The sequence below is a fragment of the Suncus etruscus genome, chromosome 11, assembly GCF_024139225.1.
Source record: "Suncus etruscus isolate mSunEtr1 chromosome 11, mSunEtr1.pri.cur, whole genome shotgun sequence".
Taxonomy (NCBI): domain Eukaryota; kingdom Metazoa; phylum Chordata; class Mammalia; order Eulipotyphla; family Soricidae; genus Suncus; species Suncus etruscus.
This window is the reverse complement of record NC_064858.1, coordinates 108,690,394-108,742,652: the sequence shown is the minus strand read 5'-3', so window position 1 is coordinate 108,742,652 and position 52,259 is coordinate 108,690,394. Positions and strand designations below refer to the sequence as shown.

Here is a 52,259-nt window from a genome sequence, read left to right as displayed (position 1 = left end):
AGCACCACCGGGTGTGGCCAAAAAAAAAAAAAAAAAAAAAGAATGGACAAGAAGGAAAAGAGAAAAGATAAAGATAAGATAAGAATGCAAAATAAGTTCACACAAATAATTTTTTTAAGTGGTAGCCTAAGGTCAAGAGGGCAGGGATCAATGCTTTATTTATAGTCCTCAGTAATTTCAGCAGTTCATGATTTAAATACTCATTGCAGCCCCTGTGGCTTCTAATGTTAAATTTAAAATCCAATAAAGTGTCCCTTTTAGTTTCAAATGGTCTCTTTAGAGAGACAGGAAATATGTATTCCATTTTAGAAAGGGCTCTATTAAGCGTTGTGAAAGTCAATGTTTGCTGGTGGAATGTGAAAAATCTTCTGTCCCAGCAGTGGTAGGTAGATGAGAAAGCATGCAAGTGCTAAAACTGGGAAAAGGAAAACAAAGAGCTGTTGTTTGCCCACTGGGTAGCAGAGGAGCTTCGATGTCTGAAAATGAAGGGCCCACGTGGGCCTCAGCACTCGGCTACCACAGCATGGCCAAAAGTGGGCGCGATCGGGAGCCATGAAACAGACACTATCATTGTATCTTCCCCAAAGCAGACCAAACTGAATGAGATGGATGGATGAAACTAGTCATTTTGTGCAGTGAGGGAAAAAAATCTTTATTTATTTTTCTTTCATGGGTATATTAAATTTAGACTTCTGTAGACATAGCCTCATTAGGAAAGATATTTGTAGGTAGACGGTAGAGAAAAGATCCCTTTCTCTCCTTCTCTAGATTTCCCACTTAGAAATAGTGATAAAGTGAGGAAGGATTCACATGCCAAATGAGGAAGCCCCCCCAAATATGGCAGGTGGTGGACACACACAAGCTCAACACAACCTCCAGCCTCTCTTAGACACCATGTCGTGGAGAGAGAAAGGGCTGCCTCCCCCAGATATGCTCAGCCTTTGTTGGCTAAACTCAGCTCAGACATCCTTTCAAGACGTGTTTATGTTTTCCTTTGGCATTTTTGGGGCCAGAGTAACAGGACCAGGACTGTCCAGGATAAGGTTTCCAGATTTATAGTGCGCATTCCATTCCAAAGGAGCCTAAATGTCTTACTATGTATTCACCAATGCAAACAGCACTAAGAAACCTGCCCAGTCTCTTCCCTCCTTTCCCAGCACCATAGGGATTCAGTTTAGTACTTGCATCAAATACCTATTTCTATACATAATAGGGAGACAGAGAAACTGATCTTGAAGCTGAAGTAGAAAGGGAGAAAGAACTAGGAAATGTCCCCTAAAAGACAAACAACAGGAAACAAAAGGAAAAGCTTTCTGAAAATCATCAGGTAAGCTGGTAAGGCTTCCTAGAAGCAAATCTCTAAGGACAGGTGAGGCTTTCAGTGCAGAGTCCTAAGGATGCCTTTATTAAGGACAGATGAATCTCAAGACATGGCAGAGGTGGCAGGACTGGGTGGAGCCTACCACTGGGCCACTGGGAGTAAGATGTGGCAGCAGGGATCAAATCACTCCCTGGCATGAGTGCCAGACTCCAAGGCTGCCACTCCTTGTCACAGAGTCTGGTTCAGAACTGCCTTTCTTCTCTTTTCCCCCCTCTTCTACTTATCTCCTGCTAGATAGCCTTTGGGGAGTAGGGTGTAGGGATTGTGAGAGGAAATTATCTGATTTTCTTAAGCTTTTAATTTTTTTAAAAGGAAACACGACATTTATACAGAAAGGGGATTCCCATTTCACTTTTTTTAATGATGTGCTTTGTGCATCTTCTTAAAGTGTAGAATTTTGTGTCTTTAAGAAAAACACACCTCTGGACCAGAGAGATAGCTCAACAGGTAAGACACTTGCCTTGCAAATTGTTAAGTCAGGGTCAATCCCCAATATCACATATGGTTCCCTGAGAAATGCCAAGAGTGGTTCCCTAAGAACCAGGAGTAAACGTTGAGCATAGTTGGTCTGGTCCAAAAGTCAAAGTGGAAAATGCAAATGTAGCTCTCTCACCAACTCATAATGGTTCTAGAGTGAAAGAACATAAAAGCCTAAGCAGACATGCTGGAGAGATCCCCGGGAGGGAGAGGTGCAGTAAAATTGCAATATCAGTTGGTTGTGTAGCCAAAGCGATCGAGAAAAGTCAGAGTGTCTTTGCACTGGGAACTCAACAAGTACTGAGTAGTGGCCGTGGGAACACATTTGGAAGGGCCAACAAGAGAACAGGTCAAGATGCATGATTTCCATCTCCCACCTGTCTCCGGCTCTTAAAATCTTTGCATCTGTAGGGGTCGAGGATGGGGTTTAATGGTAGATCACATGTCTCACAAGTGTGAAGCCAGAGTTAGACAACTCCCGGCACCACACAATAAGCAAGCAAGCAAATACGAATTTCTGCACCGATTCCTAGTCTAGGCAGTGTCATGGAGTTGCGTCCTTGGTCATTCGTTCATCTGTCCCTCAATATTTAGAGATGTCTCAATGCTTCTGTGAAAGCAGAGGCTGTTACGCGTATATTTTGATGTGCTGCTGAAGGGTTATTTCTGATACATTTCTCAGTGACCAGGGGACCAGGTAGCACTGGGGATGGAATCTAGACCACCTGCATGCTTAAGTATGTGGTCTTCCCATTCAACTATTGTTCTGTCCCCTATAATATAAACGTGTAATGCCTCTGAGTCTATCTAGCATGGTGCTATTACATAATGTTCTAAATTTTGCTAATGGAAACTTATTCTGGAAACCATTATTAATAGTATTATGAACAACAGAATCTCAATTAAAAAATTTTGCCAGTAACTTATTAGAAAAGTAGAATGTACTAAATAAGAATGGGAGAGGTAGATGGGGAGGGTAATTTTATTTTATTTTATTATTATTATTTTTTTTATTTTTGGGTCACACCCGGCAGTGCTCAGGGGTTATTCCTGGCTCTATGCTCAGAAATCGCTCCTGGCAGGCTCAGAGGACCATATAGGATGCTAGGATTTGAACCACCGACCTTCTGCATGCGAGGCAAACGCCTTACCTCCATGCTATCTCTCTGGCCCCCGGGGGAGGGTAATTAAAAAAAAAAGAATGGGAGGGGCCAGAGTGATAGTGCAGCTGTAGGGCCTTTGCCTTGCACATGGTCAACCCAGGATGGACCTGGGTTCAATTCCCAGAATTCCACATAGCCCCCCAAGCCTGACAGGAACTATTTCTGAGTACAGAACCAGGAGTAACCCCTGAGTGCTGCTGGGTGTGGTCCAAGACCTACATAAATAAATAAATAAATGTTTTAAAAAGTAAATCAGAATGGTATTTTCACCAAGATGTCAAGATAGGCCATTTGCTCACTATGGACAAGAGAAATGCTGGTGTAGCTATTGTTGTACGGATATTTTTGCTTAGCTACCAGAGAGATTGAGGCTGCAGTTACAGACAACTGGATTCATCCAGGCATCATATGCAGGCACAACCAGAGAGCACTGAGTTAAAGAGAGACAGCAAAGAAGTGGGCTGAGGAGACAGACAGGAGTGTAAAAAGGTGGTACACACATGACTTTGAAACGCTGCTGTCTCACAGTAAGCATGTTAGGGTGTTAGTAGGCAGAAAGTTATCTTTCCTATGTTTTGTTTCACTGATAGAAAGTGGGATTAATTCATCAAAACAGAAATAATGACGAAGATATGGAGAAAAAAGGAACGCTTGTGCTGTTGGTCTGAACATATATAGAGCAACATTTTGTGAAATCCTCTGGCGCTAATTTAAGGAAATAGCTACCATCTGATCAGAAACCTCACTTTTAGGTATCTTTCTATCTGAGAAATACAGAAACCTTGATGTAAAAAGCTATAGCCATTCCAGTGCTTATTAAAGCATTATTTACATTAAATAAAATATGGAAACAAGCAAAGTACCCTCTCAAAGAAGATTGGATAAAGTACTGCATATTTATACAATGAAATACAGCCTAGCTATTTAAATAAAAAGAGATGACATTTTGCCATTCACAATAGGATGGCAAGAGAAAGTGGATTTGATCCTAGGAAGAGCTAGCATTATAGAGCATCATATATATGCATATATATATATATATATATAGAGAGAGAGAGAGAGAGAGAGAGAGAGCATATATAGCCTTATAATAGAGCTCTCATCAAGAATTCTCAGGATAGCGCATGTTGGGGGAGGCTGACATCTCACATCTTTCTCAGAAGTAACCCTTTAATGCTGCCTCTCAGGGATTTCTGACCCATGACCTCTTCCTGGGTGAGTATCAAGTATCAAAGAAGGAAGTATCAAAGGATCCGGAGAAACTAGAAGGTAGACTGACATGCCTCAGGGCCTATCAGACTTAGAGTCCATCACGCAAACCCAAATGCTGGGGAAGCAATTTATTCCTCCCCAGTGGGTGGAGTGGGCCTGCCCTCTAGGAAGTCCCTAAAAAGCTCAAGGGAACATGTGGTCACCTTCCAGTGACTCCTCTGCCAAGAACAACCTCAGAGGGAGCTAAAGGGACAGTGCGCGCTGTCCTTCCGCACATTGTAAACCCAGCAAGGTCACCTTGTCTTCCCTGCCCAAGGCACCTGTCAGGGGCAACCTGGACCCACTCCAGCTCCCCAGCTGACAGCTCACCTGCTGCCCTTCACTCCCAAACTCCCAAACTCCTTCTCTCAGACCCTTCCGTTCTCACTGACAGACATCCCCTTATTCTTCCTTCCTGTCCTTCCATCATACATTTTTCAGCCGAAGTTCCTTCAACTCTACGTGCACAGATCATTCCTCAGACACTTGAAAATGGTGTTGAGGACAGAGAGAAAGATGCTGACCTTTCCAAGATGTTACCATGTTACCATCAAGAGTTGTTTCCACAAATAGCCCAACCACTCTAAGATATTACCAAATATTGCAAAGTGTAGTAAATCAGTAAGATGCAGCAATTATATCAAAATCTCTGCTCTGACCTTTAACTGAAAATTGGCCTCTGTTAAGTCACAATTCTCCCCTGGTGATAACGTTAGGGTGTACAGAGCTCAGCCTTCTTCCACCCACTTCTGTTCCAGTTGTACCAGGAGGCCTTCAGGATGGCTGCTGTGGGGCTCCTTCCCTGCATGCTCAACAGATAGCACAGGAGTTGCATGTTCAGAGGAAGTAGAGAGAAGAACCCCTCTTGTAACTGGTTCTTTCCTATGCTAACACATCAAAAGGCCTTTCTAACTTCATCTCCAATGGCCTAGGAACACACCATCTTTTTGTTTAAGATAAATATAAGAGGAAGCAAGGGTTGCCCTTCTGCCTGCTTGGATTAGGAGAGACAACTGCACTTCCTAGCTCTGTCCCTTTGCTAAAAGAGTTATTGACCTTCTGCTCTTGGCTTCCTGTGAGGAGCAAAGGCTGTGGCCTCTCAGTGGAACCAGAGAGATAATACAATGGGTAGGGCTCTTGCCTTGCAAAAGACTGACCCAGTCAATTCGCATTCCATAGAGTCCCCCAAGCCTACCAGGAGTGATTCCTGAGTGCAGAACCAGGAGTAGCCCCTGAGTGGCATGGGGTATGGCCCAAAGACCAAAACAACAAACAACAAATTAGCACAGCGTTTTCCTTGTTTTCCACCCTGCCCTGCCTATTTATCAATAGTTTTAAAAGATAAGAGCAAATATCTGTTTTTAATGTGTAAACATTTTTCAAGTATTTCTTTTAGCAGTAGATTACTATGAGTTTTATCACAGCTGGTAGGATTTTTGTTTGACTAATATATATTCTGAAGTTAAAGATGTAGAACTGAAGATGGGGAGGTATTTGTTGTTGCTGTTATTGTTGTTTTGGGTCCATGTTTATGTGATGCTCAGGGTTTCCTCCTGGCTCTGTGATCCTCATGGATCATTTCCGGCTGGGTTGAGGGGAATTATGGGTGGTGCTGGATCAAATTCAGGCATCTTACTTGATGGTCTATCTCTCTGGTCCCTTAAGATATTTTCAATTGTTTTTAAATCTGTAACTAACACAAACTCTGTATGTACAAATGATCAATACCACCTAAAGAAAGAAACTTCAAAGAGGAAATAAACGAACCCAATTCTGGAACACAACCTTTCCTTAAGAAGGAGAACAGGAGCCATAAATGAGAACTATAGTAAAGGTGTGACATGAGCTATGTGCGCTTTAGAAAAAGAGAGAATGAGCATGTCTAATGTTATGAAAACTAGAAAGGTGCAATAGTTGTTGACCTCCACAACCATCAGCTTGAACAAAAAGACAAGGTTGAAACTATTGTGGGGAAAAAAATCAAGAATTGGACAGGACTGGAGAGAGATAGTACAAGGGCTAGGACATTTACCTTGCATGTGACCAACCAATTTTGATCCCCAAAATTTCTATATAGTCCCCAGCACTTCCAGGAGTGATCCCTGAGCACGGAGCCAGGAATAAGCCCTGATTATAGTCAGTGGGACCAAAAAGCAAACTAACAATTTAATTATACGTTACAGAAGATACATTTCAAAGATAGGAAAGGGAGGCTCTGGTTCTTCTTAGATTCCGAAAATAACATCTCTCTACTGCCTGTGAGAATATTTTAAATGAATGAAAAAGCTCCCTGATTGTGTCCGATGTACTTCTATCTTTTTCAATCTTGTTAGCGTTTTGAAGTTTCGTTTGTAAATGACTAATCTGGTTTTTTGTGATTATTATACTTAGCTGTATTTGGTAAAGAATCTAAGTATTTGTAGAACATGAATCATCTTGTTCTGCCTCATATTTCTTTCCTTTTTCTTTTCTTTGTTTTTTGGGCCACACCAGGTGATGCTCAGAGGTTACTCCTGGCTCTGCACTCAGATATCACTCCTGGCTTGGGGGGGCCGCTATTCACCCTCGGTCAGCCGCAAGCAAGACAAATGTCCTACCGCTGCACCACTGCTCCTGTCCCTCTGCCTCATATTTCCATGTCTTCCTACAAACTGGGGGAGGGGGGCATAAAGTGGATTGTACCAGGGGCAAAGCAGTCTCATGGGCATTCAGTGGAAATAAAAAATGACCGGTCTTAAATATCTAACTCAAAGCTAATGACGAGAATCAAGAAGACCAAACCATAACAAGCCATACACAAAAGGGACCCGTTTCACTAGCAGTCCAGGGGGCTAAGGGTGAAAGTGTGGGGTGCATGCTGGGAACAGTGGCAGAGAGAGGTCATCACTGGTGGTGGAATTGCCCTAATGCACTCTAACTATGCACCTTAAATATAACTGTGGAAGACTTGCAATTCACATTAGTCTCAATAAAAAAAGGGGGGTCTGAGTATTTCTTTTTTTTAAATAATATTTTATTTAAACACTTTGTTACAAACATGATTGTGGTTGGGTTTCAGTCATAGAAGAGGACACCCCCATCACCAGTGCAACATTCCTATGTGCCAGGCTGTTCTGTCCCCGGCAAAGACAGAGGAACCACATGGTGTCTGGGGATAGTAATCGCAGGCAAAGCATCTAGAGCAAGAACTAAAAACAATAGGAAAAAAGTAAACTACGGTAGTTCGCATTGCTTTCAGCAACAAAAGGAGTCGCTAAAATCTAACGCTCAAGGTGTCGATTTAGTATGCTTTGCCTTATGAGTTCCGACCTACTAGTGTGTATTAAAGGAGAATATTCGGAAAATGTTAAGCTCCTTTGCTGTGAATGCCTATATCTCTGCACTTCTGTTCTTGGCCTTAACTTGACACCAGGGTTTAATTCGTAAGATTGTATTTTTCCTTATCTTGAGATCAGACTTTAACCCTTGTCTGATACTATTTCTTTGCTTTGTTTTGTTTTGGCCACACCTGGCAGCAGTACTCAGGAGTTACTCCTTGCGCTGCACTCAGAAATTGCTCCTGGCAGGCTCGGGAGACCATATAGGATGCCAGGGATCGAACCAAGGTCCATCCTGGGTCAGCTGCATGCAAGACAAATGCCCTACTGCTGAACTATTACTTCGGCCCCTAGTACTATTCGTAAATAGAAATAATACTGAATGATGATATGTGCAGAAGAGTGTTCTCACCTGACTACTTCCTGGGAAAGGATGATTTGAAGCCCTCTTGGCTGATAGAAGTTCAGATAGTAAGAGCAGACAAAGGATCACTCCAGCACCTTGGGTTCCAGTGGTTTGCAAATATGTAGGGTGATGTTTCTTTAAACTCACAAAAGAAAAGACCTTTCTCTTCTTGACCAGCTTGGAAACGTCCTACGATCCTAATGCTCAAAGCTTCACCATTCTTTACTCAGCGCATTACTTACTAAAATTGATGCTTTATTAATGAACTATGGGGGTGGGTGGGAAGGAGAGATGATGGAGCTGATTGCTTCAGGATTCAATACAGATGCAGCAATAAGAAGATGGCAGTGAGAAAATAGCCTTCTCATTACCATCCTTTCCCGTGCACAATTAAAGGACATCTATTCTGGGGCTGGAGAGGTAGCATGGAGGTAAGGCATTTGCCTTGCATGCAGAAGGTCAGTGGCTCGAATCCTGGCATCCCATATTGTCCCCCGAGCCTGCCAGGAGCGATTTCTGAGCATAGAGCCAGGACAAACCCCTGAGCGCTGCCGGGTGTGACCCCAAAGCCAAAAAAAAAAAAAGGACATCTATTCTTAGGTATTATCCTAGAGATAAAAAAATTTATGCAACATTCTAGTTCTCTTCTTGAATGACTGATACATTCTTCCAAATCTCCTGGACTTAGAGCAGAAGAAAGAAGACTGGTCTTGAAGGCAGAAAACCTAAAATGCACACAGATTTACCTAACTTGCCAGATGACCTTGCCACAATTGCTTAACTTTATGGGCCTTGGATACTGAGGTAACAGTACTTGAATCTGTGATTAGAAAGACACCAAATGCACTTTCCGTCTTGCCTGTTACTTTTTTGAACGGGGGTTCCCACTCAGCAGCACTCAGGAGTCACTCCTGGCTCTGGGCTCAGAAATTGCTCCTGGCTGGCTCAGGGGACCATGGGATGCTAGAGTTCGATCCACCTTCTGTCCTGGGTAGGCTGTGTGCAAGGCAAATGCCCTACCACCTCACTATCTCTCCAGCCTGTTAATTTTCACTAATCTTTGCAAAATTTACTTTGACTATCAAAAATCCATGAATCTAATTTACAAATCACCACTGTGATGTTAAAACAAAATCATCATATTGCATGCAATATGGCAGATGGAAGGTGGGGCCACCTCCACCTCTGGAACCCAATATCCCTCTCCTTGGTCAGTAGCTCAAGCGCAAGCAAAGCAGTTACTCAGTAATAAGAAACAGTCAGAAAACAAGTCCCAAGAGAAGCAGAAGGGATGCTCAGACTGTGTCCTCCTCGTTGGGCTTAGAATGTGACAAGGCCATCAACTATACCCAGGCATTTTGACCCATTTTCTGGGCTGTCATGGTCAATGACCACAGATGCTCTGACAGAGAAAGTCACCTTGCATTTTATTGCTTAAATTATGTACCAGCCAGCAAAAAGGAAGCAATTCCAGTACAACCTGGTCTTTAAGTTCTGTCGAGCTGAGCTGACTTGCTCATTAATATGTCCTCAATAGACTCCAATGAAATGGTAACTGATGATGAGTAGATATCAGTTCATCAGTCAGTATTTATAGGGCAAATATCTATGACCACAAGCTCAATGCTGTAGCCTAGAGCACCTACTAAGGTTTTGTGCCCCGGGCACTATGGTGAGATATTATGTGATCACCACTTTCAACAAAGCTGTATAGGACTTGCCAAAAGAGGGTCACTCAAATAGGGCTTCAGGGCAAAGAAGTCCTCTATGAGAACATCCCGTGATGATGGAAATCTATATATGTGCTGTCTAATACAGTAGCCACTGGAGTATTTAAAATGTGACTCATACAATGGAGTAAATTCACTTTATTTCAATTTACTATTGGTTTACTACCAATTTTCCATTGGTTTTTTTGTTTCATTGAGTAGCCATATGTTGGTAGCAGTCGATATATCAGACCTTGTGGCACATTCTTATGACCAAAGAGTAGTTTACAGACCATCAGCACCACAGCACCATCAGGAAGTTTGATAGAAATACAAAATTTCAGGCTCCACCCAAACTTGTTGAATCAAAATCTCCTTGATTTTTCACCTGATCCCAAACTTATTTGCTTGCACATTAAGTATGAGAATACTCTTCTTCTAGTTCGGTGGGTCCGAGCCTTGATTGCACATGAAAAATCACTTGGGGAGCTTTAAAAATTCCCAATGCTAGGGAGGCAGAGAGAAGTGAAGTGGGTAGGGTGCTTGCCTTGAATCAGGCCTACCTAGGTTAGATGCCTGGCATCCCAAATGGTCCCCTGAACCACCAAGAGGGATTCCTGAGTGCAGAACCAGGAGAAATCACTGAGCATAGTCAGGTGGGGCCCAAGAACAACAGCAAAAAAAATCTTGTATGAGTATACACCCCATATAGAAATCCCATAATTAGAATTTCTGGGAGTGGAATCTAAGCATCTGTTTGTAAGCCCTTCTGGGTCAAGTACTCCCACAGTTGGGAATGGACTTCTCGGGCTTTGCAGCTAGTCTGGGTCCCACTCCTCAGGAGGAGTCCAGGCGAGAGCCAGCAACTCACTTCTCAGTCTCTAAATTCACTCACTGGGCTTGGCTGCTTGGGAAGCCAGAGGAGTTATTCCTCTTCAGTAAGTGTAAGAATTGGCTGGCGGTTCTATTTGTTTCCAACACCTAAGTGAGATGTTCATTAGTTTTTGACAAAACATGTCCAAATGCCACACTGCCAAAGGATATTGAGGCAGCCGGGATGACTGAAGGCTGGGAAGGACTGATTCATTTCCTTGCTCGGGGACCCGGATAACCCTGGTGTCCCTGAGCAGCCCATGAAGGAAACTATTCTTTCCATCCAGGGTAGGGTGGCTGGTTTTTCCAGTGTCCCTGTCTCTGAGCGTCCCTCCCTTCTGTTTGGCAAATGTTAGGGTGTCCCTAGGGCTGAAATGAAAAGGTGGGTTTTCCTGAAGAGCTAGACTCTGGCCCCATTTGTCTGAACAGGACTTCTCAGGTCTCTGCCACTTTCTAGCGATGAAGGACATATCCAAGATGAGGTTTTATCTCAGAGGTTCAGGAAGCATATGTACAAACTTGGACTATGGGGAAATGAGTCTCAGGAGCAGAGAGGCTGCCCCAAGGGATGGAATGCAGGCCTGGTGTAGAGTGACAATTTCCAGAGTCCTCTTGAGTAACAGCATCCTTCATTCATTCATTCATTCATTGGGATGACGTGAAGACGCAAGCGATTCATTTTGGCAACAGGACCATCAATAAGATGATTATTTGCTCCTTAATCTTAACATAGCTATAGAATTTCCTCAGCTTTTAAAGCTCTTCTGTCATCCATGCTGACTAGGAGACTGGAGGTGTCCTCAGGAAAGTTGTAACAGAACAACCCATAATAACTCTGTTCATCTGGGAGGAAGAATAAAATCAGGGTCAGCCCTGAGTAGAGGCCCCAGGCTAGTCAGAACACCCTGTCCACAACCATTGCACTTATTTCTGTGCCTCCACATCTACCCTGACCCTAGAGCAGGGGTCTTAAACTCGCGGCCTGCGGGCCATTTGCGGCCCTCTGTACAACATTTTGTGTCCCTTGGCCGGCCTTCAAATATCGCAGTATTCGCGATTATTTGCTTACTGAATAATCGCAATAAAAATCACATTAGTAAGAAAAAAATTGCATTAAACATTCCCATACCCCGAGCAGTTCTGTTCGGGGTATGCAAATGTTTAATGCTATTTTTTGCGATTTTTTCTTACTAATGCTATTTTTTATTGCGAATAATTGGTAAGTGAAATCCCTTGTGCGGCACTGCCTCACCCCAACTTTGCCTCCTGCGGCCCCCAGGTAAATTGAGTTTGAAACCCCTGCCCTAGGGTCTACACTCTTACCTACACACTCACCTCTAGGTAACCTTCAAATATCTATAGGAAGCTTTGTCAGTATGCCTTTGGATTCCCAACCAAGTCCAAATAAAGATCTCTTTGTGTCCCCACTGGGTTAAGAGACCCTTTTCTGAGGGAAATTAAGGTGAGAGGCAAAGAAAGGTTTTTCTCCACGCCGTGGGGGCATAGGTGAAGTTGTGTTTTGTGACAACAGAAGCCAAAGACCAGCCTAATTTGCTGTCTCTTCAACTGTCTCAATGTTATTGCTGTCCTGTGTTTGCCTGGGCCACTTACACTCCGTGAGGACAATCAGCAATGCTAAATACTCCCTAAAGCGGCAATGGCACCTCATTATCAAGATAAACCATCAGGACCTTCTATTTAAAGATGAAATATTTTAACCTCTAGACCAGGGGTGGTGAACACGCGGCTCCCGGCCAAAATGAATGCAGCTCTTTGCCTCTTATTATTTTGTATACTGTGGCTCTAGCGAAGTTTGGATTTTGTTCTGCTGCTTTTGAGGAGGGACCTCTGAGGAGAGATCTTCGAGCACGTAGTCTTGTCTCCCATTCCTTGGAAACAACTGCACTGGCCAGTGAACAGAGGGACCCGTGTGTCACATGTTGGGTCACATCTGGCTGTTAGTTCTGAGTGTGGAGGATGCAGCACACCCTCACCATCACTGCAGGATTTTTACCCTCACTCAAAATGGCAAAATGCAATATGTATTTCATAGATTGTTGTTAAAAATTATGCTTTTGTGTGAGTGTTTGTCTGTTTTGGCAGGTCACTGCATGGTATTGAAAAGGAAAAATTTCCCTGAGTTCCCTGACTGCCCTGATCACCTACCCCCCTTCACAATTCTGGGAACTTGTCGACCCAGTTATAGTTTACATTAGTTTGAAATGCTATATACAGCTTGTAAGCTCATGGCTTACAAGTAAGTTACTGTCTTATGCTGGTTTCTAGAATAGCCCCTGCATATGCTTGAAAGAAAATAGACCCTCTGCTTTTGCATGAGACTGGGGTCTTGGTGTCTTTGAAAGGTGCATTGTTCTCCTGGACTTAACATTGGAGGTTCCACCGAGATATTCACCCTGTTCAGGGACATCAACACCTCACCTCGGGGTTCTGAGGACACCGGTGCCTAGGAGGTAAAATTTGCGCTTGGTGTGGGCAGTGTGACTGCTGTACGGGCCCGTGAGTGTTCTCAGTGGTGGCTGACAGACATGTCTAGAAGGCCACAGGTCACATATCTGAGGGACGCCTCAGTGGAGTCTGGGGATCTCGAGGATGCTCGGAAGCCCCTTCTGTATGTATGACCCTTAGTGGGGTATACATTTGTAAACTGCCCAAGTACTAGGACCTAGGTCAGATCCTGTTTGTCTGTCTGTCTGTTACTGTGAATTGTGTGTCCTTGCTCTGTGCTGCTGCTTGCATTTGCATTTTGTATTTGCTTTCAGAGAAATGGGACAAACTGTGACCACCCTGCTGTCTCTTACACTATTGGCCCGAGGTGCGAACCCGAGCCAGTAACTTATCTCTTCCTGTGAAGAAATCCATGTGGCAAACTTTGTGTTTTGCGGAGTGGCTGACCTTTGGAGTTGGCTGGCCGCCTGCTGGAACGTTTTGCCTTGATATTATTAAAAGGGTTAAAAGTTTTGTCTTTCAGCCAGGAGAGCATGGGCATCCGGACCAAGAAGCCTACATCATAATCTGGCAGGACTTAAGCAAAAACCCACCGTCATGGGTCCAGCCTTTCCTGCCCCCCCCCCGGCCCCCAGGGCTGGACCTGAACTCTCTCCTCTTTCTATTCTTCCTGCAAAAATTGGAGGGGAAAAAAAGGAGACTCCCAAGATACAGCTCAGTCAGCCAAGTGTCCCAGTGCTAAGTCAGCTTGACCCACTGATCCCCAAGCCGGTGCTCTCCGATACACAGAATCTGTTACTTTTTGACCTCCGTCCACCTCCTTATCCCCCGCCTCCACAGCAGCCGCAATGACAGGTTGCACCTGCACCTGAGGCTGCCCCGGCTACCCCACTTTCTCCCCCCACAGAAGCCAGATTCCTCCACAGATCAAAATGGAACAGCAGCCCCGGAACTGCCCTCAGTGGAGATCATGGAATGCCCGGGGCCAGCAGGGAGAACCCACAGTCAAAGACCCCCAAACGTGGAGGAGGAAGCTCCAGTTCCTGAAGTGGCAGTAACCCTGGCCCTCCACCCATTTGGCCCGATGATAGATGATGGAGAAGGGAGGGGGAAATGCCAACCTTACAATACTGGCCTTTTTCTACTGCTGACCTCTATAACTGGAAAAATAACAATCCTTCCTTTTCAGAAAACCCTACCAAGCTTACTAACCTTGTTGATTCTGTTATGTTTTCACATCAGCCCACTTGGGATGATTGCCACCAGTTGTTGGGCACCCTGTTCACCACTGAGGAATGGGATCGGATTCTGCTCGAGGCCTGAAAGCATGTCCCAGGACTGGATGGGTGACCCACTCAGTTACCCCACTTCATCGATGACCGATTACCTCTGCACCACCCTAATTGGGATCCGAACACTCCTGCAGGCAGGGAGCATTTGTCCATCTACCGCCAGGCACTAGTGGCAGGTCTCTGGGCGGCCTCAAGAAGGCCCACCAATTTGACCAAGGTAAGCGAAGTAGTACAGGGCCCTACTGAATCTCTTCTGTGTTTTTGGAGAGGTTGATGGAGGTTTATAGAAGATACACTCCATTTAACCCGCAAGCAGAGGATCAGGAGGCTTCAGTAGCCATGACTTTCATTGGACAGTCAGCCCTGGGCATCCAGCATAAGCTACAGCACTTGGATGGTATCCAGGACTTGACCTTGAAGGGTCTAGTGAAGGAAGCAGACAACAACGTTTTTCATAAGAGAGAGACAGAGGAGGAGAAGGAACAAAGAAAGGAGGCAGAAAGAGAACTAAGGGAAGACAAAAGGAACCAGAAAAGAGATAGGGCACTTACTAAAATCCTGGCTGCAGTCATAGACAGAAGGGAAGTCAGTAGGAAGAGGAAGAGGCAGGCAGAGAGAAAGTAGGGACCTGGGCCCCCGCCTGCGGCCACGGCTCGACCAAGACCAATGTGCATACTGCAAGGGAAAAGGACATTGGGCACGAGACTGCCCCCCCCCAAAAAAAAAAAACAAAAGAAAAGAAACCCAGGCCCATACCCCTCTGGCTATATTAGCACTGGAAGAGGAATACTAGAGGCATAGGAGCTCAAACCCCTCCGTGAGCTCAGGGCAAAGTTCCAAGTGGGAGGAACCCTCATAGACTTTGAGGTAGACACTGGAGCAGTACACTCTGTACTGCGACGACCCCTCGGATCCCTGTCCAACAAGCGATCCTTGGTATTGAGGGCAAATAGAAGCAAGTTCCACCCATGGACAACCAAGAGAATTATAAACTTGGGTAAAGGAGAAATACGACACTCCTTCTTGATTATTTCCAATTGCCCTTCCCCCCTTTTGGGACGGGATTTGCTCACCAAGTTATGAGCTCAAATTAGTTTTGAACCCACAGGACCTGAAGCAGTCTTTTGCAATCCAACTGTCGAAATTTACAGTGAAAAATAAGTAGTTATTACTTTAAAAATTGCCACAGATAAGGAATGAAGACTATATATGCATAACTTAAAACCAGAACATCCAGCAACCCTGGTAAAAAAAAAATGGCTAGAGCGCTTTCCTAAGTCATGGGCCAAAACAGCAGGCATTGGACTGGCAAAATTCCAGCCCCCCGTAGTCATCACCCTAAAAACCACAGCTACCCCTGTACAAATCAGGCAGTACCCAATGAGCAAGGAAGCTAGGGAAGGAGTACGGCCACACATCAAAAGACTGATACAGCTGGGGGTTCTTGTTGTCTGCTGGTCACTCTGAAATACTCCACTACTCCCAGTAAAGAAGCCAGGCACAGGAGACTATCGCCCTGTGCAGGATCTTAGGGCTATAAACAGTCAAGTGCAGGATATCCACCCCACGGTCCCAAACCCTTATAACTTGCTTAGCTCCCTGGGCCCTGACAAAAATTGGTATACTGTCCTAAATTTAAAGGATGCCTTCTTCTGCCTTACTTTGCACCCGGAGAGCCAACCCCTGTTCGCCTTCGAGTGGAATGATCCAGATGCTGGGATATCATGACAGCTTATCTGGACCAGGTTACCGCAAGGGTTCAAAAAATTTCCTACCATCTTCGATGAGGCTTTACATCAGGACCTAAGCCTGTTCAGGCAGCTACACTCACAGGTAACCCTGTTACAATATGTGGATGACCTCCTCCTCACAGCAGCAACAGAGGAGTGTCAAAGGGGAACAGAGGATTTAGTGGCCGAATTAGGTAGGCTGGGATATACAGCCTCAGCTAAAACACACACACACACACACACACAATTGTGTAAACAAAAAGTGACCCTCTTGGGCTATACTATAAAAGATGGCCAACACTGGTTAACCGAGGCTAGAAAAAAGACAGTAATTCAGATACCAGCCCTTGAGACTCGTAAACAACTCAGGGAATTCTTGGGCACTGCAGGATTCTGTAAACGGTGGGTTCTAGGATTTGCCTCCCTAGCAGTACTATTATATTCTTTAACAAAGGGAGATGTTGAATTTACCAGGACTGATATCCATCAGCAAGCTTTTGATAACATAAAGCAGGCCCTCCTGTCAGCTCCAGCATTGGCCCTGCCTAATATAGAAAAGCCATTTACCCTGTACATAGAAGAAAGGGGAGGGGTGGCACGAGGAGTGCTGACCCAGGAGTTGGACCCCTGGAAAAGGCCAATTGCTTACTTATCAAAGAAATTAAACTCAGTAGCAAGTGAATGGCCTAAATGCCTAGAAGCCATAGCAGTGGCCGCCCTCCAGGTAAAAGATAAGATCACCTTAGGGCAAAAACTAGCTATAGTTACCCCACATACCTTGGAAAGCATCATCAGGCAACCGCCTGATGTTTGGCTCACCAACGCCCGCATCACCCACTACCAAAGTATCCTTCTTGACAAAGAGTAACCTTTGGGCTACCTCATAGCCTAAACCTTGCTACACTCCTTCTGGATACCTCCGAGGGCACAGTACTACACACCTGCCAGGACATCCTGGCTGAAGAAACAGGGATCCGTCAAGACCTCCAAGATCAGCCTTTACTGAATTCAGAAGTAACCTGGTTTACAGACGGGAGCAGCTTTCTCCAGGAAGGTCAGAGGCAAGAGGGTGCAGCAGTAGTGAGCCTCTCTGAAGTAATCTGGTCCCAAAGCCTCCCAGAGGGAACCTTGGCCCCAAAAGCTGAGCTAATCGCCCTAACTATGGCACTTTGCCTAGCAGAAGATAAAAAGGCAACCATATACACTGACAGCCGTTATGCCTTTGCCACGGCCCACGTACATGGAGCCCTATACCAACAGAAAGGGTTGCTAACTTCAGCCGGAAAGAAAATTAAATACAAAGAGCAAATATTAAATGGCTGTCCAGTTACTTAAGAAATTAGCCATAGTCCATTGCCCAGGACACCGGAAAGGAGAAGACCCAGTGGCAAAAGAAAACCAAAAGGCAGATGAGGAAGCAAGATCCACCACCCTGCGTGGCTTGAAAACCCTAACAGTCTCATAAAAGGTCGGACTAACAACCCAGGGTGAAAAAGACCCTGTAGGCCCTCAGGGAACGGAGCTGGCAGTCCTGTCTTATGTACAACACCTCCATCAGTTAACTCACTTAGGGCCAAAGAAGATGCAGGAACTACTGGACTCTCAAATTTTCTCCTTAGCCCCTGAGAGGGCTCGGGAACTCACTAAACAAGTAGTAAAAGCCTGTCAGCCTTGCCAGCTAGTAAATGCTTACCCTACCAAAGATATAGAAGAAAAAAGACTTCGGGGAAACAGGCAAGGGTAGTTCTGGGAGGTTGATTCCACTGAAGTGAAACCTGCAAAGTATGGACTAAAATATCTCTTAGTGTTTGTAAATATTTTTTCAGGATGGGTGGAAGCGTTCCCCATTAAACATGAGACTGCCCTAGTAGTGGCGAAGAAAATATTGGAAGAGATTCTCCCCACTTTGGGCTCCCACAGGTAATCGGGTCTGACAACAGACCAGCATTCGTGGCCCAGGTGAGTCAGGGCTTGGCCAAGATTTTGGGGATCAATTGGAAATTACATTGTGCATATTATCCCCAAAGCTCAGGGCAGGTAAGAGAATAAATAAAACTATAAAAGAGACCTTAACTAAATTGGCTTTAGAGACTGGCGTAAAAGACTTGACCATGCTCCTACCATATGCCCTTTATAAGGCCATGAATACCCCCATCCCTTCTCTTTGTAACCTCACCCCCTTTGAAATCCTGTTTGGAACACCTCCACCTGTAAAACATCTAACCCCCCTTGACCTGGACTCATGTTCCTCTACTCCTTTGCTTATCAGGCTGAAGGCTCTTGAAGGGGTCCAACAGTCTGTCTGGAAGCAGCTTGAATCCGCCTACCAGCCTGGGGACATCGAGGTGCCACATCCTTATAAGGTTGGGGACACTGTGTACATCCGAAGACATCAGACTCGAAACCTTTCATTGTCCTGCTGACTACCCCCATGGTGGTTAAAGTAGATGGCATCTCTGCTTGGGTCCATGCTTCACACCTGGCCCCCGTGCCAGGACCCGAATGGACTTTAATAAAAAACTGATAACCCTCTTAAGCTTCGCTTGCGCCGTCAAGATAAGTAACTGTAAAAATCTACTAGACACAAACTCATTAAAGAAAATTAGCCCCCTAATGTGGGTTAATAACCCCCATACCCCCAGAACCTGGTTTGGAAGGTACTCAATAAACAGGAATGTATGGTCTGGTTCATACAGAGCCACTACCTTCTAGGAAGCTGGTGGCTGGATCTCTACCCTGACATATGTCAACTAGCGGCTGGATAGGATCCTGCCAACAGGTGGGACATGCAATACATACAGCCTTGGCCTAGTCATCATCTGCCTGAAAATCATGTAGGCTACAGAAATAGTAAGTTAGGATGTGTCTGTCAATCATAACAGGCGATGTGAGCTGCAAGAAATAAAATTTTATGTTTGCCCTAAAAACAACCAAAACGGCAAACTAGTTCAGGGATGTGGAGACTCCCACTCCTTTTATTGTGGTTTATGAGGCTGTGAAACCACTGGACAGGTCTACTGGAATCCCACTTCTTCCTGGGATTGGTTCACAGTAACCTGCAACCACTCATCTCTAGGGTTAACACAGTGCCTGCTTGAGCAAGTTTGCCTACAAAATTGTAACATCCTCAAAATTAGCTTTACCCAGTCTGGGCGACAGGTTGCTAAGTTCATTAATTGGATAAGGGGCAGGATGTGGGAACTCCAACTCTATGTATCTATCTATCTCTTTTGCTTTCTCTGGTGACAATGATGGTTATGGTCAGGACCAAGGCTTACTGTTCCAAATTAGACTGAGGCTTATTAAGAGATGGCCTGCTGCTCCTCCAGTTGCTGTCGGCCCTAACATGGCCCTGCTATCACACCCTCACCCAAAACCAACTCCCAGTCCTCTACCATTACCTCCTACGAGCACGCCAAACTCTGCCCTCCTTTCTCCCCCTCCTTCTATCCGTCCACCCACACCTCTTAGGCATACCTCCACTCTGTTCAATCTCATTCTGGGGGCTTAGTCCACCCTCAATGCCACCCACAGTGAGTTAACTAAATCCTGTTGGCTCTGCCTTTCCTCAGCTCCACCCTACTATTAAGGCATTGCCATCAATGGTTCCTATACTAAAACCACCAACAGTTCTTTATGCCCTTGGGAAGACATCTATCAGCTAACGCTGCAGGAAGTGTCTGGCCAAGGCCTCTGTGTGGGCACAGTCCCAGTAGACAAGCAGTTTCTATGTGCCTCCACTCAGGTAATTTCTCCTACCACTAAGGCTAACAAGTACATTTTACTTGCACCAGGTGCCCGGTGGGCTTGCAGTACGGGTCTCACCCCATGCATTTCTGCATCTGTTTTTAATTCTTTAAACCACTACTGTGTTAAGGTCTGCCTATATCCCAGAGTGCTATATCATGATTCTCAAACCTTTGAGGAGCCACAGTCAGGACGTTTTAGCAGATTTGAAAGAAAGCCAGTATCTCTCACACTAGCTCTACTCCTAGGAGCAGGAGTTGCAGCAGATATTGGCACAGTTGTACAACTGCACTCTTAAGGGGGGCTGATCAAATCAGTCAGCTTGAAACAGCCAGGCAGGACCTAAGAGAAATAGAAACCTCAGTTAGAGCTCTCAAGGACTCACTAACTTCCCTGTCAGAAGTTTTGCTACAGAATAGAAGGGGGTAAAATATCCTCTTTGAGCAGGAAAGTGGGCTATGTGTAGCCCTCAAAGAAAAATGTTGTTATTATACTGATTACACTGAAGTGGTACAGAAATCCATGGACAGACTCAAAAAAAGGCTAAACACGGCTCCAGAGGGAGGCTTAGGGTGCGGGTTTTGAACTTCTGGCCTTCTGGCTCGGGAAGGATCTCCTTCCTTCCTGGGAGCCGAGAGTCTCTGCCAGCATGGGTTTCGGCAGACCTCCGTTGTGCCAAAGACCTTTTTAACCAGGCCTAGGGTCGGGGTGCGGGACTTGGGTCACCCCAGCACCCCTCTTCCTCCTTCCTCTGGAGCTCCAGGGCTTCCCCTGGGCCACATGCCTGGGCAAGCCAGCAAGGTGGGTCCCTTGGAGAAGCTTATGGGTTACCCTAGGCTTTTCCCACTCTCAAGCTGGCTCCAGAGGGAGGCTTAGGGTGCGGGCTTTGAACTTCCGGCCTTCTGGCTCGGGAAGGATATTCTTTCTTCCTGGGAGCCAGGAGTCTCTACCAGCATGGGTTTCGGCAGACCTTCGTTGAGCCAAAGGTCTTTTTTACACTTGGAGGAGCTTAACTGGGGGTAGCTGATAGTTGCTTGGCTGTACTAAGGCAGTCACTGGTAATTTCATACCAGTCTACATGTTCCAAACCGCATGGGGACTAGTGCCCCCGCACACACAATATATATTAATAGTACTCCATATCCTTAAGATATGTTTTTATGTATGCAGAATGTCCATTTTGTATTCTGCTCTTTATCACAGCCCTACAAAACTCATTTTTACTCTAACTCTCTCACCCCGAACCATCATTACCCTACATTTACCTTTTATAACTTCAGTACTGCACCATCCAAAATCACAGACCAATGTGGTGCACTGGATTTAACACCCACCCAACTATTTCAAAAGCATAAAACAGACAAGTATGCCCTTTGAATATTTTATATCTATTTTCTTTGACAGCTATATCTCTTACTAAATATTCTCTTATATAGTGATGATTTCCCCTACTTTTTATCTTTTCTTCTCTTTGTGAACTGATCAATAAGGAATTTGGTGAAAGATTCCCTCAGTTTATCGCTTATGTATGAACCAAGTCATGGGGATTGTTGGACTTGTTCTTGCAGCCCCGTATATTCCAATAATGCCACATGGCATTGTTCCTTGTTTGCATAAGCACATTAAAATGGTGAAATTCTATACATACAAGTAAGTTCTTATCTAATAGAGATGGGAACACACAAAACTTGTAGTGCAATTGGACCTTACACCCTGAACATTGACATAATGACCTGGCGCAGGCCTCAGAAGAGTGGGCATTCTCCATTCACTTCTGAACTAGGGAAGCCACCTACAAAACATCCAACATTGTCTATAACATCACCTGGAAGCAATCCTCTACCAGGGAAGATCCTGCTCTGACATCGACCTGCTCAAAAGAGACTTCCCTTAATACTGAGAAGACTTAACAACAATAATGTCCTGCTTACTGGACAGGGTTCTCTGCATTGCCCTTTAATTGTGAGATGAAACTAGAGGACACTTGACACCAACCTGACTTCAATGTAGGATATGCAGATTCCAGGATCTTTTGCCAACAATAGAAACTGTTTGAAAAATAAAACTACAGACAAGGACTTGGATTAGACAAACTATTTTGCCGGAGCCTAGAGCTGGTCTTCTGCCAGAAAACTTCAGGGGTAGGGTCTCCTTGTATTTAGGCCAAGACTTTTCCTTTCCATGTCACCCATATTTTGGTGGGCCTATGCAAACAATAATTGCCACTCTAACACTGTCTTTACTTTGCTCCTTTGACTCTAAACCTTAAATAAAAAAAAAACCTACTTAAACTTTTGAGGTTAACATAAACTAATATGCATATGCATGGAAATATAAAAAATACTATGCCTTCAATGCTTAAGGAGTTACACAAATATCATGGCTTTGTTTTTGTTTGTTTGTTTGTTGTTTTTTGACATACCTGTTTGATGCTCAGGGGTTACTCCTGGCTAAGCACTCAGAAATTGCCCCTGGCTTGGGGGGACCATATGGGACACCAGGGAATCGAACCGCGGTCCTTCCTTGGCTAGTGCTTGCAAGGCAGACATCTTACCTCTAGCACCACCTTACCGGCCCCAAATATCATGGCTTTAAATTACTTTGTGTACCACTAGGAAATGTTATAATGTACATCTATAGACTTGAGGGACAAAGTAATTGTACATGGGTTCTGTTTTATTTCTTCTTAATGTTCCTTGACTGTATGTTCAAAATTAAGGTGTCAGCAATGGGATTTCTTCTGAGAACTCTGTTTATTGGAGATTGCCCTTCTATGGTAACTTTACCTTGTCCTCTTCCTTTGCATCATTGTTCTCATAATTAAAAAAAAACATGTTTGTAATCATGATGCTTAAATAAAGACATTATTTTAAAAATTAAAAAAATTAAAGGCTAAACAAAAGAGAACAAAAATCCCGAGTTCAAAACAAGTGGTTTCAGTCCTGATTCAATCAGTCCCCCTAAGATCTGCCATTACAGGCCCACTTGTGCTCCTGCTGCTATTACTAACTATAGGACCTTGCATAATTAATAGTCTAGTTGCTTTCATTCAAGAACGAGTGAGGGCAGTAAAATTAATGATTATTAGACAGCAGTATGAGGCACTTAATCAAACAACCCAAGATCTCTAAGATTAGATATCAAACAAGAAAAGGGGGGAATGAAAAGGAAAACTTTCTCTGAGTTCCCTGACTGCCCTGATCACCTACCCCCTTCACAATTCTCAGAACTTGTCCACCCAGTTACAGTTTAACTGCTTTTCTATTCTGACATGGTTTTGACATGGTCATGTTAACCCTGTAAGCTTGCACCTAAACCTTGCAAAAATGTAATTGAGCAAATGCGAGATGTCATGTACTTCCTGAAGCAAATCAATCTACTGTAACTTTTTATTGTTTGAAATGCTGTATACAGCTTGTAAGCTCATGGCTTACAAGTACGTTACTGGCTTATGCTGGTTTCTAGCACAGCCCCTGCATATGCTTGAAAGAACATAAACCCTCTGCTTTTGCATGAGACTGGGGTCTGGTGTCTATGAAAGGCGTATCATTTTCTCCTGGACTTAACAGTGTGGCTCTCTGATTCTCACAGTTTAAAATTTTGGCTCTTGTGTCAAACTTGTTCGCCACCCCTGCTCTAGACTCTAGACTTTAGGAGATGAAGCCTGTGAGCATTTTGAAGTGAAGTTGAAAGAGAAATCAGTAAGTCTGGTTCCATCTTTATTTCAAGTGTTGAGTAGTTTTTGCCAGCATGGGGTTTGGCAGGTGTCTGCCATGCCAAAATAATAATAATAATAATAATTAATAATAAAATAAAATAAAATAAAGTGTTGATATTTTGTTCATCATTGAACTTTGGTGGGTTTTTTTTTTTTTTGAGCCATAGAACTGTGGAACTATAAATCTGTGCTCAGGAATGGCCCCTTGCAGTGTTCAGGGGACCATACATAATAGTTGTTTCAGGAATTCAGTGTTTCAATACCAATCTCATCACCAGTATGACTTTGCCTCCACCAATATTCCCTGTTTCCTATCCCCCTCCAAGTTTACCCTCTCAGCAGGCACAACTTTTTTTGGTTGGTTGATTTTTGTTCTTTGTTTTAGGGCCACACTCAGTGACACTCAGGGGTTACTCCTGGCTCTGTGCTCAGAAGTCACTCCTAGCTTGGGGAACAATTTGAGATGCTGGGAATAGAACCTGAGTTCTTCCCAGGTTAGCCTCGTGCAAGGCAAACACTCTTCCAGATGTGTTATATCTCCAAATCTATCTATCTATCTATCTATCTATCTATCTATCTATCTATCTATCTATCTATCTATCTATCATCTATCTATCTATCTATCTTCCTTTCTTCCTTCTTCTTTCTTTCTTCTTCCTTTCTTCCTTCTTTCTTTCTCTTTCTTTCGTTCTTTCTTTCTTTCTTTCTTTCTTTCTTTCTTTCTTTCTTTCTTTCTTTCTTTCTTTCTTTCTTTCTTTCTTTCTTTCTTTCTTTCTTTCTTTCTTTCTCTTTCCTTCTCTCTTTCTCCCTTCCTTCCTTCCTTCCTTCTTTCTTTCTTTCTTTCTTTCTTTCTTTCTTTCTTTCTTTCTTTCTTTCTTTCTTTCTTTCTTTCTTTCTTTCTTTCTTTCTTTCTTTCTTTCTTTCTTTCTTTCTTTCTTTCTCTTTCTTTCTTTCTTTCTTTCTTCTTTCTTTCTTTCTTTCTTTCTTTCTTTCTTCTTTCTTTCTCTTCTTTCTTTCTTTCTTTCTTTCTTTCTTTCTTTCTTTCTTTCTTTCTTTCTTTCTTTCTTTCTTTCTTTCTTTCTTTCTTTCTTTCTTTCTTTCTTTCTTTTTTCTCTCTTTCTTTTTTCTTTTATACTTCATATTGCTTGCTACAATAAAATGACAAATGGTATAAGAAATCAATAAAAGAGAATTGTTATACCTCACAATGCTGTTCTAAACTCATTGTCTGAGGACTTACTGAGCTGGCTGGTGTTAGTTGGCCTCCATGTTATTGTTTTTTCTCATTGTGCTTGATTCTCTTTGGGAATATTTCCCATCAAATTTGCAAGCTCCCACTGGGCTGTCAATACTATGAAACTTGGAGGTATTGTGTGGCCATATAGGTGACTACATGCTCCAGCTAAGAATATTTGGTTGCTTGACAGATTGATGAGGTTCAGTTATGAACCTGAGTTGTTTCTGTGCTGGAGAATATTAGGTGGAAGGGAGGGCTGCTGGGCCTTCCAGTATGGAGGAGAGTCTGCCCATCTCCATCCATTCTGAGAAAGTCCCAGAGTTCTCATCCCAGAGACCAGTCTATCTGGAACAATTCAGCAGCACGGTGTCTTTTCCTTGTTTGTTTATTTTATTTATTTATTATTTTTTTGGTCTTTGGGCCACATCCAGTGACGCTCAGGGGTTACTCCTGGCTATATGCTCAAAAATTGTTCCTGACTTGGGGACCATATGGGATGCTGGGAATCGAACCGGGTCCCTCCCCGGTTGACCGCATGCAAAGCATGCTCAGAGGTTACTCCTGGCTCTATACTCAGAAATTGCTCCTGGTAGGCTCAGGGGACCATTTGGAATGCGGGGATTTGAACCACCGACCTTCTGCATGAAAGGTAACCAACCGCCTTACCTCCATGCTCTCTCCGGCCCCTCCTTGTTTATTTTTCATTTTAAAACAATGCCTTAAAGTTCTCTTTATCTTGATTACTGAATGATTAGTGCCCATTAAAATTTCCATTATGTTTGTCTCAGTAGTAGAGGGTATGAATCCCTTGGTTAATCAAATAAACTGGCAAAAACAAGCAACAAACAATCAGTTCATTCCCAGACTTGTAAAAACTATGGTGGTGACTGGAAAGAAAGGAGATGAATGGAATGAGAGAATAAAGGGAGGTTTGGGTGCTAAAACTCTTCTGGTATTTTGATGGTGTGTATAGTGAATACCATGTAGAGAGAGGTACCAAACTATATCTCTAAAGTCAATAATATTTGAGGCTGAAGTGAATATTTGAGGCTACTGAACTATTTAACCCACAATATCCTGTGCTTTGTATGAGACCGACAGCAGGGATGATGATATCTGCGAACTCAGAGATGATGACAATGTCTACGCTTATACCCTCACATCAGATACAGGTTAAGCTCTGTTTGGGCATGCAGATAAGGAGGAGGAGGAATCCAGTTTGGAAGGATTTTAACCTTTGTGATACGGCTTTCTGCACTTTATTTAAAGTGTTAAAGTTGCTAGTTTATAGCTTTTCTTTAGCAATAATATTGAAAAACATTTAACCTACTGATTCCTCAATTACAGTAATTGTTTGGAGTATTTTTTTATTTTTGAAATTTACCAGTGGCTGCTGCATTTTCCACCTCAGCTTATACTCGAGTCACTAAGTTTCCCAGTTTTTAGGGTAAAATTAGGGGGCCAGCTTATACACGAGTATATATGCTATTTATAAAAAAAATTATTTTTTTTTAAAGTTCTGCTTCTTCGATCAAGCCTCAACATGCCTGTGACTCCCTTACACCAAACATTCGTGGCATGGGCACAGCCTTGATGCCCAGAGGGTGGGCAACAGCCAGGCACTGAGCTGGGGGGACTCTGCTCTTCACAGCAGCTGCACCTTGTCATTCAACCCAGGGACTGGGGGCTCCTTGATGCTCTTTCAGTTTTCTCCTCTTGTTTTTCTTTTCCAACCCTCCTCTCCTCTCCTTCAACCTCTTCCTAGTCTTTCCCACTCTTTTCTTTTTTCTTGGCTGAGCAGAAGCCCTCAAACCCTTTTCCTCAGCTGACCCAGGACCAAAGGTGGTTCGAATCCAAGCATCCCACATGGACCCCCGTGCCAGGAGCGATTTCTGAACAGATAGCCAGGAGTAACCCCTGAGTGTGGTTGGGTGTGGACCACAAACCTAAATAAATAAATGAAAGAGAGAAAGAGAAAGAAAGAAAGAAAGAAAGAAAGAAAGAAAGAAAGAAAGAAAGAAGGAAGGAAGGAAGGAAGGAAGGAAGGAAGGAAGGAAGGAAGGAAGGAAGGAAGGAAGGAAGGAAAGAAAGAAGGAAGGAAGGAAGTAAGGAAGGAAGTAAAAGAAAGAAAGAAAGAAAGAAAGAAAAGAAGGAAGGAAGGGAAAGAAATAAAGGCAAATGGAAGAAAGAAGGAAGGAAGAAAGAAGGATGGAAGAAAGGAAGGAAGGAAGGAAGGAAGAGAAAGAAAGGAAGGAAGAAAGAAAGGAAAGAAAGAAAGAAAGAAAGAAAGAAAGAAAGAAAGAAAGAAAGAAAGAAAGAAAGAAAGAAAGAAAGAAAGAAAGAAAGAAAGAAAGAAAGAAAGAAAGAAAGAAAGAAAGAAAGAAAGAAAGAAAGAAAGAAAGAAAGAAAGAAAGAAAGAAAGAAAGAAAGAAAGAAAGAAAGAAAGAAAGAAAGAAAGAAAGAAAGAAAGAAAGAAAGAAAGAAAGAAAGAAAGAAAATCTTACTGTTTGTCTAACCCAGAGGGAACCCTTTTCCCCCACACTGCTTCTGCTGATCCTCTGAGTCTTCCTTCCAGTATTAGGACCAAGGAATCCCAGAAGGCCCTGAAGCAGAGGCTTTGATCACCTTGGCCTACTACCCTAAAGGCTCCCTAATGCTCCAACCCAGCACTTGACAATCCAGTGTAAACTGAGCTGACTCTTATCTCAAAGATGTGATAATAGACCCTAAACAAACATATTAACAGTTCCCAGTAAAGCTAACTAATGGGAGGGCAAGTCACCACCTCCCTTGGAGGTATGTGCAAGAGGTTACTTTTTGTCAGGCTCTTCTCACTGGACCCTCTTCCCTAAAAAAATCCTAGAAGGCAGGTGCCCTACCTTAGGCTTCATTTTCCTCTCACAATATTCAGAAACTCCCCCCAAACACTCAGTAAAGTAGCTATTGTAAAGATGTTTTATATTTCAAACATAGCCTCAGATTCAGTTTCTGCAGAAAACAGTATGGAGACTTCTTAAAAAATAACTAATACTGAACCTAAAAATGGCGGCCTCCACTGGGAAGGTCGCTCTGGCTGTGCGTGCGAATTTGGGCCGACACGTTGCTTTTGTCCAAAGAGTTCCCTGGACCGAAGCCGTCAGTGAGTTGGGAGAACATTTTGGTCAGTTTGGTCATGTACAGTCAGTTTGCTCCCTACCTTTTGATAGAGAGACTGGCTTGCACAGAGGTATGGGCTGAATTCAATTTTCTACAGAAGAAGAACTTCATAATGCATTACAGCAAGAAAATCATATTATTGATGGAGTAAAGCTCCAGGTTCAAGTTTGAAGACCAAAACAAGGGGATCAAACAACAGATGAAGAAAAAGATTTTTAAGATTGTCACTGTATATTAAATAAAATAAACAAAACAAAAAATAGCTGATACTAAAAAATAAAAATAGGGGCCGGCGGGGTGGCGCTAGAGGTAAAGTGTCTGCATTGCCAGTGCTAGCCTAGGACTGACCGTGGTTCGATCCCCCGGCGTCCCATATGGTCCCCCAAGCCAGGAGCGACTTCTGAGCGCATAGCCAGGAGTAACCCCTGAGCGTCACAGGGTGTGGCCCAAAAACCAAAAAAATAAAAATAAATAAAAATAAAAATAACTAATACTGAGGGCCAGAGTGATAGTTTACTGGGTAGGGTACTTACCTTGCATGAGGCCAATCTGGGTTTAATCGTCAGCATCCCATTGGACCCCCTGAGCATCACCAGGAGTAATTCCTGAGTGCAGAGTCAGGAGCCTGAGTATAGCTGGCAGTAGGGGAAAAAAAGCTAATACTAGGGCTGGAGAGATAGCACAGGGGTTACTGTGTTTGCTTCTGTATGCAGCTAACTCCAAGCACGATTAGGAGTGATCCCTCAGCAGAGTCAGGAATGATCCCCGACCCCTTCTGGGTGTGGCCCACAAACAAACATGGAAACAAATAAGTTAAAATAAGAAACAAATCTCTCCCAAATACACAAGCTCATTAATTTGTAAAGATGCTCTTCATTGCAGCACTAAGCATCCTAGCCACATATCTAAATGACAGGCGAGGACCAGAGAGATAGCACAGTGGTAGGACTTTTGACTTGCAAGTGGTCAATCCAGGACCGACGGTACTTCGAATCCCGGCATCCCATATGTTCCTCCCAGCCTACCAGGAGCGGTTTCTGAGAGCAGAGCCAGGAGTAATCCCTGAGCGCTGCTGGATGTGGCCCCAAACCCAAACAAACAAACAACAAATAAATAAAATAAATAAAAATAAATGGCAGATGAACTGATAATGGTTCTGGGGTCTACTCTCCTCAGGGGTTTTCCCAGCAGGGCTGGAGGAACCACGTGGTAGCCAGCTAAGGTGAGTTCCCACACTTAAACATGTAGCTCCAGCCCTTTGTGCCACCTGTCCCTCACTAAAGGAATGTTTTGGTAATTCTATATACCCGGAGTTTTAAATTCCAGGTCTTTTGTTGAACTTTAAAACTTCCCTAAAAGGCTTGTAATGGTTAGCAAAACCCACTAATACTAAGTGTTTCTACTAAGTGTTAGATCTTATACTGTGCTTCATACTACATACTTTTGGGGTTTATTTTTAAGGGGTTGGGGAGAAGGGCTCTTGATATTCATCAGATACTACCCCAAAATCTAAATGTCTATAAATAATAATAATAAAGTGATACAATGCCCAGAATTTTGCTTCAGAACATCCCAGCTAGAGGATAAGGACTAGGCAGGATGAGTGGATGAGTGTAGTAAGACTTGAAATAAGATTGGCCAGGAGTGGATCATGATTGAAACTGGTGATGGATGTTTAGGAGTTTGTTGTTATTCTCTTATTAAAGAAAAGAAAGAAAGAGGGAAGGCAGAGGAATAGTACAGTGGGCAGAATTGCCTTGCATGTGGCCAACTGAGAGCCCCAGCAAGAGTAATACCATGAGTGTGGAGCCAGGAGTAAGCCTTGAGTGCCACCTTCTAAAAGAAAGAATGAAGAAAGAAAGAAAGAGAGAGAAAGAAAGAAAGAAAGAAAGAAAGAAAGAAAGAAAGAAAGAAAGAAAGAAAGAAAGAAAGAAAGAAAGAAAGAAAGGAAGGAAGGAAGGAAGGAAGGAAGGAAGGAAGGAAGGAAGAAAGAAAGAAAGAAAGGAAGAAAGAAAGAAAGGAAGGAAGAAAGGAAGGAAGGAAGGAAGGAAGGAAGGAAGGAAGAAATGAAGGAAGGAAGGAAGGAAGGAAGGAAGTAAGAAGGAAGGAAGAAAGTAAGAAGGAAGGAAGAAAGTAAGAAGGAAGGAAGGAGGAAGGAAGGAAGGAAGGAAGGAAGGAAGGAAGGAAGGAAGGAAAGAAGGAAGAATTAGGAAGAGAGGAAAGAAGGAAGAATTAGGAAGAGAGGAAGGAGGGAGGTGCAAGGAAGGAAGGCCTGAGTGCAGTGTGGCTACTTTGCTCTTGCTCCATCATCTAGCCTTGGGCTCAGAGTTCCTAGAGTCATCTTGTCTAGGGCCTCCTGCTAAATCTCCTATTGTCCCCAACTCAGGCAGATGGGACTCTAGTTGTGGGGACAAACTTGTGCTTAGAGGCCTGTGCTCACAAGGCTGCAGCTATGCCATTTGGGTGTAGTTGGAGAAGAAAATTCACAAATTCCAAGTTCTGCTCCCAAAGCAAACCTCCCCATCCCAGGTGGCTGCACCCCGTTCTTTCCCTGGACCAGCTCCACAGGCCACCAAGCAGGAGACTTTGAAAATCAGCTAGTGTTTGAGCTGTGAAAGCACCAATGTTTGCAATGTTTGCCCAACAGAGAAGGGGCATATTTTCTCCCTTCCAAATGCAAATGCAAAAGATGCTCCATGGGTTTTTCTTCAGAGTTTCCACGGGAAACATAAATAAGGAAGAGAAATGACTCGAGGTGCTGAGACCTCAATTGGAATTTCAACCCTGAAGGAATTGCTTGTAACAAGCGCTCTCTGTCCTGTGCAGCCTTCCTTCGAGGGCCTGGATCCACATTTCTTTCCTCTGAGCAGTCTTCATAGCAGAGGCAAAGGAAGGAACTGAGCCAATGTTCAGGTTCGACCTTCTCCCGCCAGGTTTCACCCTAATGCAATGGATGGCCAATGCTTGGGTTCATTGGCTGTTGAGGTTCCTTAAGTTAATGTTTTGTCTTTTTTATTTTTCTTGAATGTGTTAAGTAGAATAAGCAGGGTGCTCTGACCCCAAAAGCCCAACAGGTCGCGGGTAGATGCTAATCAGTGCCTGGAGAGACAGGCACGCAGTTCAGGCAGCCTTCCCAGCCTTCAGGAAGAAGATTCCCCTGGTCTAGGTTCTGCCTAGACACTTATAATCTACCTGCAAATATTGAAAAACAGAGTTGATAAGGAAGTGTTAGAGTGAACACGTACAGACATTGATCAATTCAGGGTTTTGAATAGTGCCTCCTCCTTTCTTTTTCTTTTTTTGATTTTTGGGCCACACCCGGCACTCTCAGGGGTTACTCCTGGCTCTGCGCTCAAAAGTTGCTCCTGGCAGGCTTCAGAGACCATGTGGGATGCCAGAAATTGAACTCAGGTCCATTCTGGGTCTACCACATGCAAGGCAAAAGCCCTACCACTGTGCTATCTCTTCGGCTCCTCCTTTCTTGTTTTTGAATCCACACATATCCAGTGGTGCTGAGAAACTCTTTCTACATACAAAACGTGCTCCACTCTTTTTTGTTTGTTTGTTTTTTGGGCCACACCCGGTGACGCTCAGGGGTTACTCCTGGCTATGTGCTCAGAAGTCGCTTCTGGCTTGGGGCACCATACGCCAGGGGATCGAACCTCGGTCTGTCCTAGGCTAGCGCTGGCAACATGCTCCACTCTTTAGTTATTGTCCCCAGCCCAAAACCTTTTCCTTTAGGTGTTTTCTTCTTCTTTAATATTTTCTCTTTGGATAAACCTAAAATGTAGTATCAATTTATATTTTTTTGCTTAATCATTCCATTAAGCAAAGCAAGGGACATCTTGATGCTCCAGAGCAGCTCATGTTTCTAACTACTGGATACCAAAGTACCAAAGTCCAGAGAAAGACTATGCTGTTTAGGGATGACTAATATTTTTTCTGTTTATGTGGAGTCAGAATCCATCATACAAAGTATTTCAATGTCTACAAAGGATTCTCAGCAGTCGATTAATCAGCCAGCTCGGGAAGGTCTAAGAAACTGCAGACTGGCCTCCTGGATCCTGAGTGGTGTTGGCAGTCTGGAAAGAGCCTGGTCCTAGAGCTGTTTATGAGATGGGCTGGTGGACCCAGGAGGAGAGATGGAAGAAATAAAGAAAGAAAATCATGCCAACAAATGAAAGTAAGGAAAAGGCATACCGATGTGGTCAGGATGTTGGCTGGGCATTGGGCTTGTATAGTCCTGGTCCCCAAAGACTCCCCAAGTCCTGCCACTTGCCATCTGTTTGATCCATTTTAATTCCTGACATGTAGAAGTGAATCAGTCCCAGAGGCTGCCTTACAAAGTGACAGAGAGGGTTAAGTGAAACAGTTTAGAATGAACTGAAAACTCCCAGTTCCCATTTGCCAACAGATGCTATTCTAACTATAGTAGAAAAGAACAAGGGGGGACATGTTGGACTTAGGGAGACCACAGAGGAGTGCAGGAACTTGAGGGCAGACAAGTGACCTCTCAACAACCCATTACAGGCAGGTGCCTGGGACCATATATGTCCCAGGCCAGATAGACGGCTTGAGCATTTTTTAAGAAACCTCCCATAAAAGTTATTGGAAACCCACTCTTCATTATGGCCTCAGCCCACTGCACAAGGCCTCATTCATCATCCTACAGTCCCCTTGGCTCTCTTCATGGTCCCCCAGCCCATCAGTCCTTGTCCTGTTGGTGATTTGCCAAGTCCCCTGGAGCGACTGGATCCTCCCCACCCCTGGGCTCTGCCTAATTTCTGACTTGCATTTTCCAAATGTGGAGCCTTTGAATGAAGCGGCTTCCAATGCAGAGGAAGGATGACCAGAACAGTATTTCCTCAGAGCATTCCTCAGAGATTTCCTGGGGTGAGTTTAGGAGGACCATGAATAGATGTTTTTCATTTTAATAGTTAGCCATTTATCTCTGAAAGTGCATTGGAGGAAAAGGTGGACGATCTATCTCATGGTCGAGCTTTCAGTTCATACATGAGAGAAGCAAAAGGCAGTGAGAAAGTTGACTTAAGGAAACTAGGAAATGATTAAGTCAATAACCTTCGAGGTGGTCCCCCAGAAAAGACAAACAGTTTGGGGAACACTGCACCCTTCATTTCTACCCTCTCCAGAAGCTCCCTGGACTTTGGAACCTGGTGGATGAAGTTTTATCTGAATAGCCGGGTTTCTCCCTGGGTTGGCAAGACAGTGAGGTCATTCCGTGTCCCAGGAACTCTGGTGTCATATCACAGCTCCTCTGAGAGTGTCTGCTCCTGGTAACCCTGGTGTCCTGCAGCAGTGCTGTCGTGCACCTCCAGCTGCCCCAGAGCTCCTAAAGTGCTCTCCCACCAGCCCTTCAGCCTGGCACTCGAAGCTCTTCTGAACAAGTAGTTCCTGATTCTGCACCAGGGTCCTCACAGACTGGACATTGGGGTTCCTCCCAATTCCCCAGACGGCCTTCCCTTTGCTTAGACTGTTCTGCCAGGGTGAGCAGCCCACTGATATCCCCCCATCCTGTTCCTCTTCTACCTTCTCTCTTGCAGATGGAATCCCAGGTATAGCATCATGCTCAAGGTCAAGCTTTTATTTGGGGGGGGGGCACACCTGGAGGCTCTCAAGGGTTACTCCTGGCTCTGCACTCAGAAATCACTCCTGACAGGCTCGGGGGATGATATGGGATGCTGGGGATTGATCCTGGGTCTGTCTCAAATTGGCCATGTGCCAGGCAAACGCCCTACCACTGTGCTATCTCTCTGGTCCCCAAGGTCAAGCTTTGAGATATGCTGGCTCTGTGTCTTTGGGCCAGTTCATTGCCCTCTCTGGAGTTTGGTTCTTGGCAAAGCATCCCCTTTTTTCTTTTTTTGTTTTGTTTTGTTTTTGTGTGTGTGTGGTTTTTGGGTCACACCTGGCAGTGCTCAGGGGTTATTCCTGGTTCCAGGCTCAGAAATTGCTCCTGGCAGGCACGAGGGACCATATGGGACGCCAGGGATTCAAACCGATGACCTCCTGCATGAAAGGCAAACGCCTTACCTCCATGCTATCTCTTCGTCCCCTTTTTTCTTTTTTAATAAAAATACTTTAATTGTCAAAGGACACAAAAATATAAGTTAATTTTCACTGACAATGTCTTTTTCTTTTTTTTCCATTTTAAAAATATTTTTATTGTGACCAAAGTGCATTACAAATCTTTCACTGCATCATTTATGGTACATAGTGACAATGAATGAGGGGCATTCCCACTACCAGTGCTGTCCTCCCTCCGCCCCTGTTCCCAATATACATCCCATATCTCCCTCCTCTACCCCCCAGTATGCTAGTGCAACTGGTCTCCACTTTACAGCTTGTTGTAGATTGAGCATCCATTCCACCATCATTGGAGATAAAAAGGATAAGAAAAAGGGGAGAAAAAAATTGGTGACAACTACCAAAAAAAGAAAGAAGAGAGAGAAAAAAAAAGAAAGAAAAATGGAAGAAAAAAGAAAAAAAATGAACCCGGCAAATAAAAATAAAAATAAAAATAAATCTCTAAATAATAACCACAAGTGTGAAAAAGAAAGAGAAAAGTGGAAGAAAAAAGAGAAGGAAAATAAAGTAAAAAACTAACAAATCAAAACAAAACAAGAAAAAGTATGGGTGCTGGAGTGGTAGGGTTTGGCGTTCCCCCCACTTTTTTTGGGGGGGGGGCCCACACCCGGCGGTGCTCAGGGGTTACTCCTGGCTATCTGCTCAGAAATAGCTCCTGGCAGGCACGGGGGACCATATGGGACACCGGGATTCGAACCAACCACCTTTGGTCCTGGATCGGCTGCTTGCAAGGCAAACACCGCTGTGCTATCTCTCCGGGCCCTTTTTTTTGCATAGGCACAGTAAGCATTGGGAAAGAAAGGGAATTCCCATGGCCTTAGAGATTCAGGGTTTCTCCATTCTTGAAGGATACCATCATGGGATCAACCCCTGGCTCCATTTATACTCATTTCCACATCCCAAAGGCCTTTTTGTAATGTCAGGAAAGTTTCCTCTCGGTTGTGTGTGAGAAAATCAAGCCACTGTAGCTAGCGATCTTGGTATTTGTGCAGGTTATAGGTCAGGGTCTAGGATAGAGTCTCTAGGTTCTAGAGTTCCTGCCCATCGTTGTTGTGGTGTTCAGTCTTCTGTAACACTTGCTCCCTGTTTTCGTTCAGTCCCTAAGCCGAAGCCTAGGATATTATGGATTCAAAGGTTCTGCTCAGTCTCTGTTGTCCAAGTTGGGCCTCTGCAATAAGACATCTTGTTGTTGTTGTTGTTGTTGTTGTTGTTTTTTATGTGTTCTGGACCACAGCCTAGGGTAGGGTTTTCCTTATTAGTCCCAAGGTAGGCTCTGTTCAGTCACAGTTGTCAAAATCAGTTTTCTGTTGTTGGTGCTCTTATTTTTCACAGTTCAAAGGACGATATCTCTTCTGATTTCCATTTAGTGTTAGGTGATGTGATAGGACAGCCTGGTCTTAGGTCAAGTTTTCCTTTCCTCGTTGTCATATCAAAACTGGCACAAGTTGGTGCCAGAATAGTGTTATAAATCTCCCAATAGAGCTTAGTTCCTGGTGGTGTTGCCCGGAGCTGTATCATTTCTACATTGGGGATCTGGGGTTTCAGATTGGACTAACACTGTCCAATCTCTTGGGGACTGGTTGTAGCCACATGACACATGTTCAGGATGGGAGGCACCCTTCTGCTATAAAAAGTGAGTTCTTATCCCTAGAAGATAAGATCTTGTTTCTGTGTCTATGGTTAACCCCCCTTTTTTGGGGGGACCACACCCGGCATTGCCAGGGGTTACTCCTGGCTGTCTGCTCAGAAATAGCTCCTGGCAGGCATGGGGGACCATATGGGACATCGGGATTCAAACCAACCACCTTTGGTCCTGGATCAGCTTGCAAGGCAAACGCCGCTGTGCTATCTCTCCGGGCCCGGTTTCTCCTCTTTTTACTGTGCCCATACAAAAATGTATGGTGTAATACTGTGTTACTGGTGCTATTCTGGGTAAGGATGACAGGCTGCACACACAGTCTCTGTCGTCTGGTTTTGTTCTGAGCTTTTATCCCAGTCAAGGCTTTTTGTACCAAGCAGCACCAAAAATGGTAAGGATAGAGAAAAAATGTATATATTGAAATAGAACAAATAAATAAAACTGAGTTTTATAAACAAAACAAGTGGTGGAGGAGGTTACTTGTATATTTAGGAATACACATCTTAAGATGTATTGTTAAACAGGTATTGAGCTTCCATAGGCAATATAAGACTCCCAATTAAGTCTTTTGATATATTCTTGTGGGGAGTAAAAGCCAAGGTACTTTTCGATTCACAGGCCTTGGAATGATTAGTTCCAACTATCTTTGTCATAATAGAACCTTCTCTACTCTAATAGCATTCGCTGCTCTTAGTGGCAAGCTTCCTACCATGGACTGGTCCTCCTGATCCTCATCTCTATTGTCTCTGGATATTATTACTGTACTGTCTTTTTTTTAATATCCCACAAATGAGTGAGATTAGTTTATGTTTATTTCTCTCCCTCCGACTCATCTCACTCAGCATAATAATCTTCATGCCCATCTATGTATAAGCAAACTACATGACTTCATTTTTTTCTAATGGCTGCATAGTATTCCATTGAGTACCACAGTTTCTTTAGCAACTCCTCTGTTATTGGGCATCTGGGTTGTTTCCAGATTCTGGCTATTATAAATAGCACATCAAGGAATATAGGTTTTGCAGAAGGCATTTTGTGTTGTATTTTTGGGTTCCTAGGGTATATCCCTGGGAGTGGTATTGTTGGATCGAAAGCTCAATTTCTAATTTTTTTGAAGAATGTCTATATTGTTTTCCAGAAAGACTGGACTAGATGGCATTCTCACCAGCAGTAAATGAGAGTCCCTTTCTTCCCATGTCCACACCAGCACCAAAGCATCCTTTGACACGTGTTTCCAGATAGTGAGCATTTGGGGGGCCATACTCAATGGCTCTCAGGGCTTTCTGGTGACTTTGTGCTCAGGGATTACTCCTAGGGAGGTCAAGGAACCATACAGAGTGCTGGAGTCAACCTTATGCAAAACAAAAGCCCATCTACTATACTATCTCTCTGGTCCAGGGAGTGAAGTTTTTTTAGGTAGTTTTTGGTTGATTGTGGCGATTCTGTGACATGTTTTCCACATACCCTCTCTGTTAATTAATTTACTTTTTTGGAGATACTCCCAAGAAGTTCTCGAGAAGCCTAGGGGCCTCTTCTTGTGACTTAAAGTCAAGTGGATCCTGTGATTCTGGGGATCACCCAACCCACCTCTGTGGTGCTTAGGGGCCTCCAGGGCTTTACCAGATCATGCTCTGGAAACCACATGGTACCTGGGATCAAAAGGGGATTAATACAGAATGATCTTTCTCATATGTGGAACTCAAAAGATATATAGTGGGGTAGCAACAAAGATCTAAAGATAACATATGGGGCAACTGGACCATGCAATTGAGTGTGGGGGAAGGAAGGAAAGCTGGGTTTTTTGGAAATGGGGATGGCTACACTGGTGGTGAACGTGGTGTTGGAATTAGAACCATGAGAAACCACTATTAATAATATTGTAAAGCCAAAAATGAAAAAAAAAAAAGTAAGTTAAAAAAAGTGGGGGCGGGCCCGGAGAGATAGCACAGCAGCGTTTGCCTTGCAAGTAGCCGATCCAGAACCAAAGGTGGTTGGTTCGAATCCCGGTGTCCCACATGGTCCCCCGTGCCTGCCAGGAGCTATTTCTGAGCAGACAGCCAGGAGTCACCCCTGAGCAACGCCGGGTGTGGCCCAAAAACCAAAAAAAAAAAAAAAAAAAAAAAGTGGGGGAATTGGCTGAAGATATGGAAACAATTCAAATGCCTAACCACAGATGAATGGATCAAGAAGTTGTGGTCTATGTGGTCCCTAAAAGAGAAAAATGGGGAGAGGGAAGAAAAGTAGGGTTCTTCTGTAGAAGCTGGCTAGGGGAAGGGAGCAGGAAGGAAACTGGGAAAATTGGTGGTGGGAAATAAACTTTGGATGGGTTTTGGTATAATATATAACTGAAGTTCAACTATCAACAACTTTTGTTTTTGTTTTTGGGTCACACCCGGCAGTGTTCAGGGGTTCCTCCTGGCTCTTCTCTCAGAAATTGCTCCTGGCAGGCTCAGGGGACCATATGGGATGCCGAGATTCGAACCACCATCCTTCTGCATGCAAGGCAAACGCCCTACCTCCATGCTATCTCTCTGGCACCAACTATCAACAACTTTTTAACTGTCTCTTGGTGGTTTAATTTTTAAAAGTTGTGATATATTCAGTGTCTAAAAGGAAAAAAAGAAATAAGCACAGAGGGGGCAGAGAAGGAGAGAGAGAGAGAGAGAGAGAGAGAGAGAGAGAGAGAGAGAGAGAGAGAGAGAGAGAGAGAGAGAGAGAGAGAGAGAGAAGAAAAATATCAGCCATCAGCCATCAAGGCAGAGTGAGGTGAAAGCCAGAGAGAAATAGGATATTTGCAGCAGAAAATGTGCACTGGTGAAGAAATGGGTATCGGACATTGTATGACTGAAACTCAATCATGAACAACTTTGTAACTGTGTCTCTCATGGCAATTCAATTAAAAATTTCATAAAACATTTTTCAAAAAGTTAAAATAATAATTGTAGTTATACACACAGTAGAATACGGTACAGCTCAAGAAAGAGCACAACAATACAATGAACAGCAACATGATTGAAACTAGATGATATGCTGAGAGAATTCAGTCGGAAGGAAAGGGACAGAGAATGGCCTCTCCTGGCTAAGGGGTCTCAGGTGCGTTGCTGGTGTTAAGAAAGGACAGAACTAAATATCCAACAACAATGAAACCATGAGGCCCAAACTTTAACAAACTTTTATTTATTTAGTTTTATAATAGCTTTATTTAAGCACCATGATTACAAACATGTTTGTAATTGGGTTTTAGTTATAAAAAAGGACATCCCCTTCTCCAGTGCAGCCAGGGCAACCTTCCTACCACCGATGTCCCCCACCCCCTGCCTGTCCTGGAAACAGGCCTTCTACGTCTCTCACTTATTAGTTAACATTGTCTTGATAATTGTTAGTGTCATTATTTCTCAAGTGCGCTCAACACTCTGTGATAAGCCTCATATCATGAGCTGGTCCTTCCAGTCCTCATCTCTATTGTCTCTGGGTGTTATTACAACACTCTCTTTTATTTTTCTTAAATCCCATAGATGGGTGAGACTATTCTGTGTCTGTCTCTTTCCCTCTAACTTATTTCGCTCAGCCTAATAATTTTCATGTCCATTCATTAATAGGAAAATTTCATGACTTCATTTTTCTCGACTGCTGCATAGTATTCCACTGTGTATATGTACCACAGTTTTTTTTTTAGCCATTCATCTGAACAACCAAACTTTTAAAATGTACCTGTTATGCTGGCAGGCTGGGCCTAAGGGTGGTGGCCTACGATGGACCTTGGGAATATTGAAGGTGGTAGGGTTGGTCTTCTAACATTGTATGTCTAAAACCCGCTATGAATAACTTTGTAAATCACTATGGTTCAAATAAAATATTTTTTAAAAAGGCCACTCCCATATGTGGAACTTATAGTTACAGGGTGAGGTAGTAACAATGGACCAAAGACCACACCGTGGGAGAACTACCATATTTTTCGGCATATAAGACAACTTTTGAAACAAAAAAAGTCAACCGAAAATCGAGGGTCGTCTTATACGCCGAGTATATCCCGAAAAATGTTTCAATATGCCACTAAACAAAAATTGTCTGAATATTGCCACAAAATGAATTTTCCAACTCGATCCCACACCAATCACTGCAAGGCTGCTCGGACCACCTCTCTAACTCAGCCAATCCAAGCAGGCTTTTTATGCATGCAAATTAGACAATGTTTTGGACCCGAATCTACACTGTCAAAAGCCTGCTCAGATTGGCCAGAGTCAGAGAGGAAGTCTGTTACAGTAGAATCTTTGAACCTTTGCTTGTTGTGATTGGCTCACTGTGGTACATACAGTTGCAGCACAGGAATGTTCTGTCTGATACAGCGAATATAGGCCTAAATCTATGTTTTAACTGCAAAATTAGGGGGTCGTCTTATACGCCGGCAAATATGGTAATCCATATAATTGAGTTGGTAGAAGGGCCATTGGAATCCTTGGGAGTGGAAGGTGAGTATAGTGGTGATGGGTTTGGTGCTGGAATTGTGTGTCTGGAAAACCATTATTTGCAGTCTTGTAAATCACAGAAATTCAATCAATTTTTCAAAAATGTTTAGAAAAGTGTTGGGGGAATTGGCTGCATGTAAGTTATGTGTCTTATTCTCTGTAGTTTTTTTTTTTTTCCAGACCCTGACATACTCTCTTAGGCAAAGGTTTTGTGATCTTGGGAACAGCAACATTCATTAGTCTAGGGGCCCTTGGAAGCTGAGAAGACCAAGTCTGTGCCGTCTTGTATTCTTTTATTCTCTGGGTAGCATAACCTGTGGTCTTCGAAGATCTTTGTGATGTTGTTTCTTCTTTCTTCAAGGTTGGCCTAAGAGAGGCCCGAGAGATAGCACAGCAGTAGGCATTTGCCTTGCACGAGGCCAACCCAGAACAGAAGGTGGTTCGATTCCTGGCATCAGGCCCTCTGAGCCTGCCAAGAGCAATTTCTGAGTGCAGAGCCAGGAGTAACTCAAAAAACAAACAAACAAAAAAAAATAAATGGCCTTTTGCTAAGGAAACTTTGCACTCCCTGAACCCTTTCCCTCCCACATCCCTTTCCTCCATGAATCCCAGATTCCCCACCTAGTGAGTCTGGAGTCCTGTTGCAATACTGCCCTTGATGGGATTGACTGATGGAGGGATGGAGGATGAGACCTTTCTCCTCCAGCTCGGACCACGAGTCCTGTTCAGCCAGCGGTTCTGAGGTGAATGCGGCGGGAAGAAAGCTAACAGGCAGTCAGGTTTCTGAAGAAAACAGCTTTTATTCTGCGGAAGAGGCTGAAGCCAAAAGGCCCTAGAATCAGCCTCAGGAAAAAAGCCACCCCCCCCCTTCCACAGACCCTTGCTTTTATCCCCCAGAATCAGGCACCACCCAATGGTGGGATTAGGTACCACCCTAGGGTGGGAGCAGAATGCCAGGTCACATCCTAGAGTAGGGCACAATCACCATCAGGGTAGAGTCAGTAACATAATAATCCCATTGAAATGTTTACATACACAACAGAATCCCTCTGTGAGCAAACTCCAGCTATGCAGAGTTTTGTTTGAAAGCCTCATTAGCAGAGACAGAAAGGCAGAAGGAAGCTGGGAACAACATGTAAGGAGCAACTGAGATGGAAAAGGCCATTCAACCGTATTGAGTCAGCTATATGCAGCATGAAAAAAGAACTGGTGATGGGTGAAGGGGAATTGCGACATGAAAAGGGGGTGCCCTGTGCTCCAGCTGGGAAGAAAGGGCTCCTGGGTCCTGAATAGGCCACCGACTTCTTTGGCCTGATGCTGGGATGCCAGAGCTCCCATGAGCGAACTCCTAGATCTGGGGACCTGGTGTCGAGAGAGAGAGGCAGCCCCCCAGGACCGGGCATGTGTTCAGCACACACGTAGCCTGTGTCGCCTGTTTCCAGGAGGAGAGGCAGCAATAGCTTTGGCTTCCAGGGGCTGTCAGGGAGCTCTTAGTAACCAAGGGCCAAGGTATTATTAGCTCCCTTTTCAAGATAAGGACGTCTGGGACCTAGACAGCAAGGCTCAGGGCTCCTCAGGCTCTTCAAGGCTCTCCAGGACTCTTCTTCCTATTGACATTTGGAGTTTCTGGTGGGCCACATTCCTGCCTCTGCTCCATAATTAGTCCCACGGGGATGACAGCATGGGGGCCGAGGGATCGTGCTGAGACACTCCTTCCCATGGGTCATTGGCACAAGCACCTAGACTTCTGGATGCTCTGTGTGAGGGGTGGGGGCACAGGCTGTGCAGAATGAAGGTCAGAGGTAGGACAAGCTGGGTGGACAGTTCACTGTGAGCTGTTGACCTCGCTAGTGGGGACATGCAGGGGACTTTTTTGGGTCCTCCACAACAGGACTAGGTGTAATTTAAGAAGGTTTTTGAGCAGGGGCTTCCTCAAGGACCTTCAAAGAGACTACAGGAAACTGACTTCTGAAAGGTCTTCCTTTCTGCAATCTGTTGGATGATGCACTGGTGCCTGCTTGCCCACTTCACGGATTAGAAATGAGCCCTCTGACCTTCCGGTCTTCTAGCTTGGGAAGGATCTCCTTTCTTTCTGGGAGCCGGGAGGTTCGGCCAGCATGGCGTTTGGCAGCCCTCCGCCATGCCAAGAACCTCTTTAACCGGGCCTAGGAAGGGGTGCAGGACATAGGTCACCCCAGCACTCCTCTACCTCCTTCCTCCGGTACTCCAGGGCTTTTCCTGGCCACATGGCTGGGCAAGCCAGCAAGGTGGGTCCCTTGGAGGAGTTTATTGGTTTTCCTAGGCTTTCCCCATTTCCCTCCTGGCTCCAAAGGGAGGGTCTGGGGGTGGGGACTCTGACCTTCCAGCCTTCTAGCTCGGGAAGGATCTCCTTCCTTCCTGGGAGCCGGGAGGAATAGCAGCACAATAGGTTCTGGCAATAGGACTTACCAGGGAAGTTTCCTTATTAAACCTGTGCATTGTGAAACTGCGAGGGGAACATTATGACAAATATATGGGTGTCATTGTGTTTCATTGCTTGTCATTATCTGAATGCCATCTAGGAGCTCGTTTTATTCCTTTACTCCCTCACTCCCATCTCTTGTTACCCCACATTTAACCATTTTTCTGTACTAATGATTTTTGTTTTGGCCAAGGTGGATTACATATCTTTCACAGTAATGTTTTGGGTGGAGTCTGAAGCTTGAGCAGGCAATGCGTCACGGCAAGGTTCCATGCTGTTGACTTTTTGGGCAAGATAAAGTGAAGTTGCAGCCTCGGCTGCCTTCCACAGCCTTCTCTCTCCTTCCTTCCCGTCCCCAGGGTTATTCCTGGACACCTACTCAGGGTCCCTGCAAGTGGGTTCCGGTGAGGTGCAATTTAAAAGAGACCCCAGGCTTCCTTGTTCCTGCAAGGGGCTGGGAGGGGACTGGTGAACTTTCAACTTCCAGCAATTAGGGAGCAAACGCCTCTCAGGGAGTCGGAAGCTTCAGCAGGCAACAAGGGGAGGACATGACTCCATTTGCTCTTGTCCAAATCACAGACCAAAGTGGTGTCTCAGAAATACCCCCCTCCCTCTTGACTATTTCTAAAACACAAAAGGGACACATGTATCTCCTTTGTATATCTCAGATGTATTCCCTTAACATCTATAACTCTTTTTGAACATCCTCATATAGTGACAATTTTGCCCACTGAATTTGTTATTTGATTGTTTGACTTTCCCCCTTCGAGAACTGTTTTATAAGCAATACTGGTAGAAGAGTATCTCTGTATAGATTTCATGTTTGAACCAAGTTACAGGGAATGTTGGATTTTATTTGTCGGCCCCCAGATGCACCAACAATATATTGTGGCATTGCTTCTCTTTTGCATAGGCTCATTAAAATGGGAAAATAATACATATGCAAACAAGTTCTTATCTAATAGAGATGGGAACACATATTTGGTAATGTAATTAGGCCTTTTACCCTGAACAGTGGCATAATGATTTGGCCTAGGCCTCAGAAGAATGGGCATCGCCCACACACACCTGAACAATGGATACCATCTATGGAAATAACCACAATTGTCTATAACATTACCAGGATCCAAGCCTCTACCAGGGAAGACCTACACTGCTTTGGCATTGACTTACTCCAAAGAGTGCTCCCAACACCCAGACGATTCAGCAACAATCTGCATGCAGGGCAGATCGCTCCGCATTTAATGGTATGCTGAAACTAGAGGATGCTCCACATCAGCCTGACATCGATGAAAGAAATGCACAGAATCCAGAGTCTTTAAATATAAGAATCTGATACCAACAATAGCTAAAGTGTGAAAAAATTTCACCGGGACCTTGAGAATGACTCGAGTTGGACAGACTGGTATGCCTGGAACCCAGAGTCGGTCTTATGCCAATAAACTTCTGGGATGAGGCCTTTTTGTAATCAGGTCAAGGATTTTTTTCCATTTTCCCATTTTTCTGGACCTATGCAAACAACGGCGATTGCCACTACCACACCTTTACTATATTTTTTTACTCTTATCCTTTAAGAAAAAAAATATAACTAACTGAACTTAAAAACAAATTACTGTAGTAGAATGCCTATTTTGAATACAGGTAGGGGATGAGAAGGGGGGAGGGGGTAATGTTACACAGGTGAAGGGGGGTGTTCTGGTTATGACTGTTGTGTATGTAAACATTTTATGGGATTATTATGTTCTGACCCTACTCTGGTCGGTGATTGTGCCCTACCCTAGGGCCTACCTGGCATTCTGCCCCCACCCTAGGGTGGTACCTGATTCTGCTTCCTGATTCTGATCCCACCATTGGGTGGTACCTGATTCTGGGGGATTAAAAACAAGGATCCGTGGAAGGCTGGGGGCTTTTTGGCTGGAACTGAGGCTGAGACTTTGGACTTCAGTCTTGTCCACCGAATAAAGCTAATATTTCCACAAGCCTGACTGTCTGCGAGCTGTTTACCCGCCGTTTCCCCTCAGAATCGTCGGTTGGACAGGGTGGCAGACGTGCTCTGAGCTGGAGGGGAAAGACCTCCTCCTCCATCCCTCCATCAGTCAACCTCTTCAGGGGCTGACCTGCAACAGACTGTAACCCAACTATGATCATGCTACTTAAATAAAAAATATATTAAAATTTTTTTTCTAAAACAAATAATAAAATATGGAAAACTGTTAAAAAAAAAAAAAAAAGAAATGAGCCCTAATCATGTGCCCTCATCTAAAATGGTGGAAACCCGGGAACCCCAGGAATCCTAGGTGGGGTGTGCTTCGATCCTTCACATATGGTCAGGTTTTCTGCTCTCTCCACCCTCCTCGCCAAAGTCTTCCAGTCCTTGATTCAGTAAGGCCTGGATTTTCAAGACCCATACTCACTTCCACAAGCCACTTCACTCAGTTGAGCCCCAGTTTTGTCTTCTGTAAAATGGACATAACTTAATCGACCTCAGTTTCTGGTAGTTGCAGCTCAGAGTCCCTCAGAAGTCGGAAACCTCGGTGGTCCTTTCATTGCCTCACACGGAGCATGTAACAGAGGGTACAAAACGGCAATTTATTGAACCGAACCCTCTGGATTCAGCACAGAGGTTCCACGTGCAGCGCCTGCTCATGGGCAGGCATTTAGGTTGTGGTTTAAATTCGATTTTTGAGTCTGTCCCGAAGAGGCAGAAGCAGAGACCCCAGCCCAGATTGCAAGATGGTGCCTGCCTGGAGATCCCAGTCCAGCCCTCTCTCCTGAGTCCAGGGTGAAGCCAACTGCAGAGGACTGTGGCCTGCCTTCCGGGTGCCCACTCCCCCAAGATGGCCTCAGGGTTTGTTCTTCTCACCCCGGGCAGCCCCAGACCCCCGTGGGGCAGTGGGCGTCCCAGAGTCGGCCCAGCCTGGCTGGGCCCCTCTCCAGGAAAGGGGCTGAGGGGTGTGAAGGACTGGTGTGTGCGACTTTGTTTATTTTCTCTGAAGGATCCTGCCTGAGCCCTGCTATAAAAATAACCTGCCTGGAAACCTCATCTCCAAGCAGGAGAAAGAGGCTTTTGTATCCAAAGTGGCGCTAAGGCCTCCCTGAACCTCCGCCTCAGCCCCACCATGAAGGAGGAGTGGGGTAAGGAGATGAGGGCCAGGGGCCTTGGGGCCCTGGTGAGTGGTGAAAGAAGTGGTGACTGCTGTGCTGCAGGGTAGAGTAGGGAAGGGGTCATTCAGCAGCCCCCCTCTCTGAGCACTGCTGCAAGGGCCTCCAGCCTGAAAGATCTAAGGGGGCATGGAGGGGGAGGAGAGAGAGGGGAGAGAGGAGAGAGAGGGGAGAGAGGAGAGAGAGGGAGGGAGAGGGAGAGAGAGAGAGAGAGAGAGAGAGAGAGAGAGAGAGAGAGAGAGAGAGAGAGAGAGAGAGAGAGAGAGAGAGAGAGAGAGAAACAGCAACTGGGGCTGGAGAGATAATATAGTGGGTAGGGCCCATGCCTTGCATGCAGCCAGCCCTCCTTCAAATTCCTCTATCCCCAATGGTCCCCTGAGTCTGCCAGGAGTGATGCCTGAGTGCAGCAGAGCCAGGAGTAACCTCTCAGCATCTCCAGGTGTGGTCCCCAAACCCAAACCCAAACCCAACCAAAGCCCCAAAATACGACTCCACATGGTTATCAAGGTCAGGAGACAGAGGGAACGCTAGAGCAAGGAGGAGGAACTTCTGGGAAGGAGCTAAGACCACAGAGAGATAACAGAGACATGGTCAGCCAGAAAGCTGGGGAGTTCGAAGGACCAAACAAAGACTGGCTGTGCTCAGGAGGTACTTGAGGGTTTGTTTACAGTCCCCAGATTCACGCTGTGTCTCTGGGGCTCTCCTCGGTCCACCTGGTGGAGGGAGAAGGCTGGCAGGGAGAGATGCCCTCCAGCACCCTTGCTGCTCAGCTCCACGCCTGGTTCCTGCTCTGAAGCAAAGGGCCTGACTCCAGGTCCTCGAGGGGTCCTTTCCCAGGAATAAGTGAATCTGCAGGAATGAGAGAATATACAGACCCTTACAAGGACTCCGAGTCTGAATTTAAGTCTGTTACCCCACTTTTCAGCAAGATGTTTTCACATCCAGCTATTTTTTTTTTTTTTTTTAAGAAAAGTCATTTTAAAAAAAGCCTTCCAGGGTCCAGAATGATAGTACAGCAGGTAGGGTGCTGGCCATACATAAAGCTGAACTGGGTTTGATCCCCAGCAATCTACATAGTCCTCTGAACCCTGCTATGGGTGATGTCTGAACACAAAGTCAGAAATAATTTCTGAGCCTCACTGGATATGGCCCAGAAAGACAAATAAGTAAATAAGTATAGACAACAAATAATAACTTATATTATAAATTATTTATATTTATATATTTATTATATTATTTATAAATTTATTGCTAATAAATTATTGTTTCCCCTCTTAAGATAAATTATCTATATTTATATATTTATCTTTTATATTATTTATACTTTATTGATCATAATGAATTATTATTTTCCCTGTCCCACCACCCAGGTCATGGGCAGTGCCCTGAAGGGTGTTCAAACATGCTTTGCCAATAAGAGAAGAGGAAATGATTCATTCCAACACATCATTCCAGGTTTGGGCAGTGGGCTTTGACCTAAGATTTATCAGTCTTAGTAACCAGCAACACGCAGGTCACCTGGAAACCTCAGGGAGGCTTGCTCTTCGGTGGCAAGAAAGGTCAAAGTTCAAGCATCAAATATTTGTTACAGATTGGCCTCCAATATTAACCATGGAAGTGAAGCCTTTTCTGTAAAAAAAAAAAAAAAAATCTCCCATCATTTTTCTTGCCCAAATTTAGGATTAAACTCCCCCCCCCCCCCAACATAGAAACAGTGACGAGTAGGAAAAGTGCCATCAAAAACACCCTGACACTTTCCTCTGAGCAGGAAGGTTTATCTCTCCAGGGATAATTTGTGGGTTTAGCAGAAAGTGATAGATTATCTTCCCTGGGCCGCAGAACTGGAGTTCTTTGAGTGACGCCAATTAAAGGAGAGAACGGAGCTGGGGTCCAGGCAGGAAAATGGGGAGACCAGAAAGGAAGCTCTGCTTGGGGAACAAAGTGCCAACTAGCACAGCTGTCCACCCAAGAGAGAGCAAGGAAGCTACTGAAGCCGTGATCAAATACAGACTGTTGGCGCGGAGGGCTCTAAACAGTGCCAGCAGCCCGAAGCTGAGCAGAGGCCCAGCAGAGAATGAAACAAGGAGCAGAGCTCGAGCAATGTGGCGCAGCAGACTCGGTGAGACCACAGGATTGTACCCCAACTGGCTCTCAGCAGTGCATGAAAAGCTAATTCGTGCATGTGCTCACAATGCTAATAACAGGAATGGTTCATAAAATTATGGTGAACACCATAACTGTGTGACAGGCAGTGCTCTAAATGCTTTGCAGGCATGACCACATTTGGTTCTTAGAAAAGTCCTCTGCAGAATACATGGTAGCTGTCTCCCCAGCATCTATCTGTCACCGTCCCATCCCACCCCGCACTCAGTGTGGTTAATTCGCAGGGGCTTCTTAAGGGTTACTTCTGGCTCTGCGCTCAGAAATTGCTCCTGGTAGGCTCGGGGGATCCTATGGAATGCCGGGAATTGAACCGGGGTCTGTGCTGGGTTGGCCACATGCAAGGCAAACGCCCTACCACTCTGCTATAGTTGTGGCCCCTAATTTGCAATTTTAGTAAAGAATCAGACCTGCTCTTGGTCCTATTTCCAAAGATAATTAAGTCCTGGCTGATCTGGACCAATCAGGATAATCCCGTCACCTGGGCCAGGTACCCTTCACATTGGTCCAGAGTATAGAACTGAATTAAATGAGGCTAGAAGAGACCTCCCCTTCCTTTTGGTTGTAGATATAATATACAGGTGAAACAGCTGCTGGAAGCATTCCAAGAGATTGGGGGAGTTCTGCTGTGACTGAAATAAGTTGAGAGGGCAAAGCCTTCACAGAGAAGCTTTGATCCAACTAGTTTTGAACTCCTCACGACCTTAAAATTTTCAGTTGTGTGAATTAATAGAATCCCTTATAGTTAAAGAAAGTTAGGTTGGGGGCCAGAGAGATAGCATGGAGGTAAGGCATTTGCCTTTCATGCAGAAGGTCATCGGTTTGAACCCCAGCGTCTCATATGGTCCCCCGTGCCTGCCAAAGCAATTTCTGAGCATGGAGCCAGGAGTAACCCCTGAGCACTGCCGGGTGTGACCCAAAAACCACAAAAAAAAAAAAAAAAAGTTGGGTTGGCTACAATCATGTTTATTTTTTGTTTCTATGTTTTTATTTTTTGTTTTTGTTTTTTTTTGTTTTTGTTTTTGGGCCACACCTGGTGTTGCTCAGGGGTTATTCCTGGCTGTCTGCTCAGAAATAGCTCCTGGCAGGCACGGGGGACCATATGGGACACTGGGATTCGAACCAACTACCTTTGGTCCTGGATTGGCTGCTTGCAAGGCAAACGCCGCTGTGCTCTCTCTCCGGGCCCCTGTTTTTATTTTTAATTTTGGGCCACACCAGGTGATGTTCAGGGGTTACTTCTGACTATGTGCTCAGAAATCGCTCCTGGCTTGGGGGACCATATGGGATGCCGGGGCATTGAACCGTGGTTCATCCTATGTTAGCGCATGCAAGGCAAACGCCCTACCGCCTGTGACACCGCTCTGACCCCACAATCATGTTTGTAATCACGGTGTTAAATAAAGATAATATTAAAAAAAAAGAAAGTTGGGTTGGAATTTATATATATATATAAATGAGCCATATTGAGGGGATACTAGGGCTGGGTGGGCAGGAAGGTTAGGTCACCTGACCAAAGTCAAAAAGCTAGACAGCAGGTAGTGGAGCTCAGATTCAAATGAAAGCCACAGGATCCCAGAGCCAGTGCTGTCCCAACCTGAGGCTCTACCCGCTCCTGAGCTCCTCTCTTTTCACATTCTCTCACAGCATCTTTAAAACCATTGGAGATGGCACCTACCGTTATCACTCTTTTATAGAGGAAGGAACTGAAGTTTAATCCTATTAACTAAAGTTTAATATACGCCCACCACAAAGCTCTTGAGGAACAACATTACTTGAACCCAAGCCTCTAGGATGAGGGTGCCGGCCTTCTCAAACCTGGCAGGTAGACGCTACCCAAAAATGACCCAGGATGGCCTGTTCCACTTTCTTTGAGGATGAATTTCTTTCCCATTTTCCTTTCCGGTTTAGTCCCATCATTCCATGGCGATTACACAATGAGGTGAGCATAGAAGACAGTAGGGCCGATTTTAGTCCAGTATTTGGAAGTCTTCCTGTTATTACAGCAGTTGCCTGAGAAGACCTAAGCTCCCTGTGGCTGAGTGACCAGCAGGCCAGGAGCCAACTGCTGTCGGGGTAGGGAAGATGCTGGGCTTAAAAAGAAGGTTAAACAGACATGATGTCCTGAGAGTCTTTCCTTGGCCTCAGTTTCTCCGCCTGTACAGTGGTTAGGGCAAAACTTGATGAGGAAAGAGATCTCTTCCAGCTCTCATATCCTAGTATTCAGGAATTCCCGAAGGCAGACTCCAGGCCCCAGGGTCTGGCCCAGAGAACAGAGAGGCAGCTGTGTGGCCAGCCTGGTAGAACAGTAGGGCTTATTGAGCTCCCAGTTCCCTGACACAGAAACAGCCAAGCGTCACACGCAGCGAAGATAAATTCATCTCTGGGTCTGGTGAGAGGAGCTGAAAAAAATGCAGTGCTGAGGGCCATCCAAGGAGAGTCTGTACTCAACAGTGGGCTGAGACGGGAGGCCAGAAGATTGAAAGCATGCTCTGGGCTGTCTTCTGCTCTGGCCGGGAGGAAGAGAGGCCACACCGACATGACAGCGCTAGGAAGCCTAGTCAGGTCTCCTTCCAGTGAATTTGTCTTTCTCTGAAGACCTGGCTAGATTGTAATGAGCAAATGCAGTCTGAGCATTTGCCTTGAATAACACCAGCCACTGCTGTTCATATAAGCCAAGGGTGTTTGTTTCAGTATTCTAGAGATCTCTTAGACAAGGCTGTGAAGCCAGAATGAGCCTCAGAGCCTGGGGTCTCCTTCCCTGGGTGTCTCTGGTCTAAGAGGTGAATAGATTTCCATTGTAAAGCTTCCAGTGATATTTCTAGGACTTTCTTTGCTACACTGATTTTGAATATGCTTTGACATCTGAGATCCCACTTGACTTTATTATAATCTAGGGAAATAGATTTTTTCCCATCTAGAGAGCGGAAAATGAATATTTAGGAGGGTTATCCCAGGAACCCTCAGTTTGAAAATGATGGTGTTTGACCCTACGTATGCCTAAGGCAGCATGCTATCCTTTCATCCTTATTTGGGAGGGGTGTAGAGTGGCTGAAGTAGCCAGATGGCTTCTCCCTTTTCTTTTCTTTTTTGTTTTTTTTGTTTTTGGGCCACACCCATTTGACGCTCAGGGGTTACTCCTGGCTATGCACTCAGAAGTCACTCCTGGCTTGGGGGACCATATGGGACGCCAGGGGATCGAACCACGGTCCATCCTAGGCTAGCGCAGGCAAGGCAGGCACCTTACCTCCAGCGCCACCGCCCGGCCCCGGCTTCTCCCTTTTCTTTGTGACAATGCAGAACCCTTGGAGCAGGATTAAAGCTTTACATTTTATCTATTTATTCATTTATTTTTGTTTTTAGGGTCACACCCGGTGGCTCTTGGGTTACTTCTGGCTCTATGCTCAGAAATCACTCCTGGCAGGCTCGGGGAACCATATGGGATGCCGGGATTCGAACCACTGTCCTTCTACATACAAGGCAAACACCCTACCTCCATCCCATCTCGCCAGCCCTAAATCTTTACAATTTTTAAAGTTTTTTTAAATGCAGAATAGAAGTAATTTTAATGGTAACGTCAGTATAAAGAATTCTGGAGCAATAGTACAGCAAGTAGGATGCTTGCCTTGCATGCCGTTCGATGTGTAGCATCCTATATGGTAATCCAGCATTACCAAGAGTAATTCCTGAATGCAGAGCCAGGAGTAACCCCTGAGCACTAACACCTATGGCCCCAAACATGCAAACAAAAAAGAATTCCAACAAAGACTTATTTCTACCATGATGCTTTAAAAATCATGTATAGGGGCTGGAGAGATAGTACAGCAGTAGGGCATTTGCCTTGTATACAGCCAACCCAGGAAGAATGCAGTTCTAGTCCCAGCATCTCATATGGTCCTCCAGGCTACCAGGGGCAATTTCTGAGTGCAGAGCTAGGAGTGACCCCTGAGCATTGCTGGATGTGGCCCCAAAACCAATAAATAAAAAAAGTTGAAAAAATAAAAATCGTGGGGCTGGTGAGGTGGCGCTAGAGGTAAGGTGCCTGCCTTGCAAGCGCTAGCACAGGACGGACCGCGGTTCGATCCCCCGGAGTCCCATATGGTCCCCCCAAGCCAGGGGCGATTTCTGAGCGCTTAGAAAGGAGTAACCCCTGAGCAACAAACGGGTGTGGCCCGAAAAACAAAACAAAAAAAATCGTATGTGTGTGTGTGTGTGTGTGTGTGTGTGTGTGTGTGTGTATTTAATGCTTCTAGAAACTTTCATCCACTGTTGGTAGGATGATCCAACCCCTATGGAAAACAGTATGAAAGATTCTCAGTAAACTTAGAATCAAGCTGCCATATGGC

General features: G+C 44.7%; 1 pseudogene; it reads left to right on the top strand.

The window, feature by feature from the left end:
* Positions 1-27,809: 27,809 nt before the first annotated feature.
* LOC126022353 (SRA stem-loop-interacting RNA-binding protein, mitochondrial-like) lies at positions 27,810-28,183 on the top strand (annotated as a pseudogene).
* Positions 28,184-52,259: the final 24,076 nt, after the last annotated feature.